This window comes from Castor canadensis, chromosome 3 (assembly GCF_047511655.1).
Source record: "Castor canadensis chromosome 3, mCasCan1.hap1v2, whole genome shotgun sequence".
NCBI lineage: Eukaryota > Metazoa > Chordata > Mammalia > Rodentia > Castoridae > Castor > Castor canadensis.
Window position 1 is genome coordinate 101,396,659 of NC_133388.1, and position 72,089 is coordinate 101,468,747.

Here is a 72,089-nt window from a genome sequence, read left to right on the forward strand (position 1 = left end):
TTTTGTTTTCCTACTTTCATTTTAGTTCATTTAAAATACCAAGTTACACAATGTGTGGTGTGTGTGTGTATGTGTGTATGTAGCAGATATTTTGGATGTGCCTTTACTGTCTGTCAGCCTCATTTGTTTTTCATAATAATGTTGTATGGTTTTTCTTTTTTACTGGACTTTTAAGCCATTCTGGGACAGGGATGTAGCTCAGTGTTAGAGCATTTCCCTAGCATGTGAGAGGCCCTGGGTCCCATTCCAAGTCCCACAAATGAGGAGAAATTCTTCTGTTGAGGGGCAAGCTGTTTCCCTGTTTAGGGCTGGAATGGAGCAAGGTATCTTTATCTGGCATCACTGTTTAAATCTCTTGCTTCTGTTGACACCATAAAGGGCTCAGAACACAATCTGACTCTTGGTGCTGAGTCTCCTCAGGATCTTCACTTCTGCCTCTAACCCTGTGTTTCCTGGAGTTGAACATGTCTGTTTTTCTCATGTGTTTCTCTCACATTTACATGGTGTATTTTGTTGTGGAAGTCTTTTCTGGAATAAGCCTCCTTTGTATTCTACCCTCTTTCTAGCTAAACCTTCTCTATCCTCTCCTAATTAATAATTAATAACACTCTTGCCTTGTAGCGCTATTGGTCACAGTTCACAGAACTCCTAGCCTGGCCTCCAATTGAGGCTGGGGGGGAAGGAATACATTCTTCAAAGTGAGTTTCCTCTGTGTCTCCAGGTCCCACCTTTCCAGGAAGGAGACAGTTCATATGGTAGGATCAGAAATTTCCATTGTCAGGAAACCATTCTAGGCCAAAAGACCCCTGACTAGAGGCCTCTCCCTGGAGAGGGCAGGCAGCCCCATAACAGGACAAATCCCAGTGGCTAATGATTTCCACAGGACAGCCAGAAATTAAGTCATGTGATGGTGGCTTGTTTGTTTCCTTTCTTTATGACTTTTTTGTGGGAATGAAGGAGGATCCTTAGTAAGTTAAAGAAATTAATCACATCTCACTTCACAGCCTTTCTATATGTAACTGGGTCATGTAAGATACCTTTCTATGTTTATGTATTCCCTTGTTTTCCCATGCTCGATTGCCTATTTTTTCCTCATCCCCCAGTTATGCTGTGCTTTATGAGTAGTCTTTTATTGGTGTGTGTTTGCAAAATGTGGATTGTTCTGGAATCTGTTAAAGATTCAGAGTGTCAGAGTCCACCTCACTCCATAATTTTACCTTTCATCTTTCAAAGAACTAGTGTCAGACTGTAAATGTATTTATGCATTCTGTGACATGTCTTTTCATTATTATAACACTTTACTGTTTTTCATAAAGTAAAATATTTTAATTTTGATAAAGTTTGGTGTTATTTTGAAAATCTCATTGCCCAACTAGGTCCTTTACAGTTTTAATTTTTACACTAAAAGTCTATGATCCCTTTTGAGTTAGTTTTTATATGCAGCATGAAATATATGTTGAATTTCATATTTTCGTGTATAGCTTTACAAGTGTTCCAGTACCATTTGTTTAAAAGCGTGCCTTTTTCACTGGATTTTCTATGTAAAAACTCAGGAGAAATGTGTTTTAGGAGGGGGGAGTTTGTTTCTAGGTCCACTATTCTGTTCATTCACCTGTGTGTTTAACTTTTCACCAGAACCACATATGGTAAGTCTTAAAATTGGTAATGGGACTTTCCTTCCATTGTTTTTCTTGAGAATTGTTTATATTCTTTAGAATTTCTGTCAGAAACCTTAGAGAAGTTTTCTTTAGAAACTTTATGAGTTGGACACTGGTGGGTCATATCTGCAGTCCTACCTATTTGGGAGGCTGAGATTGGGAGGATTGCATATTGAGGCCAGTCCAGGCAAGTAGCTTGAAGGACTAGAGCAGAATGGACCAGAGCCACACCTCTCTGCAAGTATGAAGCCCTGAGTTCAAACCCCAGTTCCACCAAAAAAGAAGCCATTCAAGGTTTTATATTGCCTTTCCACAGAAATTCTAGAAAAGTTTGTAAATAGCTAATAAAATGCTTTCTTGTTTATATTGTGGTTAGTTTGCATTGAATCCATAGATCACATTAAGGAGTATTTACATGTGAACACTACTGAGTTTTCCAATCCATAGACACAGTGTACCCATCATTATTTAGATTTTCTTTTCTTTTCTTTTATAAATGTATTTTTAGGAACAGGGTCTTACTATGTTGCCCAGCCTTTTCTTTAACTCATGGGCTCAAACCATCCTCCGGCCTCAGCCTCAAAAGTAGCTTGGGCTCCAGGTAATGTTCCACTGCTGGCTTCTTTGAACTTTTCAAAAACCAGTGTTTGTACTTTTGAGCATACAGATTCTACACATCCTTTTCAAAGTTTTATTCCTGTGGTCTTTATGGTTAGTTGAGGTTGTTAAAAACAACAGTGACTTCTTAATTTCAAATTCTAAACTCTTTAGTGTTGCAGTTTAGGCATACAACCCACTTTTGAGGATTAACCTGGTACCCTTGACTTTGTTAAACTCATTGTTGTTTCCCAGAAACATTTTTTATGATCTTGTGATTTTTCTTTATAAACAATCATGCTATCTAAAAAAAATCCTCTTTTATTTCTTTCTTTTCAATCTGTATACCTTTAGCTACAAAATATGGAGTTTTCTATTAAGGTGGGGGTTTCAACCCAGGGCTTTGTGCATGCTGGACAAGAGTTCTACCACTAAACTCCACTCCAGCCCCAGGTTATCTGTTCTTGAGTGAGGCTGAGAATTTCTGTCTTCTGAGGACTATGTGCATTTCATATAAGTCACTGAATTTATCTCATAGAGTTGTAAGCCTATTTTTTTTCCTGTGGAATTCAATAGTGATACCCTCTTTTGTTTCTGACATTTGTAATGTGTGTCTTCTAAAGTTTTTCCCTTGGATATAGATTTCATTTCATTTGGGTAAATATCTAGGATCACAGTTGATGGATTGTATTATAAAAGTTTGTTTAGCTATGAAAACAAAGTGACTACACCATTTTTTGTCCCAACCAATGACTAGTAAAATTTCCTGTGGCTTCCACATCCTCTCCAGCTTTGACTCTCGGTTGCATTTGCCTGTGTATCTTTGCGTCCTAATGCAATGCTGAATGATTCTTGAGAGCAGAGCCAGGTTTCATTCATTTTCATGTTACCTACACCTAGCTAAGTACCTTGCATCTATAGGTCAGAAACTGCTGCAGTTGGAAGGTGACCAGTTGTCTCTGTTTGTCTTCATCTCTGGAGGCTGTATGTCCAGGGAACAGTGTGCCTTTGGTCCCTAGGATAGCCTGAAACTCTAAACAAAAGTTACCCCAGTTCTTACGTGTGAATAAGGAGATAGCTAGCTTGATGTACATTCATGGATGTTTTCAATACAATTTTTGTGTTCTCACAAAGGGGAATGTAACAAATACCCTAACCAGCTAGTTTTTTTTCAAAAAACTACGTAAGATGAATTGTAATTATGTGAATGTCTTCTATTTCAAGGACCACTTTCATCCATGGACTAGTGTATGCATTTTGTGTGGGAGGTGTGGTGACCATTTGACTCTGCACTGAAGACCTTGTACAGCAGTGTGATGATGGAGAATACCAGCCATCTTGTGTTCCTGTGTCAGTGCAACCTCACTGTGGAGAAGTGTGTACAATCCTCAGGCCTCCCCTCCTCAGTTGATGAAAGTTTTGTTCGTTTGTGAAGTACTTAGTAATGTTAGACGTTCACACTTCAAGGTCAGATTTTCTTAGTTGTCCATTTGCATTGGAAACTAGCATGAGCAGGTCAAATAGTCTTTACTTTGCCAAAGTACAGCTACATCACACCATCTGTGAAGCAAATCTTTCCCAGTCCTTGAATCCCAAGCAGTTTTGGTGTAGGTTGTCTTTGGCTGTGTGTTCAGCAGGTATCAAACTCCAAATCTGTCTTCAATTTGGAACAAGGAGAAGAACTGTGAATGGTGCAGGCCCAAATGCCCACACAGGGCCCTCAGGTGAGGGGTGGAGATGCTTAGATCTTTTCTCTCTCCTTCAGAAGTGATGGATTCTGATGTGATGTGCTGTTTTTCTCTCATTTATGGCCTTGTTCTCCCATGATCTCTTAGTCCCTCTCTTTCTCTGGCCCTGTGATTTCCTTCAGACTTCTAATAGTGAGCCCAATATGCTTTCATACTGCACTGTGATAGTAAGTTCTGACTGGTAAAGTTGAAATGGAAAGTGTTGAGAAGGTATAATGGGAAGATTCCTTAGAAAAGACACAGATACCTTGTGCTTTTTAACCTTTCCCATTTTTATTTGCAACAGGAATGCTATCTGTAGATACAGTGGCATTCCAGGACCCAAGTGCCTCTTGAGGATGTGCAGCAGAGAGATGGAGTGTTCTGGCTCTCTGACAACTCAGGATCTTTTGTTCCGGCTTTGGACACCTGCATCTGGTTGTCTTTGTCAAGAATGAACTACGGACCTCTGTGTTTGAGCCACCTTTGACCTTTTGGGTAGGATGGGAGTTGGTTCTGTGAGTTGTAGCTGACCTTGATTGTAATTGGAACACTGCATGCTGAGAAGGTTTGTATTAGGAAATCTTTTAATGCAATTAACCATACTCCTATGTCCTTTGGGAAAGCAAAGTTCTATCAAATAAAATACAAAAGTATTGACCATAAAGGTATGATACATCAGATTTTATTAAGATCAAGACATTTTATTTTTCCAAATGACATGTTCAAAAAAGCGGTAAGCTTGATTGGAGGTGTAGCTCAGTGTGAGGCCACATGCTAAGCATGCCCAAGCCCTGTCTTGCATCCTAGGAACACACACACACACACACACACACACACACACACACACACACACACACACAAGGCTACCATCTGGGAAATGATTTTCTTTAGGGACATATGACAGAGAACATAGAAATCAGGGTTGGCAGTGCATTGGTGGCAGAGCCCTGTATAGCATGCCTTGGGCACTGTGTTCAGTACTTAAAACCCCAAAAAAACTCCCTTTCCAAAAATGAAAATGGCAAAACATAGCAAAGAAATCAGTAAGGAAAAGGAAGACAATCCAGTGTAAGTTGTCAAATGACTTGAGGCAACACTTCACAGAAAAGTGTAACTAAATGAAGAGTGTGCACATGAAAATATGCTCATCAGAACCATTAGGGAATACAAACACAAAAAATGTGGCACTACACACCCTCCAGAATGGCTAAAATGCAGACTGAATATTCCAAACTTTATCAAGATGAAGAGGACTGGAACTCTCATGCACTGCTGAAAGAAGTGTAAGTTTGTGCAGCTACTTAAAAAAATGAACATTTCTTCTAAAGACAAATTTGTGCCTCCACCATATTTCAGCATTTTCACTTTTAGGTGTTTACTCAAAAGGAAAGAGTGCATGCATCTACTAAAAAGCATTACAAGAATGTCCATAGCATCTTTAATAATACACAAATGGCAGACAACTCTAATGTTCACTAGTTGAGTGCATAGATAATGTGTGATGTATTAAACCATAGATTTCTTCACCTCCACAAGATGTAATGAACTATTGATATTTGCAACAACACAGATGCATCTCAGAACACTGTTGAGCAAGGTAGCCAGACTCAAAGGGAAATATACTCCATAATTTTGTTTCTATGAAATTTTAAATTTGGCAAAACCAATTCTCAGCAGTAGAAGCCAAAACAGTGACTGTCTTTGGGGCACACTGTCTGGAAGGGACACAGTGATGCCTCTTAGGTGCTGTGTGGATCTGAGTATGAGGGGAGGATTCCACTTATGTAAGATGCAAAAGCAGGCCAAGGTTCAGTGAGAAGTGTGGCTACTACTGGAGGTACCAATTGGACATGGGCATGAAAAAGCCTTCAAGTGTCTTGGAAATGGTGAGAACATAAATATACACATATGCAGAAAACTCAGAGATGCGTGCTTATGGTGTGTGCACTTTCTATAAATTGTACCTTCACAGTAAAAGTATAGAATAAAAATCTTCAACACTCAGAACTTTTACCACACACTGATTTTTCTTGTACTTAGGTTATTTGTAATCAAATTTTCACTTAATATTTATCTAATTAAAATGCTTTAGTTAAGAATCATTTATTGATTGCCCAGTCATGCTTTTACAAGAAAAATATACAAATCAACTTTTCCTGCTTTACATAGGGTAGGACATCAACAAACTCTTTTTTATCAGGATAGATTCCTCACAACCAGGGACCATAATTTATCTCTGAAGTTGGTGTCCAGCATAGAGCTGGAACCTAAAGCATCAGGAAAGTTTGCAGAGTGGTGACAGAAGGTATGTTACATCTAGACCTCCCTCCCGCTGTAAGTCCTCTCACCCCAAAACCTGGCACCTGTCTCTCAACCAGAGAGAAAGAACAGACTGCAGTTGATGAAGAGCCTCAGGCAAAAGGAAAGGAAAGTCTGCAATACCAATCTTGTCTTTATTGAAATTTTTGGTATTTTGTTGATCAATGTATATATTTTGATTTTTAAAATATTACATTAAGTGTTATTTTGATTGCTGGTTTTTTGATGCCTCACTTGCCTCTCCCTAGTCCTAGCCTTATTTAGAAGGAAGCTATTCTGGGATATGTAGCCTGGGCCTTATAGGTCCAGATTCCAGGAAGTGTTGGCCCCCATCTGCTGGGTCACTGCACTTGGAGTGAGACTGGGATCCAGGTGGCTGAGGAGGCCCATCACAGGGGAGGCCAAAGTTTCATTCCCCAGATCTCATTTGGAGGAGCAGTCAGACTCATCTGAGCTGGCAAAGGATGCTTTCCTACCCTCTGGCGGTGTCAGTCTGCATCACCTGTTATAACCAAGACAAGTTGTTCTAGTACCCTCTGGATCACTATATGGGGGCATTTTAAACTGGGAGTCCTGTGTTCCTATTCACTGCCCCCATTCATCTTTGCCTATGAAGGACTTTTTTGTCTCCAGGAGTGGAAGGACTGTGGAGTTGCTCTTATTTCCCTTTTCCTTTATGTGATTCTGTCAGGACATCAGGCACCCCCTCTCCTGTCAGGCATGTTTCTCAAGTTTTTACAGCAAGGCTAGCTCTCTAGTTCTGTGAGCCCATGGAAGGACTGACCCCCAATAACTATGGACTGCTCTCATGTAGACACACCTCCCTAGACACTCCTATAAAAAGAGAAGCCACTGAAAATGCCTCATGGGCCAATGCATAGGGGCAGGGACCTCTCAAGGGAACCTCTGGTGATTTTTCAGTCCTGGGTATTTTACCCTACCACCTCAGGCAATCTTGGCAAGGCCCATTCAGTTGATTCCCTCTTTCTTTCCTCTTCTGTTTTCCTTTCAGTTATTTTTTTTCATTGCTTTTCTTTGGGATTACATTGAGTATCTTAAATGTACAGCAACCTAGTTGGAATAATATTAATTTAGTTTCCATTGCATGGAAATACTGTGCTCTTATACAGCTCCATCCCTTCCTTCTATATGTTCTACATCACAGATTACATCTGTATATACTGTGTTCTATTTAACATGGATTTCTCACTCATTGATGAATTTAACTTTAAAGTGATAGGTAAAGAGAAGAGTGATAAAGTCAAGGTGCAATAGTACTGACCGTTCTAATACCTTATTAGTTGCCTTTACCAATGTTCTTCATTGGGCTTTGGGTTACTGTCTGCATTTTCATTTCAGCCTGTAGGACTCTCTTTAGCATTTCTTCAAAGGCCCATCTGCAGCTAACAAATTCCCTTCCTTTTTTAATCTGGGAATGCCTCAGTTTCTCCTTCATCTTTTAAGGATGTTTGGTTTTTTCTTCCAGCCCATTTTAAATGTGTTATTCCACTGCTTTCTGGACTGCCATGTTTTCTGGAGAGAAGCCAACTATTTATTTTATTGAGGATGGCACAAAGGGTATTAGGGAAGGAACTTGGTTATAAAAGTATGCTCTCTTTTTCTCAGATGCTATGAGGTGAGGAGTTTGTTCCACCACAGGCTCCCTGTCATAATGTTTTTCTTCACCTCAGGTTGAAAATCCTTACACTCAGCTGACTTTGAAAACCTCTGAAATGGTGACCCTAAATAATCTTCCCTCCTTACAAGTTGATGATCTTGGGTATATTGTCACAGTATTAGAGAGCTAAGTGTCACAGAAAGTTGGCACAGGAGGATGGGGTCATTGGTATGACTGTACCTGATAATATAGTTCAGAACCTTTGGAATTGGCTTGGGGAAGGAGTTAGGAAAGGGTTGGAGTTGTGGGGTAGAGAAGCCCTACAACACTGTAAATGGGGCACAATGGGCAATTCTGGTGAGGACTCCGATGGCCAGTTTGCTGATAGGAAAGCAGACACAAAGCTCTGCTACAAGGTTCAGATGGGAATCAGGACTCTCTTGGGAACCAGTCTTCAGAACATGTGAATGACAATCTGGCAAAGAACTTGTCTTCATTTTGTCTATTCCCTCATATTTGTGATAGGCCAAGTCTGTAGGAAATAGTCTGTTTCATCTGGTGGAGGACAGTTGAAATCAGCACAGCACTCAGGGTATGGCATGAATATTGATGACTGTTCTTAGCCTCACATACATAAGAGTTGGGAACAAAAACCTGGGGAAAAGTTTTGAAAACTTGCCTTTTGTTCAGGAAAGAAGCATGTATAAAGTTGTAATCAAGGGGTGTTTGGTACAGAGATTAGTGTTTTTAAGAATAAGCCAAGTTATTTGCACCAGGATTTTGGAATGATGCCTCTTGAGAATCAGCAAAACCCCACCCAGCACAACTCCAGGGTGCAAAACTGTAAACTCCTTTCAGAAACTTTTTCCTTTTTTGTTGGTGAGGTTGGAACTGCAGTTTGAACTCAGGGCTTCCTGGCTTTACCGCTTGAGCCATAACTCCAGTCCTTTTGCTCTCCTCATTTTGGAGTTGGGGTTTTGGTAACTATTTGCCCCATCTGGCCTTGAACTATGATCCTCCTTGAACTCAGCCTCACAAGTGCCTATGATTGATTACAGGTTGGAGCAACAAAGACTGAGCTCTTTCAGAGACTTTTGTGTGAGAAAGCCCTAAGGGTCTCTGCTTTCCCTAGCAACCTAGGAAATTATCTCCCTGGAATTCATCTCTCCACTGTCAGCCCTCTAGGCACTCAGAGGCTGCTGAAACTAAGGGTCAAGTGGGCCCAGGCTGTACAGTACAAGTAGGTGGCCACTTTTGGCATCCTCCACATGATGCTTGTTTTTAGGTCTATAGAATGCAAGAAATGTGGGGTTGTAGAGGTTTTCCTCAAGATTGCAAAGGAAAGCCTGGGAGGTCAAGCAGCATGCAGTAGAGCCAGAGTCTCTGCAAGCAGCCATTGACATGTCAAGGTGTGAAGCTGTGAGAGTGAACCAGAGCTGATATGAAGACTCTGGGAGGTCAGTTACCAGGAAGGTGGATGATCTGTAGAGGGAAGGCCACAACAGTGAGCATAGCCAGCCCAAGAGCAGCCATGTTGTTTGCACCACTCAAGGCCATAGGGAAAGAACTGCCTGAGATCTTTGGAGCTCAGATCACAGCATCAGGTGTCCCAGATTCTGGATCACATTATATGGTTTCTTGGGGTTTCTTTGCCATGTTTGCTTTTAGTCTTGCTTTTGTCTGATCTCTTCTTATATTTTCCTGTTCCTCCCTTTGAAATGAAAACATTAACCCTTGAACCACTATACCTGGAATATGTAAATTTCCTTTTGGTTTTCTGGGGTTTACAGCTAAGAGTTTTCACTGGGTCTCAGAGGAGATTCTGGACTTTTGAGCTACTCTAGGACTGTTAAGACTATGGGAATTCTTGCAGATGGACTGAATACATTTTCCATTGTGAGATGGTCCTGAACCTTTGGAGGCAGGTGTTCAGTGTTATGGTATGGATGGTACATGTCCCCAGACATTCATGTATTGAAGTCTTGATCCTCAATGCAGCAGTCAGTGGTGGGGCTTTTGTTAGATGATTGGGACATCAGGGCCCTGACCTCATGAATGGATTAATCTGCTCATTGATTCAGAACGTAAGGGCCTGAGGGAAAGTTCTTATTATAACATTCAACTTTCTCTGTGCTTCCTCTACCAGGACTTACATAAGTTTTTTTCTACATCATGGTCCTTGTCAAATATTCTGCTTTGGTGGGAACACCTAGCCTCTTCCACAGGTGGGTACATCTGTTGTAATGACAGGGAAGGACCTCCGTGATGATGTTTGTTGTCTGGCCTTCTCTCTCTTGACACCCATCCACCTCTGATCCTCAGGACATCTAGTTGACTCATCAGCACTGGTTAGAATCTCAGACTGGCTGTAAGGAGAGATGTCACCATGGAAAAAGCAAACTCCTTATATGCTGCAGTAGAGTTCTGGGCACAATACCCATGCCACATCTCCCACTCCTGACACAAGGTGGTCACAGGACGTCATCATGAGATTGCAAATTTCTGGCAGAAAAGACAGAACAGTAACACCTAATGTTCCTGATGACACATCTCAAAATGGTAGTCAGTGATGCCAGTGTCCAAATGTCACTGAATACAGGGTCTGCATTTCTGTGCTGAAGGAGATCAGAGCCTTGTCTGTTCAGAAGCCCTTTTAATCATTGGCTGCTCCTGTGATGATCTAGATTATCTTTGAAATGAATACTCCCTGAGGATTTTGGATAATTCCTATTACTGCATCATTCACACTGCTCTCATGAATCATGTACAAGGAAAGTACAAGAAAGTGGAAGACCTGTGATCATTACTTAGGAAAATCAATTTCTTATAATACTCATGAGAAACAGAAATTTATAAGTCCAGAGCAGATGTGTGAAGGGAAATAGTGTCTGATTTTTTTCCCCAGGTGGAGGCTTGGGCTTCTCATCTCCATACAGCCTGGATCTGGATAACCTGTTCTTCATGTGCATTTGCACTCTTCTCTCATGCTTGTGACTGAGTACTCTGAGTTGGGTGTCTACAGCAGCATCACAGTTCTGCCTATCTCCCTTGTTCACATTTTGCCCATCCCACACACCATGATGTCAGGATGCATAGAGTCCTGGGTTATCTTTCTGTTTAACATATAAGGACATTTGTAAAACGGCCTCTCAGTGACTTTGAACTACACAGGACAGGATTCATGGTCACATGTGATGCCTCATGTCTGACACTTTGACCCATACCTCCTCCATCCCTAGCTCCCTACCTCTCCTACTCTCAGCCTCTGTAACCATCGCCCTGCCCATTTCTAGTTCAATTGTTTTTTATGTTTGCCTAGGGTATTTTATTTTTAACTATCTAAAAGTTAAAGGTGTCCCCAGCAAAACTAGAAATGAAATGATCCTAACTCTGTTAAAGCATATTCTTGAGTACTCTATTTATACCCATGCCCTGAAATCTTGAAGACTAATCTATACTTACATGTTTTAGAATATCCAAGAAAAGAAATAACTACTTTTAATACCAGCCTTTTCAATTACATGAAGATCTCAGTAAGGAATAATAGTACATACTATAAGCAGTGACAGAACTTTGAAAGTTCTTTCTATAAGATATAAAATACTCAGCATTGAAATCTGAATCAGGCTTGGGAAATCAGTGTTAACATTGGATGTTTTGTGTTTCGTATTTATATATAATGTTCAAAATACAAATATGACTTAATATTTGTTGACAGGTTTTAAAAAAGTAAATAGTAACTTAGTAAGCTCTCCCACAGATCCAAAGCCCTGTTCAGGTTCAAAGCCCAAACCCCCAAGGTTCAAAGTCCCTCCACTCTTGCCCACTATTTAATTTCTTTTTTTTAATTTTATAATTTTTTATTAGGGTATATTCATTATACAGGGGGGATTCATAGAGACAATTCTGATTAGACTTGTATTGTACATTATTTACATTGCCCCATCATCTCTCCCCCTCAACCCCCTCCTTACCCCACTTAAAACAATTTTAAGAGATTTGTTAATTCTGTTTCTTATAGGTATATGAAGTCCATCTACTGTCACTCAGCCAGTGAGAGGAACAAGTTTTTAGTTTTGGCAGAGATGAAAAATTCACTCCACATCTTCTTATAAAAGGAGTGAAAAACTTGGTATGAGGAACTCTCATGGGTAACAGTTACTAATTTGAGGTGTATCAGACTCTCAGGGTCAAGACTCTTTTCATCTATTTTTATATTAATTACTTTAGCTTTCAGGATGACTACAGCAGGGCAGTTCTCCTGCCATTCTTGGTCCCCTGTTGTTTCCTGGGAAGCAGAGTTCTGCTGAGGGAGGGTGCTCAGGTTCTGGAGGGTGATCCTGCATGGTGGAGCTGGATCAGGGATGCACTTTCACTTGAGAAAAGTTGGCTTGACTCAACCGTAGTGGATCCAGGGAGCAATCACTGCTACTTTAACTGCGGCAGGAGTAGTAGACAAATTAACAACAGAAGGGCCCTTCCAATGGGGTTTTACTGGTTGGACATTTTATTTATTTTTTATCTAGACAGTATTTTTTTAATTGAGTAGAATTACCTTGGCAACAATATACTGTTAGTATAGATGTCCAAGAAAACTCGTTGTTTAAAAAAGTTAAAACCACCATCTTTAAGTATTAAAGGACATGTTTAGAGCTAGTAAAAATAGTTAGTCTCTATTTTAGTAGAAGACCCTGTCTAAAAATATGAGTTTGTGTCTGGAAGGGCTTTAATGCCAGATGGCCACATGTATATAAGAACCACTTCCTCAAATCCTCTCAGCCTTAGTTATTTTTGAGAGGTCTGGCACCAGTGACTCCGTTTGAATTTTGATGGCATTCTCCACTTTGTCTCTAACGTGCTTGTCTCTGAGCAGTCTCTTCTGAAGATTTGTCTTCCATCTAAGTACTGACCAGGCCTAGCCCTGCTTAGCTTCCAAGATCAGACGAAACCAGATGCATTCATGGTATGGCTGTAGAATTAAGATCTTTCTTGATTGGTTGCTTTTCCTGGATTTTGGTTTGTTAGTTGGTTTTGGTCCCACTTTGGAGGGGAGAAAATGAACAGATCAGGTGGGAGTCAGTGCCAATTAGGCCCTTTTGGCCAAATTTAAGAAACAAAGAGGCTTAGAAGGAGTGACTCTTAAGTAGTGGGCTTCTAGACAAGGACAATACAAAATAAAATCTAACAAAAGCAGATGTCTAAAAAGCTAACCTGCCTGACACATAAGCAGTTATTAGAGTCATTTTTCATGGACTTGGTTGTAACTGTCCAAGAAGGATCTGAACTGTAATGACAAAAACTTAAGGGCCATGTTTAAAATTCTGATGGACAATTCAGCAACTCACAGAACAGTATATTAGTACCACCAATTTTTTGTTACCATGTTTATCTAAATTTTGTATTTTAGAAGGCTTGATATACTTGAAAAACATAAATATATTTAATATACAGGAACCAACAATAGCATCAGAGCTCTATAGAGGTTATATATACATATTAGTTAAGTTGTTCTTGAAGTAAAACCTTAGATTTTTATCAGTTGTAGAGGGAAAGAACAGTTTTAGTAAACCCAAATAGCCCAGTCACAGACACATATAGGGTACCAACTGTATTAGAATCACCCAAAACACAATTGTTTAACCATGAGGTAATCTACAAACTTTTATATAAATTGTTAGAAAATAAGAAGTATGGAAGAGGCAGAGAGATGGCTCAAACACCAGTAGAAGGGTTATTGTTTAGGCAGGAGCCCTGTGGAGGGAGACTCCAACAAGAGAGCTAGAGCCCCTTGCCATACACAGTCTTGGGCTAGATATAATGGGCTAGTGGAAAAGTAATGGGAAGGTCACTAAGGGATATTGTTGCTGGGTAACCAAGAAAGATAAGTTGTAATAGGTTGCTGTCTGCCCAACTGTCCTTGGCATCTATCCAGAGAGATAAAGGTACGCCATCTGCAAGGGGGAGGGGGTCTAGTCCTCACATGGCTGTCCTTACTGTTAACCCTAAGATAAATCAACCCCTAAATGAACATGATTCAGTTACCTTAGTAGCTAAAACCCCAACAAAAATCACTAGAGAACACAGGAAAATATTTATGGGGACTAAGTGTGGAGGTAGGAAACATAGTGGCTAAGAATCATGGCTCATATGTTGACAAGAGATCATATCCCAGATTGTTGACATTAACACATTGTTCATGACATATAGCAGGATGCCACCAACCTGTAGTCAATGGAGCCCCCCTAAAATAACAGGCCCAATCTGGCCATCCCAGGGCAAAAATTCCCTGTGGTCTGAGCTGGAGTGTTAACCCCTGAATGCCTGCATCTTAATGAGACGTGATTGAAATAAGTTTGAAAACCTGTTTTTCTTAAAAAGTGATAGCAGAACATAGGAATAATTTTTACTTTGACTCTATAATAAGAATTGTTCTCAAGATGTTTACATATTTATATGTAAGAAGGCTAAGCAGTTTACAACAGAGATCTTTAAAACAAATACCCTGATTTTTTGTTACCTTGAGTATTATATTAACCTTATAGCAGCAGTTTAAGAACCATTTTGAAGATGCTTATGTATATATACACACTGTGAGCACACCATTAGATGGAAGCATAATCTGACCTACCATTAGCAAGGGAAACATAAGTATCTCATGACTGTCTCAATAACAGACCAAACTTACTGCACCAACCTTTAGGAACAACTTTTTTTACCAGCAACAGTCAAAGTTGCTCTTTTTTTCTCACCCTTTTACATAGGTTCTCCCCATTTATGTTCCCTAAAAGTAAAGGTGCCAGCAAGTTTAGCATTTCTGGCATATTTTAATAATCCTAAATTTTTAAAAATTTACTTTTTATTTTGTGACATAAAAACTTAACTGAAGGAGTGTATTAAACCTTTCATCCTTTTCTGTCTCCAACATTTCATGACATTTTACTTTTTTTTCTCTCTGTTCTCTTTCTCTCTCTCTTCTCTCTCTCCTTACTTCATTTATGAAGACCTCATTCCAATTTTGTTTCCATTCCTGTACTTCCCTCTCACTACATTCACAACCCTTTGCAACATTCCTTTTCTTTCAAATCAGACCAGGTCTTATGTATCAGTGAAAGTACATCCCTCATGTGTTAATTTTTGTAAGAGCTCAGTTAGTGCTCAGCTTCAGTCCTCCTTCAGAATGCCCATTTTGGGTGAAGATGTGCAAACTGGGGCATCAAAGCTACTTATTAAGACTGGAAGACTCTGATTTCTCCTCAGCCCACCCAACAAATGGCTACCTGAATTTAAATAAATAACAGAGTCTGTTTTTTGAAGACCAATTATAGCCTCTTGGCTTTTCCCATTCTCCTGGGTGTTAGGGTTTTTTTTTTAAACAATTACTCTGTAAGCTTTATTAACCACAGTTTTGTCTAGTGACCCTTCCAGGGCCATCCTACACCAAAAGCAGGCCATTCTACTTCACAAAGGACCTTTAGCTTGTTAGGAGTTAACTTAATTCCATAGTCTCCATTAACTCCCTTTTTAAAGTTATTAATCATACACTCCAAGGGAGTGTTTTTACTTTGATTTTCAACCATCTCCTCCCATTACCAGACTGCCAGACAGAGACAGTATGTGAGGGAACTCCTCACTCACTTCACAGCTGGCTGCATCTCAGCTCGCATTTTCATATACTGTCACACAGCACAGTACTTTGCTGCTCCCTGAACCTGAGAGACAGTTTCACCCCCAAAAAGGCAGTTACTAGAGTTTCTCATTTGGAGATGATCAATCTCCCCTTCTGCCTCCCGGGACAGGCCTGAATTTGATCCTTGGTTCTTACCAGTCTGATGAGCTGTTCTCCCCTCCACTCACTGGTTTCTGCACCTCACTGGGTTCCGTTGTGCATCAGAGACCCTCACCCCAAATCACTGGGAGGATAAATCCCCATCCAGATCAAGCTGTCCATTGGCGCCTGGTGGGATCTCCTCCTGGTGGTCCGGGGTGACAGTGGAAGTGATAACTCACCATCTCTGCAACAAGCCCCCCAAGAAATGTTGCATGGGTTTGCTAGCTGAGATATGGGACTCTGTAGGCAATTAGCAGGAAGCAACATTTTATTGTGCCAGCACAGACTCAGTGGACTCATGTCCAAAGGCTGAGCCCTGAGAACAATGGGGTCTCACCTTATATAAACTTGCAGACAGCTTACAGAAGCAAAAAAAAAAAAAGGTCTAATCCACATATGGTTATATTTAATTTTATTGGGTATTTTATCCTAGTGCTACGTGACTTTCCCCTCCCTGGTGCTATGTGACCTTCCTCATGTTCAGCTTCCTCAGGTTTTATCTCTCTGCTATGCCATCCCTACCTCCCTGCTACTTTCTCAGGACTCAGGTTAGTCTGTTTACTTCTGATCCTCCTCCCTGCTACAACTTCACTTAACATGATGTCCTCCAGTAGCATCCATTTATCTTCAAACCACATGTAATTATTCCTTATAGCTGAGTAATACTCCATTGTGTATATATACCACAATTTCATGATCCATTCATCAGTTGTAGGGCACCAAAGATGTTTCCAAATCTTGGCTATTGTGAATAGTGCTGTTATGAACATCAGTGTACAGGTGTCTCTGTTATATTCTGTCTTATGTTCCTTTTGGTAGATGGACAGAAGTAGTATCACTGAATCATACGGCAGTTCTATCTTTAGGTTTTTGAGGAATCTCTATACTGCTTTCCAGAGCAGTTATACTAATTTGCATCCCCCCCCAACAGTGTACAAATGTTCCTGTTTTGCCATATCCTCACCACTATTTGTTGTTGTTATTACAATTGATTATGGCCATTCTAAAGGGGGTGAGATGAAATTCAAGTGTTGATTTGCATCTCTTTTATAGCCAGGGAAATTGAACACTTCTTCATGTACTTACTGGAGATTTACACCTCTTCCATTAAGAATTCCCTGTTTAATTGCTGTGCTTATTTCTTCATTAGGGTGTTGATCCTTTGGGGGCTGAGTTTTTTTAGTTCTTTGTAGATTCTGGATATTAGTACCTTATTGGATGAGAGGTGGCATAGATTTTCTCCTATTCTGGGGGCTGTCTCTTGAGTCAGGTGACTGTTTCCTTTGCTGTGCAGAAGCTTTTTAGTTTGATGCATGTTTCTCTTAGATGTTGAGCCTTTTTAGATCTACTTAGTAAGTCATTTTCTATTCCAGTGTATTTCCTACATCTTCCTGGAGTTGTTTCAAAGTTGCAGGCCATATATTAAGGTCTTTGTTCCACTTTGAGTTGATTTTGGTACAGGGTGAAAGACAGGGATATAGTTTCACTCTTCTACATGTGGATATCCACTTTTCCCAGCAACATCTGTTGAAGAGGGTTCCTCTTCTCCATCGTGTGTTTTGTCTCCTTTTTCAAAGATCATTTGTCTGTAGATGCATGTGTTTATGTCTGGATCTTCTATTCTGATCCATTGGCCTTCTTGTCTGTTTTTGTGCCAATACCATGCTTGTTTTTATTGTATGGCTCTATAGTATAATTTGAAGTTGGGTATTGTGATGCCTCCAGCATTGGATTTTGCTCAGAATTGCTTTGCCAATTCAAGGTCTTTTGTGTTTCATATGTATTTCAAGATTGATTTTTCTATTTCTGTGCAGAATGTCATTGGACTTTTGATAGAGATTGCCTTGAACATGAAGATTGCTTTTGGCAGTATGGCCATTTTCACAATGTTGATTCTCCCAATTCATGAGTGTGGAAGGTCTTTCCATCTACTGATGTCTTCTTCAATTTCTCTCTTCAGTAGTTTATAGTTTTTATTTTAAAAGTCTTTGGTTTCTTTCATTAAAGTTTTTCCATGGTACTTTATTGTTTTGAGACTATTGTAAATGGGATTATTTCCATTTTCTTTTCTTTCTCGGTGTTTTCATTGTTGGCATATAGGAAGGCTACTGATTTCTATATGTTAATTTTGTAACCTGCTACTTTGCTGAAAGACTTTATGGTTTTTAATTGTTTTCTGTAGAGTTTTTAGGATCTCTTAGGTATAGGATCATGACATCTGCAAATAAGGATAGTTTGATTCTTCCTTCCCTATTTGAATCCATTTTGTTTCTTACTTTTGTCTTATTGCTATGGGTAGGAATTCCAAAACTATGTTGAATAGGAATGGAGAAAGCAGATGGCCCTGTCTCATTCCTGACTTAAAGTGGAATGGTTTCAGTTGTTCTCCATTTAGTTGATGTTGGTTCTAGGTTTGCCATGTATAGCCTTCATTATGTTGAGGAACATTCCTTCTATTCATAGTTTCTTCAGAGCTTTTGTCATGAAAGGGTGTTGGATTTTGTCAAATGATTTTTCTGAGTATATTGAGATGATAAAATGTTTTTTTTCTTTGATTCTGTTTATGTGCTGTATTACATTTATGGATTTATGTATGCTGAACCATCCTTGCATCCCTGGAATGAAACTGACCTGGTCATGGTGTATGACCTTTTAGATGTGTCATTGTATTCTGTTTGACAGTATTTTATTGTGAATCTTTGTGTCTATATTCATTAAAGATATTAGTCTGTGATAATCTTTTCTGGTTGTATCTTTATTGGGTTTTGGAATGAATGTAATGCTAGCTTCATAGAAGGAGTTTGGTAGTGTTTCTTCCCTTTCCATTTCCTGGAAAAGTTTGAGGAGTATTGGTGTTAGTTCTTCTTTAAAAGTTTGGTAAAATACATCAGGTCCTGAGCTCTTCTTTGTAGGAGAATCTTCATTACTGCTTCAATTTCATTGCATGTAATAGGACATTTAGGTCTTTAATATCTTCTTGGTTCAATTTAGGTTTGTTATGTGCGTGTAGGAATTTATCCATTTCTTCTAGGTATTCCAGTTTACTTGAATATGTTTTCAAAGAACTCTCTATTGATTCTTTGGATTTCATTAGTACTTGTGGGTATGTTCCCCTTTTCATGTCAGATGTTATTGATTTGGGTCTTTTCATGTCTGAATTTTTAAATTTTGGGTTTTGTCATGTTGGCTAAAGGTTTGTTGATCTTGTTAATCTTTTCTGAAGAACCAAGTATTTGTTTCATCGATTCTTTGTATAGTTTTTTCTTTTTGGTCCTGATTTCATTGATCTCAGACCCGATACTTATTATTTCTCTCCATCTGCTGGTTTAGGGTTTGGTTTGTTCTTGTTTTTCTAGGATCTTAAGGCACACCATTAGCCAGAGCAATAAGTTTATTTGAGAGATCTCTGTTTTTTTAATGTAGGAATTTATAGCTCTAAACTTTCCTCTTAGGACATCCTTTGCTGTGTCCCACAGATTCTGGTAGACTGTATTTTCTTTTTAGTTGGATTCTAGGAACCTTTTGATTTCTTCCCTTATTTCTTCAGTCACCCACTGGTTTTTTAGCAGTGTGTTGTCCAGTCTCCATGTATTTGAATATTTTCTGTGGTTTCTTTTGTTGTTGAGGTCTAGTACCATTGTGATCTGACATAATGCAGGGAGTTATTCAATTTTCTTGAATTTATTGAGACTTACTTTGTGTCCTAAACATGATCTGTTTTGGAGAAAGTTCCATAAGCTGCACAAAAGAATGCATATGGCCTGAATTTTGGCCATATTCTGCAGATATCAACCATGTATATTAGGTCTGATATGTGGAGTAGCTCTGAGGTTTCTTTTTTGATCTTTTGCTTAGATTATTTATCTATTGGTGACAGTGGGGTATTCAGCTCTCCCACTATCTCTGTGTTAGGGTCTATCTGTGCTTTTAGATCCGTTATAGTTTTTTAAATGTACACGAGTACTCCAGTGTTTGGTGCACATATGTTAAGAGTTTATATTTCCTATTGATGAATTGTTCCCTGAATTAATATGAAGTATTATGATTTTATTTTCTATCACCTCTGAAACTTTAATCCATTAAAAAAACCAAAACAAAAGGCATACTTCTCAACTTTATCTCCTTAAGGGAATATTCTTAAAGTATTCCTTATTTAGTTAGAGTTTTAACATACCAATTTAAAAAAAGAGAGAGAGACAATTTGACCTGAAGTTACTTTAAACAGTTTTCTGTAAAGGTATCTTGCCTATTTGTAAATTAAGTGCCAATTCCAGTGCTCTGCAAAACAAATGTGTCTATGTATAATATATTCCATTCATAACACAGGATTAAACAATTTCCTTGGATAGTTTAGCATACATTTTAACATAAGTTAATTTTGCTTTTTGACAAGTCAACATAAAATAAAAATTATCATTTGGAATACTTGCTACTGTTTTGTGAATAATATGTTCTGAAGATTAGACTAATAACTGAATGACTGCTGAACATGTATGAGCTTCTAGTTTTCTACAGAATTTTTTTATTATTTTTTCTTTTTTTTCCTCTGTGGTGTGATTGGGAGGTAAACTCAGGTCCTCACACTTGCTAGCACTTGAGCCAGGCTGCCAGCCTTTTTGCTCCGGGTATTTTGAAGATAGAGTCCCTGTTTTTGCCTGTGGCCTGGACCGTGATCCTCCTAATTTATGCTTCCTTGTTTAGCTGTGACAACAGGCCTGTGCCACTATGCCCAGGCATTGGTCAAGATGGGGCCGCTAGAAGATTTTGCCCTGGCAGGCCTCCAACCGGGATCCTTATCTTGGCCTCTAGAGTAGTTAAGATTACAGGCTAGTGCCACTGTGCCGGCACATTACATTTAAGCTAAAAGTTTTAAACTATCCCGCAATGCGCTGGATTGTGACAACAGGATTTAATAAAGAAGCAAGAGTCCACATGGCTATCACGTGGGTAGGTGCCAATCTTACACCATCTCATCCTGGTCTATTTGCAACAAGACCACAAGTAAATGAAGTGTCCCTTGCCCCTGCAGGAGCTAGAGGAGCCTTGTGGGAAATGTAGTCTCATTCAATCCAGTCACCGGCATCATCAGGAGTGCAGCTCTTCCGGGTTTCTTCTGCGCAGGCGCAGCCCTGCTCCCGCCAGTTTCCTGCGGGAAGATCCCAGACCTGCGTCTCTGAGGACCCTGTCCCGCGGAATTTGAGTTCTGAGGGGCAGTCCCTGAAGGTCCATGTGAGGGTGAGAGAGAAAGCGGCCTGGGGGACTGTGGAGTGTTGGCAGAACAGCAGGTGGGATCGTGACACAGGTGGCGGGCGGAGCCGAGCTGGGCTTGGGAGAGAAAGTCCCAGCGGTCATTATGTGACTGCTCCACCGCGAATCTGCAGTGTGACTGCGGCCAGGAAGGCTCACCATGGAGCAAAGTCTTTCCTCACTTGGTCGTGTGACATCTAGTGGTGTCCTCGTGGCCAGCACACGTCACGTTGTCTTGCGGATGCCTGAGGCGCCTCCTTGGAACGGTCACGGGGACGGTGTCCCCAAGTGCCTGGTACATTTGTTATGCATGGAGCATCAGCAAAAATGCTGAATTGCAGCATACATGTCTCCCATGAAAAGAGGAGGAATTACACTGGGAATGCCTCTGGAATCCCATGGGGGACGAAATTAGTTCGTCCTGTACCCCAAGTGATTGTATTTTTTCGTTTTTGGCAGTACTGGGGTTTGGACTCAGGACCTCGCAAGCACTGCACCCTTGAGTTTCACCCCAACCCTTTTTGCTTTTAAGTAATTTCTCAGATAGTGTCTTTTTACTATAACTTTTTGTTTGCTTGTTAAGCAGTAGAGGGATTTGAACTCAGGGCCTTGAAGCATGCAGCTTTACTACTTGAGCCATGCTTCAGACCATGATCTTTACTCCTGGTCTGGTGTGAACTTGCTTTAATTCTTTAACTACTTGTTAGGTGCCTTCAATAATTGACTGTGCCAGAACACGAACCCTAGAAACAAATATCCAGTCAGGTATCATTAGGTTATCAGCTCGGGGACCAGGGCATCTAGTGGAAACAGGAACTTGCCAGCTAGGGAAAATAATCCTGTGTTCATAATAGTAAATTTATCAGATTCAGCAGAGTCCATGAAGAGTCTGTGGGAAACGAATTGGACTAACAGATGTAGAAGTGGTGGTTACTGATTAATTCCTTTGATGGAAAAAACCCAACCTGAGCTCATTCTTACAAGGCATGATCTTTCCCTACCTCAGCTTTCTGTGTAGCTGGGATTGAAGACATGCCACCACATCCAGCCCCTGGTGCACTTTTTTGAATAGTATGCCTTTTTATTTTTTCATCATTTTGGGGGGCCCAGGTACATTTTTAGTCAATACATAATGTCTGTTCAAAGTATTTTTTTCTGTTTTTTAATGGGAGTGGGGTTTGAACTCAGGGCTCTGTGCTTGCAGTAAGTCACCTTCAAGAGTGAGGGGAGTCTATTTCTAAAATGGCTTCTTTGCTTCTTTTGTTCACTAACAGCTATGTCTCCATTGGGGTCTTTGTTGCTTATTCTTGTATGAGGGACTATTTTCCTACATAGGGGGATTTTTTTTTTGTCATTGTTATTTCCAGCTAATGTGTAGGATTTTGAGCAGGAGAATCAGGACCAAACATGAGTCTGCTCTTCTCTCAGCTACACCTCCAGAATGTGCTTCTAAGAGAAATAAAAAATGAACCATTTTCTGGTGAGTTACTTCTTTATTCTTCGCTTTATTTTACATAGTATTTTATGAGTTTGTAAAGTCTGTAAACCAAAATGGAATTGTAGAAATGAGTAAAAAAGCTTCAGAGTAATGCACATAAATAAGATAGACTTGACATGTAGTCACAGGTAGCTTCTTTACTTTTTTTCTTTGTAAATAGTGGTGTTTGAACTCAGGGCCACACACTTGCTAGGCACACAATCTACCACTTCAGTCACTTCACCAGCCATAGGCAGCTTTTTACATGCTAAAAGCATCTGTGTTGAGTACCAATTTGTCTCTGTACTTTTTTTGGTTGGGAGTACAGTATTGAGGTTTGAATACCTTGTGCTTATTAGACATGCACGCTACCACTTGAGCCATGCCTCCTGCCCTTTTTTCTTTAGTTATTTTTCAAGCAGGGTCTTGTGTTTTTGCTTAAGGTACATAATCCTCCTGTTTCCACTTCCTTTGTTGCTGGAATTATAGGTGTGCTCCATCACACCCAACTTGTTTTTTGAGATAAAGTCTTGCTAACTTTTTTGTTCCTGCTTCCCTTGAACCACAATCTTCCTATCTCTGACTTCAGATTATCTAGGATTACAAGTGTGTGCCACCATGCCTGGCCCTATCTCTGTTCTTTCTGATGCCATGACAAGAGGAATGCACATTTGTTACATAATTTGAATGCTACCTGAGAAGAGAGCAGGCTAACTTCTCATGGAACATAACACCAAAGGCTAAAACATTACTGGTTTCATAGAAGTTGTAGTGAGTTTGTCATGACCAACTTCTATTGTTCTGCAGTGGAAATGGTTATCTGGTGCTAATGCAATATACTCTTAATAAATTTTTCTGGAGTTGCTAAAATAGTGTGGTCCCAGGCAGCTTTTGGAAGGCCATATTTGGTTCATGGCTAAAACCTGTAGTATCTGGAGGATTGAGTTGACCACAGCTTGTTCAGTGTTTCTGTTACCTGTCTATCAGCCTTATGTACATGTGCACCCTGTTCAAAGTTCAATTTTCTGGCAGATCTTCTCACTGATCATTTGTCCTTTTGCCTTCTCAGCTTTGTGTTTGTCCAGCTTTTTAGAAGCCCACTAACAACTAACAACATAACTTATAGTTTACATCCATTGCCACTTGCTGTATTTGAAGCTACTGTTTGTCATGTGTTCCTTGACATTCCTCTTTCTTAGTCCCTGTCACAGCCTTTTTAAAGATGTCTTCTCTGTTGCCCTGAATTCTTCCACTTTTTTCCTTTTTTTCTGCTCCTTAACATAACTAAACCAAGTGCTCCAGCCTGGGCCCCATTCTTCCCACTCTGTGGGTCTGGATGGATCTGTGGTTTACACTTCCTTACATACAGCACCATAGCCATCCTGCCAGTGATCCAACCCTCAAAAACAGGATTTTTCCCAGGCTCCTCGCTCTCTGTCAGTTCTAAGCTCTCTGGTGTCAAGTAATTTTATTTATTCTGTGCTGCTTTTATTTATTCTGTTCTTTTGTCCTATTCTTTGCATACAGTGCAGGTAGGGAGAGAATCTGATCATGCTCATGAATAAACATGGTAACTGGAGATGTCAATCCTGGAAAACCTGAAGAGTGTGTTTGCATAGAGCAGTGTGTCTAAACAGAACACATGGGACATCCTTAGTTGTCCTCTAGAAGAAAGCATTCATGAGTTAGGACACATTTGAGAAAAGGTCAGTGAAAAAATATACAAAGAATAAAAACTAGAAGCACAAATTTTCATAAGTTCTAACTTATTTATATAAATTTTTCAGTGACTGTATTTGCACTTTCTGTTAAAATACAGTTGTATGTCATTCTAAAGGATCTGTCATGTTCTCAAATTCCTTTAAAGGCTGCATTTAGTTTCTCTGCTATTTTAGCTATATAAGAATGAATAATACAAAATAGATGTTTGCATGAGCTATGATTATGGATTACAATTGTAGTATATAGTTGGTTAAGAGTAAAAAATGATAACTTCACTAGCTGAACGTTTTAAATTCACAATTGTGTTTTGACAGAGAACATAATTGTGAAATGTGCTTTACCATGCACTGATTTTGAGCCTAACATTAAATCTAATCCTCCAAACTCCATGTTTCAATCTAAGGTACTTCTATGGTCTCTAGTGATGTTTAAGGTGTTCAAACTCAAAAACTTAGTGGCTTAAATAAAATTCTCATTTCATGTCACAATTTTGAGGGCCAGAGAACTGGGCAGGGTAGTGTGGCTTGTTTTGTGTATGTTATGGTGTTTCATTGTGTGCCTGGTCTGCTTCAGGGCAGTGTGGTCAGGTACACAATGTCTCTTGTCCCAGCTGGAATGTCACTAGTGGCATGAAGTTTCATTCTGGCCACAAATTACTCACATTTCACCAAAGTTCAAAATATACTTGGCCTCTCTCAGTTCCTCCAGAGTTCTTTCCTGTTTTGACACTGGTGGGAAGCTTGATTAAAACAGGTCCTGGAAGTTATCAGGGGCCTGGGGGTCATGTCAGTCTACTGTCTGGGGTCATGTTTAAAGAGTTGATCTGAGAGACAAGGAGTTCATGGCAAAGCTTATTGAAAGTAGAAAGTGAAGGTATCCCCATCAAGGAAGAAACTGAGGGCTAGAGCCATGCAGGTCAAGAGCCCAGTTGGCTGGGGTTTTGTTGGCTATTATGTGGTTTAAGCCAGGCTGGTGGGAGAAGTCTGTGTTTCTGTAGGTGGAGTTAGGGCAATTAGTTGATTTGTTTGACAGCTGATTTGTGATTGTGCATGTTTCTTCCCATAATTCACTCTAATTGTATGCATGAGATGCCAGCAATATTCATGAAGCCTTAAGTAGAGAAAAACACCTAAAAAGTTACTACAGGTGACTGGTGGGCTATACTGCACATAACTTCAGAACTGGTTGGAACCAGTTATCTCTCCTTCCCCACTTTGCAGGATGCAGGAGATCACAAGAACTGAAATATTAAGCCTCAAAGGGTATATCAGTGGGTCAGAGGGAGGTGTGGATTTTATTTCTCCTGCCAGATTTCCCCTCTGAGAGACAAGATCCCCAAAAATCTTTTTTAGAGATATTGAGAGCAAGAGTCAATCTCTGTATGTTTATCAGGAGTGGTCAACCCTACGTACAGGGGATCCTTGTCCTAAATCTGTCTCAACTTGGGACCAGGGTATGAGTACTGGAAGCATTCTCCAGTCCTGTCCAGTTCATTGGGCTCCAGAGCCTGGGCTAGCTTTGAAGTGTACAACTTGCTGCCTGGATGAGATGAACCTCAAAAGGCAGTTAACAAGATAAGGGCTGATGGGCAAAACCAGCAGATTACAAGCAAGGGTTCAAGGAAGTTAGACAACCAAGTTCCTTCCCAAAAGAGCCATCCTTTTGCAGCTCTTTCCCTTAGGTCTCTGGTCTTTCCCAGTACCTGCTTGATGTTGTTTTGTATTTCTCCACATTTGTTAACATAAAAGCAGCATTCTTTTCCTAACATGGCACAAGTCTCACCCTGGGAGGTAAGTCTGTTCTGCAGTACCATGGCTGCTAGACAGCCACCCTGTATTTTGAGGTCTAGGAGAGTAGTGGTTATCTTATTTAGGCTTTCAAGTATTTCCCAGAATAGGTTTTTGTATAACCAAGTTACTGTGGCAATCACCCCAATACTTGCTGAAATTCCCAATGAGACCTCTCTAGTCCCAGCAGCAAAAGGACCAGTGCTATGACCTGTGTTCACAATCTCATCTGGACACTGGCTTGGAGTTTGAGAGCCTCTCTGGGAGTCAGATCAATAGCAGGGAACAGGTAAGCCTAGGTGCATCCCTGTCCAATTGGTAGGTAGGTATAGATAAGCCTATTTCCCACATAGGAAGTATATCCCTGTGGAGGATGTCTCTGAGTTAGAAGAGACACAAGTCTGAATGTGCCAAGACTCCACTGCTGCCACAGCCCCTCCTGGTGCACAGTACTCTATCATATAGTGACCAGTCAGGGCCATGGCAGTTAGGGGATGTAGGCATGGTGAGTAGCACCTTGAGTCTTATTTTATCAAAAGATTTGGTGTCTATTAAGGTCAATAAGTCTCCTGGCCTTAGGTCGTCCCAGCTTACTGGTACCCAGAATCAACTTATTACATCCTAGGGACCGATGGGGTTTGAACCAGTGACTTCCTTGACATTTCTTTTTTGAGTATTAGGAACAAAATTGAGCCTTTATGGTGTCTAGAGTCTTGTCAGGGAAAGAAGTGTTTGGAGTTTAATGCTCTTGGTCCCCATCCAGTACCTGTAGAATCCTCTTCCCTCCTCCCTGTATTCATCCATGGATGAAGGTCCCTAAATTTCTCTGTAACTGTAATGGTCAGTGGACATTGAAAGGGCTCTCAGTGTCTCAACACCTTTTGCCCACTTGCCTTTACACAAATGTGAGGCTGGCCCTGGAGATGCAGGTTTTTGAAGATTGGCCCATTGACAGGAGGCCCTTTTTTTTTGTAATGTTTGAGACCAACAGGAATGGAGTTGTCCATGGATCTAAAAGTTTGGCCTCTGTTGTCACCCATTTCTTAAAGTTAATTGGATAGGCTATTTTCATCCCTCCTGGGGAGGACTCAACACATATTAAAGTGTGTCTTATATGTGGAGTTGACTTTTTTAGTAGGTTGGGGGTGGAGGTAATAAATTTCTGTAAGGTGAGGACTATGGCTGTGGTTGGGGGTCCAACATATGGGGATCCAGGGGAGGACTAGTGGGAGGCATTTGAGCAGTATACAGAGTAATTCCATTCTTGGGGCAACACACAGTTCCTACCACAGCAGTCTAAAATCACAAGCAAGAGCCACATTCTGCAAAGTGCCCAGACAAGGGGATGTTTTAAAGTAGAGGAGTCAGAGGAGAGAGCATCACTTACCTGTTTGCTGAAGCTCTGGGCTTTTTCTTTTGAAGAGGAATTTCAAATCATCCCGAGGCTCACAGGAATAGTTAGGCTCAGGTTCCTGTGCATTAGGGAAGTTTTCCTCTGGCTTGCACTTCACCTAGAGAGGTGAATAAAGTTATCTATTCCCTGGACCTTTACAGCTGTAAGAGTGGCCAAGATCAATGGATATGGCCATTTCCACCCCAGCAATTGATCCGGGGTGCTCTCTCCCACCAAGTGCAAATGAGCACCTGATTTCCAGGCCTTACCTGAAGTGCTCCCCCTGCTTGAGGACCAGACATAATCTTTTCCCCTATTTTCTGTGTCCTCTTGGAATTGTCCTAAATGGGTTACATACCTTGTCAATTCCCTGACCTCTAAATCCAGTAGCAGGTCATTGGAAAGAAAATGGTCTTCCATACAGGATTTCATACAGGCTTTAAAGATATTAGTTTTGGGGGTATTTTTAGCCTCATGAGGGCTATGGGTAGAAGGGTGAGCCATTTCTCTGAGGTTTCCAAAAAGAGTCTGGCCAGAGTCTGTTTTAGAGACTGACTACCACTTTTCACCTTTCCTGAGGCCTGAGACCTCCAAGAGGTGCAGAAATGGTAAGTGATGCTTAGTTCTCTGGTTATTGCCTAAGTGATCTGGAAGGTGAAGGCAGATCCATTATCACTTTGGAGAGACCTTGGAAGTCCAATCCTAGGAATGATCTCCTTGTGGAGTACTTTAGTTACTTTTAGAGGCTTTTCCTTTCAGGATGGAAAGGCCTCAACCTACTTGGTGAAGGTATCCACAAGGACCAACAAAAGTTTGATGGCTTCTTCATATCACATCATAAGCTTCTTGAAGGAACAAAATTTTATTCATAATATTTTTTTAAAGTTGAGTCTACTTGCTTTGTAGCCCAGGTAGACCTTGAGCTCATAGTGTTCCTATCTCATCCTCTTCATGCTGGTATTATAGCCTTGTATCACTAGGACTATTTTCATTGGCCTACACCTTGAGCCACTTCACCAGCCCTTTCATAATGTTTTTGTTTGTTTGCTTGTTTTTTTCCTGATAGGATCTTGTGCACCCTGGGCAGGGTTTGAACCACAGTCCTCCTGATCTCTGCCTCCTGAGTTGCCAGGATTGTAGGAATGAGACAGTGGCACCCAGCTGACAAAAATGTTTTTAGATGTATAAGGTAAACATTGTTATAGTATTTTTGGTACTTAATAAATTATTACAATAGAATTACATTTCCGTGACTTTTCTTTACCCTATAGAATATAAAACAAACTGCATTTTTTGCAAAATGCATATAAGAATCTCCTCCCCCCTATACCCACCCCCACATAGAGAAGCCTGACCTTTCATATTCCAAGGACTGGTGATTTGAGAAGAAATATGACATTCCAGGAGTTGTTATCATTTGAGGATGTGGCTGTGGCAGCCAAGCAGGATATTTTTGCTTTAGATTTGCTTAACCTAGACAAAATTTTTAAGTACATGCATTCATACCATGTACTGTGATTACACAATTTGTTTACTAATTTTTCAATAACTAATTGATAGTTCAAAAATGTAATGTTCATTCTCCATCAGTTTGAATGGATTTTGCAGTTTTCCTTGTCTGTGATTTCTAATTTTATTCCATTATGCTTTATTAAGATACAGGGAAATATTTTGAGATTTTTGCTAAGGTTTTTTTTATGACCTAGGATGTAATCTATTTTCAGAAAAGTTCATTGGGCTACTGAGTAAAATGTGCAATATATTGATGTTGGAATAAATACTCTATCAATGTCCATGTATTGTTTATTTCTAGGATCTCTTTGTTAATTTGATGTGTGGATTCTGTGTATTGATGAGGGTGGGATGTTGCGATCTCCCAAAATTATATTAGATGGACCTCTCTATTCCTTTAAGTTCTGTAGCACTTGTTGTATGACCTTGGGGGCACTGATTTTTGGTGCACATATTTATTACGGTTCTTAGTATATTCTCCCTCCATTCTGCTTTTTTACTTTATGCTAAAAGTTATTCTGTTTGTGGTAATTGTACAACTTTATTGTAGTAACACTTAGCTAAAATATCCCATTCACTGTCTTGTAAATTCATATGAAACATAGGTTTATATGTATATGTATATATATGTATATATGTACAGTATATGTAAATATATGTATATATATAGTTCTTTGCAAAATCAAAGTACACTTATGATCACATAAGAACTCTAGTACTGCTGGACCCCCTGAAATATCAAAAACAACATAAACAAGATCCCTAAAGCACAAAGTACTCCCACCCCAATACTCCAGGGTCTCTCTTTACACTTCATCTATTCCTGGGCATAATTCCTCTACTCTCCATCTCCCATACCATCCATAATCAAACTTCCAACTATCAGTCTCATTTTCATTACCATTCTTAATAAAATTCATTCTCCATCAGTTTGAATGGCTTTTGCAGTTTTCCTTGTCTGTGGTTTCTAATTTTATCCCATTATTTTTTATTAAGATACATGGGAACACTTTGATATTTTTGCTAAAGTTTTTTTTATGACCTAGGATGTAATCTATTTTCAAAAAAGTTCATTGGGCTACTGAGTAAAATGTGCAATATATTGATGTTGGATTGAATACTCTATCAATGTATGCTAAGACAATTTTGTCCATGGTATTGTTTAGTTCTAGGATCACTTTGTTAATTTGATGTGTGGATTCTGTGTGTTAATGAGGGTGGGATGTTGTGATCTCCCAATATTGTATTATATGGACCTGTCTATTCCTTTAAGCTCTGTAACACTTGTTGTATGACATTGGGAGCACTGATTTTTGGTGCTTATATTTGTTATGGCTCTTAGTATATTCTCCCTATCTTCTGCTTTTTTATTGTATGCTGAAAGTTATTCTGTTTGTGGTAATTGTACAATTTTAGTATAGTCAGCCTTAGCTAAAATATCCCATTCACTGTCTCCTAAACTCATATGAAACATAGATATATATGTATATGTATATATATGTATGTATGTATAGATATATATATGTATATGTATGTATAGATATATATATATATGTATATATATGTATGTATGTGTAGATATATATTTAAATATATGTATATATATATAGTTCTTTGCAAAATCAAAGTACACTTATGATCACACAAGACCTCTAGTACTGCTGGTGCCCCCTGAAATACCAAAGACAACATAAACAAGATCCCTAAAACACAAACTATTCCCACCCCAATACTCCAGGGTCTCTCTGTACACATCATCTATTCCTCAGCATAGTTTGCCTACTCTCCAACTCCCATATCATCCACAATCAAACTTTCAGCTATCAGTCTCAGTTTCATTACCATTCCTTAATAAAATTACTCCATACTAAAAAACCCACAGTAAAACTTCATACAATCAAAAAGAAATAAAATGTCTCATAAAAAATAGCACATATATATAAATAACAATAAAACCATAAGTTACTTCTACATTAAACCACATATATCAATATAAAGCTAGGTTCAAATGATTCTCCAAAGACCTGAAAGACTATTAATTAATAAGTTCAAAGCTGTAACTACTACTTTTAGCATCAACTGGAAAGATTGCAAATCACATTTTCAGTGGTCTAGACTTCTAAATATGAACACAAATTATAGACATTGACTTGGGACTATGCTTATGAAATTTAGGGTAAAAGACATTTGATACATTGTAAGAATTTTGTAGTTGCTGCAATTTACCCCAACTCTACACAACAATTAAAAAAAGAAAAGAAAAGAAAAGAATTGCTCATAAAAATGAATCATTGAAATCAGTAAAATAGTAGTGTATGCCAACACCAACCCAAATTAAATTATCAATGTAAAAGTGTTAATTGTAATTTAAAAGGTTATAATCACCTGTCCTGATAGAAATGTAAAACAAATAATATATGAGACTGTTAATTATTTCCAAAGTACCATATGAAATGCATACTGAAAAACTAAAATCTTATTCAGATTTTAGGTCAGCTGAAAAAGTTCTTAATCATAAACATCAATGTCAACTCTTAAAAAGATGAACACCTTTGAAAATGGCCTTCATAATTTACTCAGTACCAAATATTGATCTCAAATTACAAAATGAGTCAATGAGAACTGAAACTCAAATTCAAAATTAATTTGTATTTTTGAAGTTAACAAATGAAGATAATTTTTAAAAAGAAAGGGTTAAAACAGGAAAATTTCACTAAAAAGAAGAACCATTGTTTAGAAATAAGCTGTCTCAATCTTAAATAAAGACAAAAACTAAATTCCTACAAAACTGCTTGTATATACATAGAAAAATGAAACAAGTCCTGTAACTCCCACCCTCTAAAAACAATGAATTTGAAGTGCACAAAATATCTTAATGTAAGTTCTGAAAGACTGAAACATCTTTTTTCAAGTGGGTGATAGCGTTAGGGACTGAACGCAAGGCCTCAGATTTGCTATGCAGGCACTCTAATGCTTGCACACCACTAGCCCTAAAACTACAAGAGGAAAACAGGGAACACATAGGTGTAGAAAATAATCAAATTATTTTCTGAAGTCATAGGTGTAGAAAATAATCAAATTATTTTCTGAACAAGATCCCAATTGCCTAATCAATAAGAACAAGAGTTGACAAAAGTGATTGCACCAAATGAAAACATAAAACTTCTGCACATCAAAGGACACAATTACCAGAGTCAAGAGAAGCATACAGATTGGGAGAAAACATTAGAGCAGCTATTCAACAAATAAGAGATTAATAATCAGAATCTACAAAGAGCTAAAAAAATTAAACATCAAAAGAACAAACACCACTATGAAAAAATGTGCAAATGAATTGAACACAAAGTTCTCAGAAGTACAAATAGCTAATAAATATGAGAAAAAATTTCAACATGCTTAACCATGCAGGACAGGACAGGCATCTCAATACTACACTGAAATCTTTCACACCCCTATCACAATGTCAATTATCCAGAAAACAAAGAAATACAAATGCTTTTGAGGATGTAAGGATAAGGAGCCCAAGTATTATGTTATTGGGAATGTCGACAAGTGTCACGCATACACTTTGGAATTTCACCAAGTGCCACTGTTTCTGGGAATGCCAACAAAATCAATCACACACAGCTATCTGGAATGTAAATGAGTGTCACTGCTATGGAAATCATATGGAAGCTCATAAAATTAAACAAAAATAGAAAGATCTCAAAAAAGCCCTACATGACCTTAAAATATCCCCAGTCACTTAAGGTAAACATTAACAATAAATACTTAAAATTATGCTCAACTATAAAATGACTATATCTTCTAGTTATTTTATATGGGAGTCCAACTTATTCAGAAAAACTTTTCATGAAAAAGCAAGACAATCACCAATAGAATGAATAAGAGAAAACACTAAATGAATGGGTTAAAAGTTTAAAAATCTTTTAATACTCAAAACTAGTGATTATTATGCTAATAATTAAATACAAACAATCATGAAAAACCTCATAGATTAGCTCATAAAAAATGTGATAGTTGTGAAAGAAGAAATAGCCCTGCCTAACCCTAGTTTCAATAGGAAAATGATTTCCATAGATAAAAACTCACAAAGACTTTACAAAACTAGCATTAAATTATAAATAAAGAAGATTTGTTTTCAACAGGTATGATTAGTTAATCTCCATTGTATCTCCTCAATAACATTAAAATATATATATATATATATATATATAATTCCTCACCATCTTTACTCAGAAGTTCTTCTATGATCTGTTTAGGCAATAATGCTCTTAAATTCAGTTAAAAATAACAAAACCAAACTTTCTTCAAAATATAATGTCCTTTACCTACTAATTGTCCCCCAGGGAAGAAGAAATGCCATCATATTCTGTGATACTGTGTTTATGTTCCAAATATCTCAATGCCTCCCTAGTCCTGAAGGATCTCCAGAAGCAAGTTAGTGCTATATCTAATTGAACATACTATATGAATGTTTTGATAACATCAGTGTTTTGGGTGGACTCTTGTTTAAAAATTGTAATATTTGTTTTAATTTTTACATACCTAGCACTCTACTATGTTGTTTGTATGTTGTTTTTATGATGACTTTTATTCTTTAATATATAAAATAATTTTTTCCAATACAAAACACACCACACTCCTGGTATCATTTTACCCTGACAATCCTACAACTCAATTTTTCATATCACCTTTTAACAAACTAGGGTGTAATTGTCAGTACCTTATTAGGCAGGACCAATGCTTCTTTCAACAGAAAAGGGCTATTAAGGACAGACCATAGACCCTCCGTGACTATTCAAAATCAAGAATCAAAAGTCATTTAGGGCAAATGTAAGGCAGCGTAAAATAGGGAGAAGCAGCATGAAAACAATCCAAGTCAAACTATGGATGCAGATTATGAAAGAAAATATTGCATGAAAGAATCCTCAAAGGAAGTAATGGATGCATTAGTGCTAGCAGAGATCCGGTTAAGTTACAAAATATACTAAACAACAAGAATGAATAAAAGTTTCTCTAAAATTCTTCTGAACTTGTCCTTGTTTAGCACTGTTATCCAAGAATGAAGAAAAAGTGATGTTTCAATATTTACAGGCAAAAATATGCCCTTAAATGTTGTAAAATATTGAAAGCCACGTCACTAGCCATTTTCATTGATAAAACTTCCCCACATATGATGCTTTCATGCTTGGAAAATAATCAAAATGTTACAACAAAAAAAAGAATGCAAAGGTCCAGAGAGCAAAAATAAAAACCTCCCATATAGAATTAAGCTAAAGTCATTGACCTATGCTACTGCTTTTAAAGAACCTTTTATTTTGGAGCTAATAATTATGTCTTACCTTCCCAAATGCACTTCACTTAGTGTGCATTTACCTGTTGTCCTGTCTTACCTAGCATGATATTTCACTTAATAAATACTCTTAAAATTATTTTGTCAAACACATTTATGAATCACAAAATCATGGACAATAAATCAAGGTTTTACCCATGTGAAACCTTTCTTAGTCCCACTCCACTGACAATAGTACAGTACAGTTCATCAGATGTTCAGTATCCAGTTAAATTAAATTGCCACATTTTGAGCAGCTGTACTCTTACCATTTAGCTCTTTTGGAGAGAGAAGGGGATGGCACATTCTGTCTGTCATAAGAGGAATTCATAATTTCAGAGAGATGCAATTAATTATTATAAGACACACATTTCCCAAAACTTTTTGCATACATGCTTTTCAAACCGTAAGTGCAACATAATATGACTGGAGAGGGCCAAGTTTTATTCTATGCTTGTTGACAATGCTAGATTAAACTTTTATTGCAAAAGCATAAGGAATAATCAATTTTCATTATATTCTCTTCGATGGATGCTCTGTACAGTCCTATATTTCCCCCATTTCCATATATGTGGTAAAAACATGAGTATGTTACTCGCATTTCTCTCAAGAGTTTTGTTTTTTGTGTGTCCTTGCAGACAAGGACATTTCTCACAGGGGTACAGGCATAAGAAGATATCCAGGTAGTATTCCGGGAGTTGATCACCTTGACATTGTGAAATGCTTACAGGTATCCTTTCAAGTGTTTCTATACCAGACTGAGTACATGGACCTCGGGAAGTATTCAGAAGGTGTACATAATTCCTAAACTGATACAACAAAGTCAGGAATTTTCATACTGACAGATAGGATGAGAAAAGCAGCACATCCATTTTACAAGATGTGTTTCTCAGAGATAGGTCAAAATTACCATGATTCACTGAGATCATCAAGAGTATAATTGTTCCTACATAGGTAAGTGCTCACAAGATCCTAAACCACAATATAGAACATCTTATATTCATGTACTATTAGAGAATTGAGGGTGCTCATAACCCCTCTTTACTTTTGCTACATGTGCTGAGCTGAGGAACAATGGAGACCACAAGAAAATTCAGGATCAGCTTTGAAATTCAGAAAAATTTATGATATCGGGCTTATTGTCATTTTTGGGAGCACAAATAGAAAATTAAGAATTGTTCATGGTTCCAGTCTAGATATTTTGGTTTATTTGAACTTCTGTTAATGCTGAATTATTCCCTGAATGTAGGTAGAGATTAAGTGGCCCATAATAATGGTGGGGGCAATTGAAGGGGTGGATGTGTCCTGCCAGAGCAGGCTATTTCTTGAATAACTGATTCATGTTTTTCTTTCACATTCCCTTAACAAGGGCACAGCAATGCCAGCAGGATTGCTTTTGGAGTACAGGTAATTGCTAAGAAGTGTCTATGGTCTCATGTGACAGTGCAGACATTCTGATCTACAATGTCCAGGTTAGTGAGGAGGTTACGCTTCACAAGGTTTCGCCCTGTTATGCCCAAACGATTTTTGTAAGGTATCTCTAAGCATAGAAGCATGAGAGGATGGCACATTCACTGTTTAAGATATCTTATTCTCAAATGCACATCGACGACTGTTTAGGTAATAACATATTTCTCCCTTATGTATATGTAGATGTGAACAGAAAATGCTCATCTGTATGTAACAACACAACTAGGCATGAAGTGATTGTAATCTTCATAAAAATTAATGTATATTTCACATTGACATCTTTTAGAAGCATAAATCAATATCCGGACCTTTTTAAAGGATCTATCATGGAGATAGGGTTTAGGATTATTAGCATGTGTACTCTCCAGAGAGTAGGCTTGTCATACAAAGAGTTTACCTTGATATTTGAAATTTTTGAAGTAGTTATAGCTTGAGCCTTTAATGACACAAAGACATTGCAAACTATGTGTGACATAAAACTCCTTCTGATATTTTATCTGAGACAGGAGAAGGTATCTCTGGGAGACAAAAAAGTCATCAAGTACAGAAATCCTTGTTCCCAAATTAGTAGTTCTAGAGGACATATCTTACCATATGTAGGTTAATATGAGGTGACCCTTATCCTTCTCATCACTAACATTTGTTGCAAGTGTTTAGATAAGAAATGACTGATACCTTAATATTTGTAGTGACCATGTGTGTATACTTTTTGTACACACATTATTCCTGTTTGTATTGGGGCATGGTTGTGTTCTGGATCACTGTCACTTTTATGGGCCTTGAGAATTCTTGTAAGTGTAAGATATTGTGCAGGTACTAATTGAAAATGGATTTAATGTCCAGACCATAAAATTCAACTTGAATTAATCTAGGAATCCATATAAAAGATGAGAGTACATCAACATTGGTGGTGTTCAATTTAACATATCATTTGTCTAATACAGCAACTTGTTTCCTAGAACACACCTATATATGTTTTCTCACAGGATTTCTGAAAGATAATGGAGTATTTTGTTAATCATTGTTGACCAAGCATTGCTAATAATGAGGTACAACTATCTCATTAAAGTGATAAAGTGATCTCTCTGTAGAACAGACCATCTGACACTAAATACACAAGAGACTAACCAGTGTGTGTGTGTGTCTGGTTGTTTCCATGATGTTGTAGAAATCCTATGTATTTCCTGCATAATATATAGGTCTCTAAAGGAGGTATATTTACATATGAAAATGCTTTTTCAGATATATTTAAAGAATGTTTTTGCACTCTTATGTTTCTCCCAAATTGTGGCCTATGCACAGTGAAAACATGAATATATGCCACATATTTTTAATTGAGAATACTTTCTTGTATCCTTAGAAATAGGTACTGTGTAGTTAATGCTGGCAGTAATCATAGAATTAGCAAGGATCCACTTAATGTTCACATTGTACATGTCTGGAAAGTTGACCAAGTAAGATGTTTACATTTTTTTCAAGAAAGTATTTGGTCATTTAAGAGACTCTTTGTGGAGACCTGGAATTATCTATGTGACATAAGAGGAATCACAAAATGATAAAGTGAGTGAGGATGTTACTGTGAACACAGTACCTTCAAATATTTATGTAATTGTTTAGCAATGCTGTCTCTTTCAGAGAGAAGTCAAGCTTAAAAGTGAATCAATAAAGTCCTCACATGGAATACAGCTGATATTTTTTTATATGGTGGCATGGGCCTACATGACAGCACAAAACTTCTCCCCACCAAAAATACAGGGAAGTGATAACTGTGACTGTGACTGTTCCTGTCATACATTTTGGTTGTCCTGGAATGAATTAATACTTACAGGATGGTTGTATATTACAATGTCCAAGGATTACGAGTGTTAGTTACTTAACATACTTTTTGAACACAAGAATATTGAGGGAATGATTATATTGTGCCTCCCCATCATTGCTGTGCCCCTTTAAGGCCAGTAATAAGCACAGTTTTCTCTGGTGTCCAGACAAGACACGAGTGCCCCTCCTACAGATACCATCAATATCACCTTAATTCATGTGTCCAGATAGAGCCTAAGAGTCCCATAACAATGATTTTGTGCACATAATAATTCTGATGTTCATGAAGAGCAACTGTATCCTGAGGCATGCTCATGTATGTTTTCTAAGGTTTCCTATAAAACAACTGAAAAAAGCAGAAAAGATTCTTGACAGAAGCTTGCTAATAACTAAGGTGTAATGAACTTCTGACAGCACAGTGAACATCATCTCACCTTCAATTTTCAGACAGATGAGGGAACTGGGCCTAACCTGGTGTTATCAATTTTTTGTAAATGGTTCCTTGTTGCATATCAGGTAGTGTATAGGTAGAGGTTAAGCCACATTCATCAGTTACATTTCTTCCTATTTTCAGATGTTTTTAACAGTTCGTTATGAGGTTCTTCCATTTCCACAGCCTTTTTAACCATGCATGTATCCATCATCTATAGCTCCTTAATATTTCTAGGAATTATTATATATCTTGGCTTGATTGCTGAGAGACAATGTGAACTTAATATTCACATTGGTAGAGGCGCAATATAATTTGGATTGTGTCCATCTCTATGATGATGAAGGTTGAATTTTTCTCATCTTATCAAGAGAGGATGAGCATTTTCATAAGTTTCTCAGTGGATCACTGAAAGAGTGCAGCTACTGTCGGTGTAATTTTAATTGATGCAATGACTTAGGAATTTTGTAATGTATGTTTTTTTTTATTATTCATATGTGCATACAAGGCTTGGGTCATTTCTCTCCCTGCCCCCACCCCCTCCCTTACCACCCACTCCACCCCCTCCCTCTTCCCCCTACTCCCTCAATACCCAGCAGAAACTATTTTGCCCTTATTTCTAATTTTGTTGTAGAGAGAGTATAAGCCATAATAGGAAGGAACAAGGGTTTTTGCTGGTTGAATAAGGATAGCTATACAGGGAGTTGACTCACATTAATTTCCTGTGCGTGTGTGTTACCTTCTAGGTTAATTCTTTTTGATCTAACCTTTTCTCTAGTTCCTGGTCCCCTTTTCCTATTGGCCTCAGATTAAAAGATCCTCAAGATTAAAATGTCTTCTAAATAGTTAAGCACTAAAATGAGACCAAATCTCATTGCAGAAGTGCTTATCTTTATCTACAAAGCTGAGGAATGACTAACCTCTCTTTTAACATGCTGTTAATGCACATGTTCCAATGAGAACTCTTTAGCTCAAACAATTTAATGAAAATGATGTTTTACCTTTTCTCTGTTCAGTAAGTTTATGTTGAAATTTCAGTGCTGAGGAAACTATGGCATCTTGTTTCATTATTACTGCTGGTGATCTGCTGACACAGGAAGAAACAAGATATCTTCATATTTACAGTGTAGAAATGGCAGATGATCCTGAAATTCTGTCTAATTCTGAAGTGGACAATGATCCACGTATAGTTTAAGTTATAATTCATGACCATTTCATAATGGTCATGGGCAAGGGAAGTGTGTGTGTCCTACTAGAAAAAACTGAAGCCTGAAATGCAGTTTTTATATTTTCATTCCAATCATGACAGCACAGTGAATATTAGAGAATTGTAGACAAAACCTTGGTTATAAGTAAGTAAGGGGCAAAGTACATATGAAAGTGGAAACAGTCTGATTTTAAATAATCTGATAGGTGAGGAGATAGTGCCTGACATGGTGTTGCTATGTTTTTTCCCAGTGTAAACCATGTGGCAACTTGGTTAACACTGATGAGAAGTCAGACTTCACAAGCACTCATTTTTGAGTTCTGTTCCATTTCTGGCACATGACTTATTCCTAGTCTTTGAAGATATTCCCATCCCTCCTTAAATTAATAAATAAATGTTTGAGCTGTGCCTGGCCTTTTTAAAACTAAAAACAGCTATTGACAACCAACCACAAATGTTCCATGACTCCTTAAGATTAAGGAAAAAATTCACTGGGGGGAAAGTAAGGCATGGTAAAATAGGGACAAGTAGCAGGGAACCAACATAAGCAAGAATATGGATGTGGGGTTATAAAATAAACTCTTGCACTAAAGGCACCTTGAAGAACATATGGGATACACTCATTCTAGCTCAAATCTCAAGAAGTTACAGCATATACTAAAAACAAGAACAATACACTTCCTCTGAACTTGTCCTTGTTGAATAGTCTGCCCCTACAATGAGTAATGACTGATGTATCAATACTTTCAGGTATAATATGCCCTTAAGTTATAAAATATAGAAGTCAATAAAATATATAAAGCCATGTCACAGGACCCTTTTATTTGTATGACTTCCCCAGATACAATGCTTTCATGCTTGGATAATGTCAAAATACTAAAAAAAAAAAAAAAAAAAACTACAGAAAGATTACAAGTTACCAGGGAACTAATATAAAACCACAAAATAGGTTTAAGCTAAGGTCTTTAACCTTTGTTGCTCCATGTAAAGAACCTTTTTGGTAAGAACTAACACTTCTGCCTTAACTTCCCAAATGCACTCCACTTGATGTACATTTATGTGCTGTTCTATGCATCACTACTTTCCTTCATTACCTAATAGAATCTTTGCCACAGTTTCCTCATAAATACTCTTAAAATTCTTTTGTCTGACACATTCAAGAATCATAAAACCCTTGGATAAAAGTCTTGGTTTTATTCATGTGAAAACCTTATTCCATTCCACTGACAGTAGTACAGAGCAGTTCATATAATGTTTAGTATCCTATAAGTTTGAGTGGTGCCTCAACTGATATTGCCACGTATTCATACAGCTATATTCTTACATTTAGCTCTTGCTGAGAAAAAATAAAATGCCACAGTCTGTTGTAAGAGGTTTTCAAAATTTCAGAGATATATAAGTATTCATTAGAAGACACTTATTTCCAAACTTTTCTTGGATGTATGGTTTTCAAACCATAATTGAAACTTAATATGACTAGAAAGGGCCACATTTTATTCTATGCTGATGATGTCACATTAGAGTTTACAGTGGTAAAGGCATGACAAGAAATCCATGTGATTTTCATTGTTTTCAGTTTGATGAATGCTATGTGCAGTCCTATGTTTCCCATTATGTGGTAAAAACATGAGTATTTACTTCACATTTCTGTCAAGAGTTTGGTTTGCATTTTGTGTGTTGTTATTGACAAGTATTATGTGTTTATTTTTCACAGGAATATGAATTTATACAGAGATACAGGTAATATTGTTTGTGTTATGTCACTTTGACACTGACTTTGGAATGTTTTCAGGAGTCCTCTCATGATAGTAAGTGTTCCCATACTGGACTGGGTACATGGACCTCAGTAAGTATTCAGGTAGTGTAGATGATTCCTAAAGTGATGCAATGAATTCAGGGATTTTCATATGCACAGATTGGGCGATATAAGTAACAAATACACTTGCCAGGATGTGTTTCTCAGAGACAGATCATGAAGTACAGTGATTCACTGAATCCTCAAGAGTAAAATTCTTCCTACATAGGTAAGTGCACACAAGATCCTAAATCACAAAATAGGACAATTTACATTCATGTACTGTTAAAGAAAAGGGGGATTCATAACCAACTTTATTTTTCCTGCATGTGCTGAGATGAGGAACAATGGCACCCTTATTAATTTTAATGAATATGGATTTGTAGTTTGTATAGTAAGGACATCTATGATCAATTTTGAAATTTAGAAAATTTTTTGATATTCTAGTTTATCATCATTTTGTTGGTTTGGCAAACACAGAAAGAAGTTCAAGAATTCTTCATGGTTGAAGTTCAGATATAGTGAGTATTCCAGAAATTCTGTAAATTCTTAGTTATTCCCTGAATCAAGGTATAGTTTAAGTCACCCATAATAATAGTTGAGGGAAAGAAAGGGGGAAAATGTGCTGTGGTAGAGCAAGCAGATACTTGCATTACTAATTTATATGCTTTCTCTTTTCTCACATTCCTTTTGCAAGGACACGGCAAGAATTTCAGGACTGTCGTTGGAGCACTGGTAATTGGTAAGAAGTGATTGTCATCTCATGTGACAGTATAGACCCTCTGATTTTAAATGTTCAAGTGGGTGAGGATGTTGTGCCTCATGTGGTATTGTCATATTTTCTTAATGATTTTTGTAAGGTATGTCTTAGCATAAAAGCATGAGAGGATGGCACATTCAATGCTTATGATCTCTTATCCTAAAACAAACATCTGAGGACTGTTTTGAGCACAACACATTTCCACCTTATTATACATGAAGCATTCAAAAGAAAATCCTCATATGCCTATAAAAAGATTACATGGACAATTAAGACTGTAGTCTCAATAGCAGTCAATGCATATTTCACACTGACTACTTCTAGAAGCACAAGTTACCAACATATCATTTTTAAGGGTCCATTTTACAGATACGGTTTGGGAATACTAGCAGGTATATGCTCAAGAGAGAAGAACTGTCTCACAAGTATTTTCCCTTGATACCTGAAAGACTTCAAGAAGTTTAGCTTGAACATTTAATGATACAATGACATAGAGAACCATGTTTGTCCCAAAATTTTCTCTAGAGCATTTCTCACAATATCCCTGACAGACAAACTGTCATCAAGTGGCAAATTCCTGACATCAAGTTGGTGGTGATAGGGGTCAAATCTTACCATACAATGTCTGACTTTCCTTTTTATAGATTAATATGAGATTGTCCCCAATACTTCTTGTCACTAATATTTGTTACAGGTGCTTAGATAGGAAATGACTGATCTCTTAATGTTTTTAGTGGCTTTGTATAGGTTTTATATGTTGGAAAAAATTCACATTATTTCTGTCCGTATTGGAGTGTGATTGTGTCTTGGATCATTATCTTTTTTCTAGGCCTTCAGAATTATTGTAATTTTAGGATATTTATTAGGCACTAGTAACAATTGGATGCAATTTCCAGACCTTAGATGTTAAACTTGAATTAACCTGGGAACCCATACAGTGTTGAATGGTATATCAACAGTCTCGGTGTTTATTTAAACATAGGTGGCCTGGTACAGCAAGTTGTTTCCTGAAACACACCTGAGCATGTTTTCTCACAGGAACTCTCAAAGAGAATAGAGCATTTTTTGGATCTAGAATTTCCTGACCAATCATTGCTAATAATGAGGTAGGTGATAAAGTGGTCCCACTACACATTAGACCCTCTGCTAGTCCATGTCCCTAAGATTACCAGGGTTTTATTTCTTGTAATTGCCATGTTTTTTTCTGTAATACAATGTATTTCCTGCCAAATGTACAGTTATCTGAACGTGCATCTAAATCCATGAAAGCCTTTCTGTTTACAGGAAAACATTTGAAGAATGTCTTTGCATTCTTATATTCCTCCCTATTTTTAGCCTGTATGTGGTGAAAGCATAAATATATGCCTCACATTTCTAGTCAATGCTATGATTTTATTGTATTGTTGCAGATAGATACTGTTGTTAATATTCACAGTGCTGGAGCCATTAGCATATTGTCCACCTCTGTGATATTGGTGAACTAATAGGATTAGGTATTTTTTTCTGACATATAATCACCCTTTTAAAGGTCTCTGTCTGTGGACACTGAGAATTATCCAGGTGGTGTACATGGATCTTCAAATGATTCAGTGTGCTATGATATATGTGAAAACACAGGGAGCTTCAGGTATTTATATAATTGACTTTCATGATGTCTTTTATGGAGACAGGACATATTGACACAGAATTAACAAAGTTCAGCTTGAACACTTCTGGAGTTTGTATGTATGCTTCTTTGGGCCTATAGAGAAGACAAAACTTCTGACTGTCAAAAACAAAGGTAAGTAATGACTGTCACCTTAAATCCTCCTATCATGAATTTTTATTGTCCTGTCTTGAATCAATACTGAAACTATGCTTATAAATTATAATGACTGAAGAGTAAGCATTTTAGTGGCATAAAATGTTATTTTGATCATATGAATATTGATAGAATGATTATATTTTCCTTTCTTTTCATTGCTGTGTTCTCATGAGCCCAGAAAGAAGCACAGTTATGCAGGTTTCCACACAAGAAATGAGAGCCCCTTATTCTTTTTTGATCAATGTCATATAAATGCACATATCTATGTACACGTCAGTGTCCCTTAAAAATGATTTTGTTCACTGCTCAGTGCAGGTGTCCTTGAAGAGCAATTGTATCCTGAAACATGTTTGTTTATATTTCTTTCAGATTTCCTACAGGGCCGCTAAAAAATCAGAAAAAATATTGATAGAGCATGATAATGTACAGATGAGTGATAAATTTGTTATAGGACATTACAGATGATATTATATACAGTATGCAGATAGGCAATTTTACTGGTCTTATTCTGGTGTCACCAAAGTTTTGTGCATGTTGACTCATTCCATATTCACTAGAGTGCAGGTATGAGGTGAAACCACATTCATTTTTTGGACTTCTCACTATTTTCACATGTATTTAATAAATCATTATAAGGCACTTCTGTTTCCCCCAAATTTTTTGCCATTCATGCCTTCATCCCTTGTAGCTATGTAATGTTTCTAGGAAGCACCTCATCTGATTGTATGGTTGCTGATAAACAACATATAATGCTCATCCACAAAAGTACCATGCAATTTTCATTGTGTCCATCCATTGATGTTCAGGGTAGAATTTTATAGTTTTCCTCTCTAGAGAGAGTGTTTTTACACGACTATGTGAGTGGACCTCTGTGAGAGTGCAGCTAGTATAGATGGATGATGAATTGATGCTTAGCAATTTTTGAATGTGTGGAAAGAAATTTGTAACTATTTTATTACATGATGCCTTTCTCAGAAGCAGATAAAATTTCCAAATTTACTCAGAAATCATCAAGACTAAAATTTATCCTAAATAGGCAATCATTGATATAAGCATAAATAATAATGCAGGATTTCGTGTCTTCATCTTCAAAGCTGAGGAATGAGGTTGCTCATAATCCGTCCCTTAACATGCTTTTGACACTCATGCTTTGATAATAATATTTGATCCCTAGAAATTTTAATGAATATGGAGTTTTATGTTTTCTCTGCCCAACAAATTTATGTTGAAAATTTCAGTGTTTTGAGATTTATGGTAACCTCTTTCATGGTCACTTTGGTGCTCTGCTCACACAGGAGTAAACTAAAGATATCTCCTAATGTTTCCAGTCTAGAAATAATAGAGGTTCCTAAAATTGTGTCAACTCTGAAGTAGGGCATGAATTTAGTTGCAGTTTAAGTGATTCTTTATAATGGTCAGGGACAAGGCAAGGGAAACAGGTCCTGATAGAAAATTATACCCTGAAAATGATTGTTTATGTTTTTGTTTTCCATTCGAGTAATAAGAACACAGTGAGTATTAGAGGATTGCAGGCAACACCTGATTATAAGTGGAAAACTACACATGAATGTGGAACCAAACTCATCATAAACATGCTTACAGGTGAGGAGGTGGTTTTCATGTGGTATTGCTATGTTACTCAGATTCTCACTGGAGATGATCTGTCTCCTGTGGTAATGCTTATAAGCAGTGAGTCTTCATAAGCAACAAACTTTTCACCCAAATACCTTGGTGCCACATGCCTCATCCCTAAGCATGGAGGACCATTCCCATCTCTCCTGAGTGTAGTGCATAAACTTCTGGTCTCCTAATACCAGGGCCACTGAGCTCCCCACAGGCAAAGACAATCTGAGACACATGACACAAGAACTTATATACCTCTGAAAAAAAATACCCAAGCATCAAGTTAACAGACCCCAGACATGTAACTCTCTTGGTAGAAAGCTTTTCCTAGTATCCATTTTACTTTCACCCTTATTGACAACAAGAAGCTAAAACATTAATTGCTTCCTTTCAGCATAATCCTCCCCTTATATTCCTCCAACATTACATTTAAACCAAGTCTGTAATTCTCTCAAAACTCCAGCCACTGATACCTTTCTTCATTTTACTACATAAGAGGAGTCGTCTTGAGTTTACTTCCATTTTCATTTAAGAGCTTGCTTTTTTTTTAAATTATAAATTGCCTAACAAGATTCTTTTATTAGGGATTTAAGTCATAATTGTGCCTTAGATTTGCTTATCTTAGGAAAAACGTTTAAACACATGCCTTTTGTACTATGCACTACAATTGCGAAGTTTCTATCCTAACTTTTTCAATGACCCATTTTTGCTCAAAAGTGCATTATTCAATGTCAATCAGTTTGAATGGTTCTTGAGGTTTTCCTTGCCATTGATTTCAAATTTTATTCATTATGGTCATCAGGATACAGGGAATTGTATCAATATTTTTGCTGACTTTTGCTGTATGATCTAGGTTTTGATCTATTCTAAAAAGTTCCATGGGTTTCTGAGAAAAATATGTTATATGGTGCCATAGGATGGAATATTCCCTTTCTGTTAAATTATTTTGTCTATGGAAATGTTTACTTTGAGGACATCTTTATTGTTATCTGGATGTTCTGTATATTAATGACAGGTGGATGATATTAAGAATTCTTAAATAAAACCAACTCCTTAAAATTGAGTAGCTAGAGAGATTTGAGCATGTTTCAGATGTGGATAATATGGTTTTCCTGTGCACACAGATACATAGCTTACATCATCTACATCAGCAAAAGATTTTAAGATTGCATTTCTCTGAAACATTTTGTTTGTATGCTTCCATGTCTATTTTTAAATAAAGCATTCAAATCACAATCATTTCTAGATTCCTTTAATCATATGCCCTTTTATTTTCAGCAATATCTTTCTTAGTATACAGACACATATTCCTATTATTCAGTAGATGGTTTGTCTTGTAAACTGAAAGTTTCTTCATTTCTTGAGCATCTTTCTCTAGTTGGAGTCCTTGCTTGGTTTGCCAACATCTCTACATTTGCTACTGTGATGTGAATTTCCAAATGCACCTGCATGTCTATCTCATAAGTATGAATAAGTGAGGCTACTTGTAAAGAAAACTTGACATTTATGGATAAAAGGCCACTTTTCTATTCTTCAGTGTGATCATGATGGATGAGCCATTGAACCATCTCAGTATCTGGATAAACCTGGATCATGATTAGGAGAAAAGCATGAGAATTTAGCAGCCATCATTACCAAAGGTGGAATAGCTACTTGGAAATGCTAAGTGGCAGAATCAGGGAGTTCTGTGGAGCTTGTTTCCATGGCCCCAAAGTGCCTCTACACAAATGAGTGTCTTTAAGTAATGGAAATTGTGAGAAAATAGGTCTCTTTCCACAATATTTTGTTACATACAACTCAATTTATCTTTCACATGGTGAAATTGTCACCCAGCAGAAAACCAATAAACAGTTTGCATCAAGTGGAATAAATGATAGCTTGATTACTAATTACTCTTTATCTGTGGGGAAGTTTTCACTTTTTGATATATTTAAATCATTTTCTTGAACTGTAAGAACTGCCTGAACTCAGTGAGCAAGCCACCACATATCATCTAAATATCTAGAACTATAATGAGGACACAGTTAAGCAAATGAGGATCTAGAGAAAGCTATTACTTTTGAATCAATGTCCTCTTGTAACTTATAATACTCTGAAATGATCTGCTTCTGTCTTCTAGACATGGAATAGATCAATCACTTGGGTCAGCATCATTTCATGAGTTGGGATTTTATTAAGGACTTTCTTCAGCAGAATGTAGCTCAACTAGTAGATGCTGTAAAATGTACAATGATGCTGGAGAATTATAGTTGTACAAGATGACAAGCACCATAGCAAACATATCCAATTGGGACTCAAGACAAGAAGTGACGAGTACTGAGAAAGGGATGGCACACTGGCCCACAGGATCCTACTCCATGTTGTTCAGTGACATGTTGTTCAGAGGTCCTCCTGGCTCTGCAGTCTGAAGGCAGAGTGTAGACAGAGCTTTCCTTATGATCCCTCCTTATCCAGGGGAAGCAAGTCAGGAGCTCCTGGTGCACTGAATTGTCCTCTGAGGTTGTGTGTGTGTGTGTGTGTGTGTGTGTGTGTGTGTGTGTGTGTGTTTGTGTATCCCCTAGCTTTGCTACAGGTTGGAGAGTGGGAGTTTCTTTTTTTTTCTTTTTTTTAAATTTTATTATTCATATGTGCATACAAGGCTTGGGTCATTTCTCCCCCCTGTCCCCACCCCCCCCTCACCACCCACTCTGCCCCCTCCCTCTCCCCCAAGAGTGGGAGTTTCCAAGATTCTTTGGTGGTGCTGTGGGGTATGAAGAAGGTATTTAAGAGAACAACCATTAGGTAGAGTCCACTGAGCAATGTTGCAGGAATTGCAAAGAAGAATACTTAAAAGACAGATGTCAGTAGCTGGTAATTTAATGAGAAAGACAGCCAAGAGAAAGGGATGAGGCAGCAGATTGGGAAGGAGGAGGGTGAACAGTAGATATACGGTTGATGGATTTGGCACTGTGATATTCCCGGAGGACTGTGGAGGATATCTCATCCTTCTGCAAGTCTGAGGGCCACCTGATGTCTAAACTCACATCATGGGTAGCTAGGTAATGGTCTTGTTGTTCCTCTGGGTTCTCTTGCATGCAAGTTTACAGAGATTTTTGGGGACAGACTGATCAGAAAAAAAAAGGGCTCTGTAGCTCAGGTCAGGGTATTGATCAGGGGACACAAGCAAGGGTGTGTTGCCCTATGCCTCTTCATGCATCACCAAAGGCTACAGAATCAGGTCAAGCACCAGGATAGGAAAATCATCTTTACAAAGTGCAGGAAAACTGCAAATGCAGTTTGCTGCAGACATCTAAAATGTCTAGGTTTGGTGGTTTAGCAGCATGAACAGAAGCAGTGTCCTGGGGGTCAGGTGGTAAACATCTTGTGTATGAAGCCCTTGAGCCTTGGAACTGAGAGTGAGGATGTCTGGGCTGTGCCACCACCCACAGGTTTCCAGAATAGGAAAGACAGAAGTTTGGCAGGCATGCTGCAGTTCTCCAGGGCATTCTAATATCATTTGGGAAGAACATGGATGGAGCTGAAATTACAGCAACCTGAGGCAGTAAGAACTGAGGTAAGCCTGCTTTGCTCACAGGTTCATGGTACCCAAAGTTACTTGCATCCTCTCAGCCCTGCCTTATGCCAAAAACGATGTGTGATGCATGGCCAGCAGGCAAGAGCAATAGGATGATTAAAATATATACAAATCATCAAGAAAAAGCCAGTGCTTATAATTTTTTTGTTTTGCTGACCTCAGGACCACATACTTGCTAGGCAGGCATTTTACCTCTTGAGCCACACAGCCAGCTCAAAAGCCAGTGCTTTAATAGTGTTCATACAGATACAGGTCAAACTGACAATTGTCTGCTCAGGATACAGATTTTTATTTAGAAATAATAAGAAATTATAAAACTGTCTTATATTTTAGGAAGATGACAGTGATCATAGATCATTTGAAATTGATCATTTTTACATTAATTTAGAGAAATAGCAGTTTTCATTAGGAAGTGATAAAATGGGCCTCCTCTTATTTTTCAACTTTAGGAATCATTATCTTCTGAAAAGTTAATGTAAAACTAATTTGAGCTCTTGGATGTGCTTTCACCGTGACCTAAACTAACAAGAATTGGTGTGTGAATCACTTGATACATTTCAGAAAATAAATTGTTTTCTCTTAAGCCTAGAGTTGACTGTGTATTTATTCAAACATAAACAGATTCCAAAGAAAAGACCCTGAAAGGTGCTGCACAATTAGTGATTACTAATGACTATATTACTGTTGTTCATCTAAAAAGCTTGAAGCCTTTTTTCCATATTGATGATGTGGCTACAATTGTTCATGTCATTTAGTTTTTGATGGATACTGCTGTGAGACATATATAGCCTTCTGTTTTGTTTTAATTTTAGATATACAAAGTGCAGTATTTTCTAGTTGAATGATATTTAAGATAGCTAAAAAGGCAACTAGTCACCAAGATAACGTTAGAAGTGTATCTTCTGCAAAAGCGGATCACATGACAAACCCAAACCGGGAGGGGGGAGGTATGCATAAGCATTTCTCATCACAAGGTAAGAAATTTAAAGTTTAACCACTGATGGAATTCCAAAGACATATCAGAATATATGAAAGCATACTCTTAAAAATAAATACCTATTAATAATTTTAGGTGAATCAGATATCTGAACATGATATTTAAAGTCATAAACTTATAAAGAAAAATTTAGGAAGGTGTCTTTGCAACCACAGGAAAGGCAAAGAATCCTCAGAGGGAATGCAAAAAGCACCTGATGTACAATGAAAATGATTATTGACATTCATCAAAAGTAAAAACTTCAGCTAGCCCATCAAAAGACATTATTAAGAAAATGAAAAGACAATGCACAGAATAGAAGAAAAAATTCACATGGGAGGAGTACCTGTATTTAGAAAGAACAAAATGTTCTGTTAATTAAGGGCAAACAACTAGTAAAAAGTGCTTAAAAATGAGGCAGTTCACAGACTATGAAGGAGGTCAAAATGTGCTCTGTGTTAGTAGGAAGGGTGAAGGAGACCCATGGTATGATGGAATCATCTACATCTTTATTGGAAAGCTGTTTACACAGGGGCATTTATTTATCAGAACTCATATCAATCATGTGCCTCTGTACTTTACCTTGCATATTAATTTTATCTCATGGAGCTGAAAGTGTTAAACATAGAAAACAATTGACAAGTATTGTTTCAACTTTTCTCAAACATAACTATTGTAACTACAAAGCATGTTTGGAACATAATTGTTATGTTCTTTAACTCAGATTTAATAGAAGCAAAAGGTCTTCAAAATATTCTGTAGAGGAGACACTGGTAGAAAAATAATAGCCCCTAATAATCTTTACACACTGATGTTGAAACTTTGCATGCACCTAATGAAGTTTCTTTCTTCATCCTTATTCCGTAGGTGACAAGATTGCATTGTGGAGATGGAGTAAGTACAAAAGGATACAGATTTAACAAATTGAGAATCAGAACTTAACAGACTAATTTGCTTTAGGATCACTCTCTTTCCTATTTCATCAATCTCTTTGGTCACATTATGCCCCAAATTAGCAGTATTTGTGAGAAATCTGTATGAAAAAGAAAACAATGCATGTATCTCCTCATTCTTGTAGAACTCTTTCCTTTTTTCTCCTTCTACCACACTAGGATGAATCTGAATTAATCTGCTTGTTCTCCATGTGCAGATATGCAGCATGATTGAAGGAGTCTGGGAAAGATGAAGACAAGGAAAGTTACAACTTACTATCATCCTTCAAGAAGCACATACACATGTGTGTCATTCTATTCTCTTTGTTCTCCTGAACTTTCATGCAGGCTCAGTTTGTCCAATCCATTCCTTGAATGTTAGTTCTGGAGAATCTTGAAGGTCTGTTTGATGTATGTATCATCTTACGACTGACCTGAGGCCTGTGACACAGTTGCTCTCAGCTCCAGGTGTGATTTGGGCACCTTGAACTCAAGATGTTTGAAACTGAATTCAAATTTTTCCTTATATGTGTGTGTGTTCTAGTAACTAAATGATACAGTTGTTTCTTCCTGAGAGTCTCCCTTAGCTTGGCACTTTGGATGTTGGTTTCTGGATTCTATGGATGCTTCTTGGGTAAGCAGTATTCATATAACTTCTTCCATTCACTCTTTGCTACTGCCTTCTTGAACAACCTCCCTGGGCCTCCACTGGTTTACTCAGTCATGGAGGCTTCTATACTGCAGTCAGTTGTTTCTGTCTTGAAACAACTGCTGTGTCCCCTTTCTTGCCACTTTCATCTCACTTTGCTCCTCAGATGCCACATTTCTTCGAGTTTTTTTCTGCAGTATCCCTGCTCAAATTCTGTTTCTTGTGTTGGCTCTCTGGCTTTTCTTCCTAATTTCTAATATGCTAGGGTATCCTGGACTAATCCTTCCTTATTATTGTTTGTTTGCACATAGCACCAGGTACACTTGACCACATTGCTTTGGTAACAACCAGTACATGCATCTCCAACTCTAACTCTGATACCTGTATTGAGGTTCTGAAGCCTGTTTTCATCTCCATATGAGTGTCTATTGGGTGTTTCAGATTTGATACTCCAGATGTAAACCCCTGGTCTACACCACCTGACACCAAAGACTCCGGACATAATTTGCAATCAGTCTATTTACTCCACTCCAGCCAATGATGTCACCTCAGATAAAAACATTGGAAGTCATTCTTGTTTCTTTCTTTTTCAAAACCTCATTTACTCCCAGCAATAATGAGGATATTTTGTCACTTATTCCTTGAAAGCAAAGTTTATCTCTAGCACTAACTTCCTTACCTAATTTCCCACTGTTTCTCATGGAAATTAGCAATAATTCATTGCTTTCTTCCATGTTTGACATCTTCAGCCTTTCCTCTTCAGAACAGCTGGAAACATCTTTTAAACATGAAAATCTGATTGTCATGCTTTTATGGAAAACCCACACAGAGCTTCAAATCATATTAAAAAATAAAATTCCCCCAAAGTCCTTACTAGCCCTATAGCATGAGCTGGTGTCTGTTTCTTAATCTAACCAAATATATAATGGGTATTGAAAATTTACAAACAATATTGTCTTTCACCAAAACTTGTAGAAAATATCTGTATAACAACTAATACCTATGAGTGATAAATTCAAATTTGTATTCCTTTGTGATCTCAGTTCATATCTGCTAATTCTGTTATTGTAGATAGGGATATGGCATTCAGGTAACCTTTGATATTTATTGAAGTCCACACTACTCTTGGAAATAAAAATAGCATCAGGGTATCTGACACAAAGAAGACAGTATTACAAATAGTTGTTACATTGATCACAGGTTGAAAAATTTGTTCATGTGTTAGATTGTCATTTGATGAAGGATGGACCCCTGATTTCTATATCAGAAAATAAACTTCTCAACATTATCTCAGGATTTGGGAATTAATATTTGTAAAATTGATGTTAAAACTTAACCTTCTCTTTTAACATTTTGTTTTGAAAATGCATCAGATAAGTGAGCTATTAGGCTAATAGTATTGTTCTCTTAAGAAAATGGGATAGTACCTGAAACACTGAGGATCCTAAGTAGGCAAGTGTAATATGTGTTTTGAATGGAGGAATCCAGAAGTCTACACTAACTTGCCAACTAGTTTAAAACATTAACATTGTTTTTTAATATTTGTTGCAATTTTATTTTTTGACACTATCCAACTAAGTCCATGTGAAGGCTGAATTTTGAACAAGTCTTTAAACATTTCAGGGGTTTGAGAAATTCTAATCAATGTTACAATGTTACAAGTATTGCTTGGTGTATTTTACTCATTCATTTCTCAATACTGTTAGGAAAATACTGGTATTCAAAGCAACACAAAGCTGTTTGAAATTATACTCTGTAAGTAGTGGTAATAAGAGACCACTTATCAAAGTACAGTTAATGACATGCTATCACTATCAACTTACCAAAGAGAAGCTAAGTTTCTGTGCTCTGGAATAGCACAGAGAAAACTTTATATTACAAATCCGCCAGGGGTGAAGGTGAGTCAAATTGTGCAGTGCTTGCCTAGCAAGCATAAGGCCTTTCAAGCCTGTTAGTGAAAAAAAAGTTAAAAAAGAAAAATGTGTTCTTTCTTGTTGACAGGTATAGTTTCAGTGACTTAGTAAATCAATTATAATCTGTAGGTCTCAGTTTGGGTACAGGAGAGTTTCTTTGAATTTTTCACAATTTTCTGAAAGTTAAATGTTTTACACAAATAATAACAGCAAAAAGAGAAGTGAAAGAAAACAACAATCTTTTCTTCATTGATCTCAGTTAACATTTTTTCCCTAAAACCCCAATTCAAAACATTTCTCCTTTGTAACACATGAACATTCTTTTCTGTGACTTTTGAAAGAATTAGAAAGTGCTCCATTTAAGATCTCAGTTTTTGATGAATATTCATAAACTCTTTAATGGGTCTGGATGACATCTTGTGAATTTTAAACAATGAGTGTTCAAAAATATTCATAGAAAACCATAAACACTTCATTCCTTGTATAGACATGAAGGAGTCAATGCTGTTACAATTACACTAAATGCATTGAAATTTATAATTTATAAAATCATATTGATGAGCTTGCCATCATTGTGTATGTTGATAGCATAAAGACCTGCAGGAAGGATGTGCTCATTTGGTTGAAAGTTCTCAATTAAGCCTCAGACCAAAGATGCTTCAAAGATAATTTCAAAGACACTCCACACAAGGACCGATTCACTAAGAAAAGTTGTTATAAAGGTGAGCAGTGTTTTAATGATCAAGTAAAGTTAGTTTTAATGAAACTCACTGAAGAATACTCTTTAAGTCTTGAAATGCATTAATGTAGTCAAATGACCTAACTCCAGGAGTACATCCCCCAAACTAAATGAGCCATTTGACAAATCTTGCTAAACAAATTAAAGGTGTTTTCAGAGAATCGTGTTTATATTATAGCTTAAATGCATTCCAATTGCTACTATGACAAGGTCTGAAAAACTTATTTTCTTCAGTTCAATATTTCTTGGTTAGCACATTTCTTGCAACCCCCTGGGGTGTTGCTAAAAGAGGTTGAAGATGGTTGTAATCTTCCTCAGATGTCTAATGTACAATTATAGATTAACATAAAATAAAAGGAGAACACTAATTGGATTAAATTGATAATCAGTGGCATAATGAATAATAATTTTTAATACATAACATGAAGTTTTTTATATGTAACACTGTGAAGAATATGTAATTTTAATAATTATATTTTCACAGTTGTAAGTGAAATAATAATGCATAGAGGAGATATACTCTCTTACCCTGACACATTTAGATAAAACCAAGACCTGAGTGGACTGGTTCCTGAATTTCAGTCAATAAATGTAAGTTGAAAATTATACACAGTGGTCTTTAAACACAATGAAATTTGTATTGGTTTATTTGAATAACTCAAAATAAAATTAAGCCTGAAATCTCAGACTCCCATAAAATTTAGATGCTATTCTTTCCCCACTGGGTGAAATTCTTACTAAAATTCATAACAATACATAACTAAGTAGTATATTATGCACCATATATTGCAATTTGAAATTCCATGATTTATCATTTGAGTTTAGTGGTCAGACATTCATCTGTGGCTCAAGGGTCACCACTGGAAGATGAGAAGGATTAAGGCAATGAAAGAATCCCAAATAAGGAACTAAATGAGGGCTTGTTCCATCTTGAAAACAACAAACTAAAAGACCAGCTTGCTGGAGGGATTTAATCAATTTTGCTAAACATATTAAAAGTGCTTTCAGAGAAACATGTGTTTTAATTACACCGTAAACATAATCTGATTGCTTCTATGACAAGGACTGGAACACTTTTATTTCCCTTAGTTCAATATTTCATTGTTAGCACATTTATTGCAGTGGGATATTTTAAAAGCTACTTTTTTGTAGTTTTACCATTAGCAAAGAGGCCAGACAAGAAAGACAATTTCTGGAGGAAAACAAGGGTATAGAAGCAGAAAGCCTAACCACTGTGATTCCAACACCTCCCTGAGAAGCTGGAGCTGCACTTGGGTAACTCTGACTGCCTCTAGCCAAAATAATAACCACCATCACACTAGGTGCAGGAAAACATTCAAAGACTGACACACAAATCAGCCTTTAATTGCACCTAACAGCTGCAACCTGCTGTACAGTCAGCAAGGAAGGTCCAGCCTCAGGGAATCCTTCCCTCTCATAGCGATTTTTTTTTCTTTTTTTCCCTCTTTTCTTTCTTTCTCTTCTCCTCCTCCATAGCAGAAATAAAGCACCAACCATAATCAAAGCTTGGACACCCTGAAACTCTAGCCTGGGGAAAGCTTCCACACAACACATTATACTGACAAAATTTGGGAGCTGCCACTGCCACCAGCACCGCAGCTGCCACTGCTGGCTCCAAAACTGCCTGCAAGACATTTGACAGAACCAATGGGTGATCTCCATACATCATGCAGAATTCCCCCAGCCACCCCCAGGATAAACCAGCACAGCCCTTGGGCAGACTGACCCCCACAAAAAAATGATTAATAAAGAGAGAACTGTAATCTAGCACAACAGCAGAGATGGCGGAAACACTGAAAGTTACCCTGAGAAAGGGGGAGTGTCAAGGAGCTAATCTCAGCATGAACTATCAGTAAACAAAAACTGAAAAAGCAGGAAGGCTGAGATTGGGTACGCAATAAGCCACTCCCTGAAGCAGGGCATATAGTGGATCACAGTTCATTTCCTGAACCAGTGAGCAGTATCCAAAGCCAAAGTGCCCTCACAAAATTGAAAACCAAACAGCAAACCATCATCACACACTGAGAGCAGAGGGATCTGATTGAACATTGAACCTGACTCAGAGAAAGGGGACAGGGCAAAGAAATAAACCCCTAGAATGGAAATCCCAGTAAGCAAGCACAGGGAAAAGTCACCTCCAAAGAAGGGAAACTAGTGGACTACAAATCTGATATGAACCTGAGGGTAGCATTCAAACTTGAACTACCCCACCTCTCTCGGGGAAGAGCTGACCAAGTCACTGCAGCTGGAGGATAACACAGCTATCAGCTGGGGAAATAATAGCTCTGACCACCCTGCATGATCTGGCAAAGCTTACTCACCTCACAATGTCAATTTAACTGGTAGACAGAACAAAACACTACTCACAAGCCAATCGCCTGGTGAGACCACGTTATAGCTTCTGTTTATATGCCAATACCAGGATTGAATGCAGAAAGAGTAACTCCAGAACTTAAACTAAGACTGAAATTCTATTGTTACTGAAGCTGGTGTTTTTATTTTATTTTTCATTTGTTTGTTTTTTTGGAGGGCTGTTTGTTCATTTTTTTCTGTTGAATTTTTGGTTTTTTGTATGGGGGTTTTCTATTTTTATTTCTATTCCTATTATCTATTTTTTCTTTCTTACTATCAACTTTACCATCATCATCTTCTCATCCTTATTCTCATCTTCATTCTCTTTCCTTCTCTTGTGCTAAAATCCATTGCTGTCCTCCCCAACAACTCATTATGTCCCTTCTCACTCACTGTCTTACCCTGCCTTCACCTTCCCTTCCCATTCTCCCAAAACCTGTCATCAAACTATCCCTCCCTCCTACACATTCATTACCCACTGACCAACCTACTATACCAACTTTACACAACTCCATACCCCTGGAATCCCTGACACAAGCACCCTCTACTACAACAGAAATAAACCCAAACATGCACAAGGACCACAAAAACAAGCAGTCCCTGCACTACTTCCCCCACTCACCCACCCCACTTCCCACCTCCCCCTTTAGTGCTACCCTATCCAACTCCCCTAATTTCTATAGCTAGCCTTACAAACATTAACCCCCCAACTCTCACTGCTTATAGATATTACCACCAAGGCATCATTTATATAACATAGAAATGACTGGTTGGGTTTTAAACCTGTGAATTAGATATTACTAAATTATACACAGACCAGGGGCAAAAAGAGCAGACAAACCTAGCTAAAAACCCAAGACAGCCACAAAACAAAATTTAATAAAGGGAAAGAAAACAGGTTACTAAAACCACCAATATAGTCTATCAAGAACATAGTTGCACAGTACCAAGTGGAGCAATGGGAAGAATAAAAAGGGATGGAAACCACTGCCCCACCCCAAATAATTTAATACAGGATTCAGAAGGAAATGAAGAAAATAGATACCCAGTTACTGACGCCAACAAAACAAAGATAAGTGACACCAAGGAACCCACCTTTGTCCACAAAATATCCTCAAAGAAGAAATTTTGCATGTAATCACTGATAATTTCATGGATATGATACTAGAAGTGGTAAACTAAAATATACAAGATGCACTCAAGAAATTTCAAGAAACCAAAAATAAAGAATATAAGAAGACACAGAAACAAATAAATGAACTCATAGGAGCCATAAATAAACACCAAAGTGAAACAGAGGACACTATTAATAGAGAGATAAATGAATTAAAGATGAAAATAGAAATTATTAAAGAAGAAGTGACCAGTGATATTGAAAACCTCAGAAAAAAAAAAAACAGAAACACAAAACACAGTGGAAGGCCACTCAAGCAGACTAGAACAAGCAGAATACAGACTCTCACAACTTGAAGATAAAATAGAAATTAAAAGAAATGAAAGAACTATTAGCCAAACAACTCAAGACCTGTGAAAGGAATACACAAGAACAAAAATAACAAACCTGAGAGTCATGGGCATTAAAGAAGGAGAAGAGGTCCAAGGAAAAGAGATCCATAGTATATTCAATAAAATGTCAGAAAATTTCCCAAATCTAGAAAAAACTATGCCTATTCAGGTACAGGAACCCTCTAGGACACCAAACAGACTTTACCAAAACAAAACTTCCCCATGACATATTATCATTAAAACAACAAGAACAGAACATAGAGAAAGAATATTGAAGGCTGAAAGAGAGAAAAAATTAATAACATATAAAGGAAAACCCATCTAAATCACAGCAGATTTCTCAACAGAAAAATTAAAAGCAAGAAAGGCATGGAGTGAGGAATTCTGGGCACTGAATGAAAATAACTTCAACCCTAAGATACTCTACTAAGCCAAACTATCATTCAAAATAGATGGAGTAATAAAAATCTTCCACCATAAGCAGAAACTAAAACAATACATGACCATCGAGCCACCACTACAAAAGATTCTCAAAGGAATTCTGCACACAGAAAATGAAAGCATACAAAACCACAAGAGGACAGGCAGTATCAGACCATAAGAGAAGAAAACACAAGGAATTGGACAATAATATTGATTCAGTTGCACACAATCAAACCCTTAAACAGCAAAAACCACCAAGTGGCAGGATACCACATACCAATCAATAATAACACTGAATGTTAAGAGACTCAACATCTCCATCAAAAGACACCATTTGGCAAATTGGATTAAAAAGGAAGACTCAACAATGTATGTTTACAGGAGACCCATCTCATTGACAGAAAAAGGCACTGGCTTAAGGTGAAAGACTGGAAGAAGATATACCAAGTCAATAGCCCCTGAAAACAGGAAGGAGTAGCAATACTTATCTCTGATGAAGTAGACATCAAGTTTACATTGATCAAGTTTGATAAAGGAAGACAATTTATACTAGTAAAAGGGGCAATACATCAAAAGGAAATAACAATTATCAACCTATATGCACCGAATGTCAGAACACCCAATCTCATCAAACATATACCAAATGACTTAAAAGCACATATAAACTCCAACACAGTGTTAGTGGGATTTAGCACCCCTCTATTACCATTATATAGACCACCCAAACAAAAAATCAACAAAGCAATCCTAGAACTAAATGACACCATAAACCATACAGATATAACTGTTGTATACAGAATATTTCATCCAACAACAGCACAATATACATTCTTCTTGGCAACCCATGGAGCTTTCTCCAAAATGGATCATATCTTAGGACACAAAGCAAGGCTCAGCAAATATAAGAAAATAGAAATAATCCCATGCATTTATCTGTTGACAGTGCGTTAAAACTAGAACTCAATAACAAAAAAAAAAAGCAGAAAATATGAAAACAATTGGAAGCTGAACAACATATCGCTCAATGACCACTGGGTCACCCATGATATAAAAGAGGAAATTCAAAGGTTCCTGGAAGTTACTGAAAATGAAAACATGACCTACCAGAACCTATGGGACACAGCAAAGGCTGTGTCCCTTAAGAGGAAAGTCTATAGTTATGAGTGCCTACATTAAAAGGACAGAAGGATCTCAAATGAATGACCTAATGCTACATCTCAAACTCCATGAAAACAAGAACAAGCAAAACACAAAACAAGCAGAATGGGAGAAATACTAAAAATAAGGGCCAAAATTAATGAAATAGAGTCCTAAAAAGCCATTCAAAGAATCAACAAAACAAAAAGCTGTTTCTTTGAAAAAAAATAAACAAGATTGACAGACCCCTGGCAAATCTGACTGAAATGAGGAGGGAAAAAATCCAAATCAGTAAAATCAGAAATGTAAAAAGTGAGATAATTACAAACACCACAGAAATTCAGAGAATCATCAGAGACTACTTTGAGAACCTATATCCCAATAAATTTGAAAATATTGAAGAAATGGTCAAATTTCCAGATACTTATGGCCATCCAAAACTGAACCAAAAGGATATTATCCACTTAAATAGATCTATAACATGAAATGAAATTGAAGCAGTAATAAAGAGTCTCCCAAAAAGAAATGTCCAGGACCTGATGGCTTCTCTGCTGAATTGTTTCAGACCATTAAAGAAGAACTAATACCAACACTCTCCAAACTTTTCCATGAGATAGAAAGGGACATAATACTGCCTAACTCATTCTATTAAACCAGTATTACTCTCATCCCAAAACCAGACAAGACACATCCAAAAAGGAGAACTATAGGCCAATCTTCTTAATGAACATTGATGCAAATATGCTCAATAAAATAATGGCAAATGGCATCCAACAACATATCAGAATGATCATTCACCCTGACCCAGTTGGCCTTATCCCAGGGATGCAGGGGTGGTTCAACATATGCAAATGTATAAATGTAATACAGTGCATTAATAGAAGCGAAGACAAAAACCACTTGATCATCTCAATAGAGGTAGAAAAAGCCTTTGATAAGATTAAACACCACTTCATGATAAAACCTCTAAGAAAAATAGGAACAGAAGGAATGTACCTCAACATTATAAAGGCTATATATGACAAACCTATAGCCAACATCATACTTAATGGAGATAAAATGAAACTATTTCCCCTAAAACTAGGAATGAGACAAAAGTGCCCACTCTCCCCACTCTTATTCAACAAAGTCCTCGAGTTCCTAGCCAGAGCAATAAGGCAAGAAGATGGCATACAAATAGGTAAAGAAACTGTCAAAATACCCCTATTTGCAGATGACAGGATCCTATACTTCAAAGCCCCAAAACACTCTACCCAAATACTCCTAGACACCATAGACAGCTTCAGCAATGTGGCATGATTCAAAATCAACTTATAAAAACCATTAGCTTTTCTATACACTAACAATGAACAAATTGAGAAAGAATGTATGGAAGCAATTACATTTGCAATAGCCTCAAAAAAAAATCAGATACCTAGAAGTAAACTTAACAATGGATGTGAATGACCTCTACAAGGAGAACTACAAATCCCTGAAGAAAGGGATTGAGGAAGACTACAGAAAGTGGAAAGATCTCCTGTGCTCATGGATTGGTAGAATCAACATAATAGATATGTCTATACTACCAAAAGCAATCTATATGCTCAATATAATTCCCAGAAAAATCCTAATGACATTCATCACAGAAATTGAAAAATCTACCTTAAAGTTCATTTAGAAACACAAGAGACCACCATTACCCAAGGCAATGCTCAGCAAAAAGAGCAATGCTGCAGGTATCACAATACCTGACTGACTTCAAAGTATATTACAAAGCAATAGCAATAAAAACAGTAGAGTATTGGCATGAAAACAAATATGAAGACCAGTGGAATAGAATAGAGGACCCAGATATGAATCCACACAGCCATGCCCACCTTATTTTTAACAAAGGCACTAAAAACATATGATGGAAAATAGCCTCTTCAACAAATGTTGCTGGGAAAAGTGGTTATCTGCCTGCAGAAAGATGAAAATAGATCCATGTTTATCATCCTGTACTTGTATTAACTCAAAATTGTTTAAGGACCTTAATATCAGACCCAAAACTCTGAAACTAGTACAGAAAAGAGCAGGGAAGACTCTGGAAGCAATAGGTATAGGCAAAGACTGCTTCAATAGAATCCCAGCAGCCCACCAACTAAGAGAAAGGATGGACTATATTAAATTAGAAAGTTTCTGCACAACCAAAGAAATGGTCTCTAAACTGAAGAGAGAGAAAATATTTGCTAGCTATACATCAGACAAAGGACTAATAACCAAATATACAGGGAGAACAAAAAACTGAACTCCCCCCAAATCAATGAACCAATAAAGAAATGGGAACTGAACTAAACAGAACTTTTTCAAAGGAAGAAATCCAAATGGCCAAAAAACACATTAAAAAAGGCTTACTATCCCTGGCCATAAAGGAAATGCAAATCAAAACCACACTAAGATTCCACCTCACCCCGTTAGAATAGCTATCATAAAAAATACCACCACCAACAAATGTTGATGAGGATATGGTGGAAAAGGAACCCTCATACACTGCTGGAGGGAATGCAAGCTAGTGTAACTACTCTGGAAATCAATGTGGAGTCTTCTTAAAAATCTAAGCATAGATCTGCCATATGATCCAGCAATCTTACTCCTGGGGATATACCCAAACGAATGCAACACAGGTTACTCCAGAGGCACCTGCACACCCATGTTTATTGCAGCACTATTCACAATAGCCAAGTTATGGAAACAGCCAAGATGCCCCACTACTGACAAATGGATTAAGAAAATGTGGTATTCATGCACAATGGAATTTTACTCAGCCATGAAGAAGAATGAAATCTTGTCAATTGCAAGTAAATCTATAGAACTGGAGAACATCATCCTGAGAGAGGTTAGTCAGGCTCAGAAGACCTAAAATCATATGTTCTCCCTCAGATGCAGGGTTTAGATCTAGGGCAAATACAGTGATATGGTTGAACTTGGGTCACATAAAATGGGGAGATCACATACAGGAGGAATGGGGATAGGTAGGAAACCCAAAATTGAAATATGTCTGATGTCCCCATTGCAGAATAGGTAATCCAGTAAAGCAACAGAGGTGACTATGGGAAGGTGACCAGGAAGTAGTGAAGAGATCTGGTAGAGATGAATCAATTCAGGTTGTAATACACATGTGCATGGAATCAATGCTAGGAATATCTCTGTATTGCTATCCTTATCTAAGACAAGGTCAGGCATGTTCAGGGTAGTATGGCCATAGACAGCTATCCTTATCTCAAACTAGCAAAAGTGCTATATCTTTCTTTAAAAAAACCAAAACAGTTTCTTATAAAATTAATCTTGGATCTTATCATTTGACCCACTAATTTATGCTGTTTTTTTACTTAAAGAAATTAAAAAATATCTCTGTATTAATACTTCTTTGTAAAATGATTCAGAAGCATTCCATTCATGCTGGACACAAGTTGCTCAACCCTGCAATCCTAGCTATTTTGAAGTCAGACATCAGAAGGATGACAGTCAAATACCAGACCAGGCAAATAGTTCACGAGATCCCCTCTCAAAAATGCCCAACACAAAGAAGGGCTGGTGGAAATGGCTCATGTGGTAAAGTGCTTGTCTAGTAAGCATGAGGCCCAGAGTTCAAACACCACTAGCACCAAAATTAAAAAAAAATTCCACTCATAATTGTCCAAATGTTGAAAATAAAACCCAAATAGTCCTCAAAAGTTAAAGGGACAAGTGAGCTGTAGTATGCCTGTGCAATGAAAATCTGACTGGTAGAACAAAAGGATCTACACAATCACATCAAAATGATGACCCTCAAATGTATTGCTTGACAAAAAATAGACACACTACATACATATTTATGGTTTTATTAAATAAATTCTGGAAAAGAAAAATCTAATCCGTATTTGAGAGGAAAAAAGTCCTTGTGTGTTCCAAATATTGCAATCTTTGTAGTAAAAGGCATTAAAAATTTCCTGTTTTAAATATAAAATTTAAGCTGGGTGTGGTGTTGCACACTGTACCAGCAGTCCTAGCCATTTAGGAGACTTGCTTGATGACAAGAGTACAAGACCAGCTTGGTCAACATAATAAGGCAAGACCTTGTGAAAAAAAAGATATAATGTACCACATGTCACACCTAGATAAAATTGACTTAAGACTCTAAAACACTCCAAATATAGAAAGATACTTGTGCACACTATTTCTTATTAGTGTATATAGATATAATAACATAAATATAAAGAAGTGAGTGTATATATTCACACTATACACACACCCCTTTATGAACACCTATAAACACAAATACATAGATATTTTATGTTAAAATGGCCATAAAGAATTCATGACTGTATTTTCATTAATAAGTCTCTCCTTCCCCATGGTTGACATATAACCAGAATATGAAATAAAATTATGCTGAGATAGAATGAAACATTTACACTTCTGTTTCAAAAGCAGTATTTTTATCTTCTCTATATGTACAGCTTTGTGATAGATGTCACCTTTCTTACATTAATACTAAACATAGTTTTGCCATATGATCCAGCAATCCCACTCTTAGGGATCTATGTAAAAGAATGTGACTCAGGTTATTCCACAGGCACATGCACACCCATGTTTATTGCAGCACTATTCAGAACACTGAAGTTATGGAAACAGCCAGGATGCCCCACTACTGAGAAATGGATTAAGAAAATGTAGTATTTATACACACCATAATTTTACTCAGCCACAAAGAAGAATGAATTTCTGTCATTCGGAAGTAAATGGATGAAACTGGAGAACATTATCTTAAGCAAAGTTAGCCAGGTTCAAAAGGCCAAAAATTGTATGTTCTCCCTCATATGTGGACTTTAGAACTAAAACAAATGCAGTAATATTATTGAACATGGGTTAAATATTAAGGGGATAACACATACAGGAGGAATATGGAAAGAAAGGGAACCCACAATTTGAAAGCGTTTCATGTGTCCACTGTAGAGGAGCTAATATAGTAATATTAAACTGACAGATGTCACTGTGGGAAAGTGACTGGGAAGTAGTGAAGAGGTCTGCTAGAGATGAACCACTTTGTGTTGTAATACATTTGTGCCTGGAAGCAATGCTAGGAATCTCTCTGTATAGCTACCCTTATCTCAAAGTAGCAAAAATGCTATGTCTTTCTCATTATTGCTTATGTCTTCTCTTCAACAAAATTGGAGAAGAGGGCTGAACAAGTTCTGTCCAGAAGCGAGAGGAGTTGGGGGGAGGCAGAGAGCAGGGGTGAGACATGGCCCAAACAATGTATGCACGCATGAATAAATGAATAAATAAACCAAAAACAGAGAAAGACAATTTCTTCCTTTCTTCCTTCCTTCTTTCTTTCCTTCCCTAGAATTGAACTGTGTAGGCTAGGCTGGCTTCAAACTTGTGATCCTTCTGACTCCCTTTCCCAAGTCCTGGGATCACAGGTAAGTGCTATAACACCCAGCTTAGTTTTATTTAATAATCTCAACCTCAGAAATCTCCTTTTTCTAGGAATTTTACTTAGCTGGCTCCACATTAGTTTCACACTCTGCAATTTCATCTTTGCACTGTGAATAATACTTCCATTCATTTCTAGGGGTTCTCCTATTGGGGTGTCTGCTTTAAAATGAACTCTACTAACTAAACTATACATTCCTAATGGCAAGGATTTTTTTTCTCTTCTCACTAGTACTTAGAATGTTGCATTTCACAGACTTACTAGTTAGTAATGCTGCTGACTAAACAACTCCCATTGTGGGGCCATTAGAAATAGCCACATTGCCTGAAAACAGCACCTGCCTGCTCTCATGCAATCTGAATGAACACATTAAAGACAGTTCAGGGTTTAAGTGTATGTGAGTTCTGACCTTCACACCTTCTCTTCAGTGCCAAGTGTTGTCTTGTTTTCACATCCGGTCCAGATATACTCTAAGTTGTTGAGGGATGGGTCAGAATGAAAGGATAAAACAAAGGTCAAACACTGATATCTTTGGTCCTAAGTTCAGTGGGAACAGGATTGGTAGAAGTAGAGAAGAAGATAGTGAGAAAAATAAGGCTTACTTAAAAACTAATAAAATCTCAACATATTTGTGGATATTCAACAATAATTTGAGATAAGTGTGGATTTAAGAAAGAATATCAAATTGTACCTTTTGAACACAAAACATAACTAGAGGATGTTGCTATATACTGAGGGAGGTCTGTTTGTGGCAGATGTTTTACCAATGTTTTTCCTAGATGGCAGGCAAAACCGTGGTTTTGCAGATTCTGTATAGTCACCTAAAATGCCTCAACTGCTTGCATTGTTTTGTGAGTGAGTGTATGTGTTTTAAGGTACATACACATGATACTACAATTTTGTGGATGGCATAATATTAATTGCTTGCACCTTTTTGTAGTTACCTATCCATAAATTAATTACTAATATTCATTACATAAAACTTTCTTATAATGTTATAATGGTTTTCCAAACAAGTGACTTTTCTATAGTTTCTAGTAACAGTTTGGGTAGATTCTACCAAATAATGGTTTTAAACATTTTTTCTTTGTTTCTTGTGATCAAAATCATCATAATATGTTGCCCTCCATGGGTGCAGCTCAAAATCCATTTTGAACTTTTGGTAACCTGATAAAAGTCCATACTTTTCAGAAAGGTCAGAAATGCTTATTTCCCAAAGAGGAAAAACAAACAAACAAACAAACAAACAAAAATGGGAAATGAAATAATACCAGCATTAAAAATTATAACCTTGGTTAGAAATAAGGAGTGAAATGCACATTAAAATAAATGCTTCTAAGAAAATTGTTCTTTTTATGTGTAAGTCTCACATTGTAAAATTTTATTTCAAATAAATAATGTATGATTTAATGCTTTCTACATGTTGGACTTGATTTGAGCTCTTGGATAATTTCTCTTAGGTTATTAAAAATGCATCTAGTATTTCAACTTAAAAAGCTTTTTGTGTCTCTGGCCTTAATCTTGACTAAGAAGTTGTTTTGGGTAAGTTTTGCTAATGATCAGTAGAAAAAATGATGGCACTGTATAAAATTTATATTGAAAAGTATGGATACTCCATTCCAGTTATTACTATTAAACAACTACATTTTTGGATAAATTAGAGATCTATCAAAATTGATGTAATTGAGAATATTCTACTGAACAGATAGTTTGTAATCCAATATAAAGTTTTCCTTTAGCATATATTTTGTATCTGGAATCTTTATCATCTTTCATAGTAAATAGTCTGCAGGGTATCATGATGTAATTGATGAATTCCAGTGACTTGAATAGCAGGCCCTGAGGCCTCCTCTACTTGTTCCACAATGTACTCCCCCATCTTAAAGTCAGGGAACCAGGCCATAAATCATAACAGCAGTAGACCTGGAAAATTGGAGCTTGGTTAAGTTTCAACTTGTTATCAAGGTGGACTGTGTAATTGGTGATAAATGCATATTTATAGTCACGGGTGTACTGTAGCAGAGTGGTGTGGAGTTTTCTATTTCCTCCCAAATTTGTGTGTTGAATTCCTAGCCCCCAGTACCTCAGAGGGGTAATTAAGTAAGAATGGGGCAATTAGGCTGGACCTTAATCCAATATGACTGATGTCCTTATAAGAAGAGGAGATTTGGACTACACACCAAGGAGAGAGACCTCAGGAGAATTAAGCATTGATGACACTTTGATCTTAAACCTCTCCTTCCAGGACTATGAGGAAATGTCTTTCTGTTAAGCCACCTAAAACATCCAATAATTGTACACTAAAGGGGTAATAGTGAAAAGATGTACATGAACATTTACAGCATCACAAGTATAGAAGTAGAAATACCGATTAAAAGGACTACAATATGTAACAGTTTTTTCTAGGTGTTATTGATACATTGGTGAAGATCTGTAAAAGGAGATCTTCAATAATAAGTGATTGCTTATCAGTGTAAGATGAATAGTAAAGCAGATGGCTCCTTGGCAACATTTAAAGTGACTATTACCTCCTTTCTGAAGATATAAGGCAGAAAAGCTGAGCCTTAGGAATTTGATTTTTAGAAACCTAGAGCATAGAGCTAGTTAAATTATCAATTTTGGCAAATCCACATTGCCAAAGCCAGAGCTCCAGTTGAGAAGAAACTCATACTTGCAAATCAGTGTACTAAAAAACTTTAACACACAAGATTGCCCATACTTTCTGTGTTGTCAGAAATGACCACTTCCTCTAGCTAAATCAGAGTACCTCCCTTGCTTAAAGATGATGCATAGGCCTCTGGCTTGAAAGACACCACTTGTCTCTGTAATGATCTGCTCTCCCCTCTAGCTGGCCAAATAACCTGTGTCATTTACAACATTAGCTAGTTTGGGCATGCTGGGCCAGCTTAGGTAGGAAAGTGACAGCACTCTAAGGGAGCTGCGGCCCTTAACTAACATGTACGGGGTGAAAAATGACTGGAACATTCATTACAGTGCTGGATCAAGATTGGAAGATATAAGGTTGGTTAGGGAGAGTTTTTGATAAAGACGATTTTCCCATGATGTAGGACCTAACCCTCTTCTGTCATAGGATCTACTGTGATGGTTATAAGTTGTGAGGAGAGTACTTAGAAGCAACAATAACTCATGCAAAGCAAAATAGAAATTTGAGGATTTCTGTGGAAGGTGGTTAAGGAAGAGTTCACAAAAACTCAAGTTTATTGAGTATATGAGAGTGGGAATGTCATTAACTCCAGAATATCTAGCTGAATGTGCTTCACAGGAGACATACAATTTTCCCAAAATGAGAAGGAGCTCACTGGAGAAGGGAGCATGAGCTTCATTGAGAGACTCAATGAGGACTTTTTCCTACAGTTCAGAACTGAGAATAGGTGGCACTGTTACAGAATAAAGACCCAAATTGCAAGGGGAATTTATTAACAATAAACAATATCTGCAAATGAAGGCTGGGTGATATCACTTAACCATCAGAAATTTGGTGAGTGAAATTATATTAATGAGTGGGGATATCAAAGTAGCAGCAAAGGTTGTCTGTCTGTGCCCTTCCTAGGACCAAGGTGAATGAGCAGACTGAAGAGTATGGTTTAAATTATATGATAAAAATAAAGTCAGTCAGGTATTTTGAGATCAGTTCCTTCAATAAATACTCATGATCTCTGGCCTTATTTCTGGGTTAGAGACTGTCTCATACTCAGAACTCATTGCCTGAAGGAGGGCTGGATTTCCATTAGAAAGGTTTCTGCAGCACCACTGAAAGCATATCTGAAAATTGCTTCCCTAGTTCCTCCTCAAAGAAACCCAAAAAGCATTCCTGCCAGTCAAGGCATTGAGTGTATCCATCCTGAGGTCTTCTGTGGTCAGATATAGAGATGTGACAAGAGAAGGGCTGACTGAGGAGGAAAGAGAAGAACGTCTTGAGGGAAGTGGTATTAGGGCTTAGGTATCAAAGAGCAAGAGGACAAAATGAGGGTCAGCACAGAGATCACAGTGACACCATAGGCACATGCATGTGCTTCACGCAGTCCTGGGCTCTTATGAAAGTTTTGTGTTTCCTTTCCTTTCTCCCAACCCATTCTCTTCTTGCTTCCTTCTTCCATTCCTTTCTTCCAGCTCAAGAAAACCTGACTATCTTTCTGTCATTTGTAATTTGAGTTCCTAACTTGTGAATTACTCATTTTTTACTTGGCTATTTTTAGAACAGTTTTAGGTTCACAGAAGAACTTAGCAGAAGATACAGAGTACCCATGTGGCCCTGGTCCCCACACCTGCAGGAACTCCCCACTATCCAGAGCCTCCACAGGATGGTACACTTGTTAGAGCCCATTCTCCTAGAATCCATCCTTTCCACTAGAATTTGCTTTTGAAGGTTGTGATGGTGTGGACAATGGTGTAATGGCACATGTGTGCCCTCCTAGTTCCCCAAATGTAGTTTCACTACCTGCTCATCATAATGTTTTCATGATCTTGTGTCTCTAAGGCCCAGTCCCAGATTACAGGGCAATGAGAGGCCCTTCCATGGTGAGGTCTGCAACCCTGTCTCTGCCCTGCAGCCTCCTGGGAGCTGAAGAGCTTCATTAGTGTGAAAATTTCTCATCTTCTCTAGTTCTCTCTATATAGACACTGCTGCCCCACCTCTCATGGCCACATCATCTCATCTCATCTCATCTCATCTCGTCTCACACTGAGATGAATTGTGCTGGCTTCTAGTCAGTAGTCACAGGTCCATCAAAGGGGATTATGGAAATAAAATTCTTCAGAAAAGCAAAATACTGCAGACAATTTAATATTGTTTTTACTCTCACTAAAATTACTCTAAGAAAGTTAAAAATGTCTTTTTTGGGGGGGAGGATTGCAGAAGGAGAGAGCATACATGCCTGAAAACTAATGTGGAAATGTATTAAAGCAACATTTGACAGGTAGAAATGATGAATATACTAAACTTTTGTCTGAGTGTAGCTACCCAGAGTTGAAGCTTGTGGTGTATATTATTTGCCACTTAAAAAAAATTGGCTCCACTGCCAATTGAACTAAAAGGTGGTGAAATCAGGCCTTACAACAGGAAGTTTCCCTAACTTAAAAACAGTTATGCAAGCTGATTTTGAGAACACAAGCACAGAACCCTGAGACCTGACCTAAAATGAATTTGAGTGCATGGCAGAAACATAAGACTGTCTCTCAGACCTAAGTTAGAAGTGACAGGTGTGGGATCCACCAGGATGAGGGAGAGATGGAAAACTCTAGTTTCAAAGCAAACATCACATCACTCCCCACGTGCCAGGGCAAGGCATCTCGTATCCAGTATCCCAACAGCTGTGTTGCATGGGGACATGCACTCACCTGGGCTGCTAGATATTTCATTACCAATAGAGAGGCAGGTTTGAGTTGCCTGTGATTCCTTGTGAGCTGGCATGTAATAAAATTTTATTTCCAAAGGAAAGAAAACACAACTCACAAAAGAAACAGAATACTTTCTTAAAAAGTTGCATATCTCTTAACAGGAATGAATTTTTTTTTGAGATTACATGAGTTCCCAGAGTGCATTAAGGTGAGGAGTAGGAAGTAATTAAAGAAATATTCAAGGTTGCATGAGTTTTGTTTCATGTTGTAAGAATGAACAATGTCTTTCATCTTTTATTTCCACATACTATGTACTCAGTGACTTCCATCTTACTGATCTGGTAGGAAATTCTACATTACAAATTAACTCATCTGACTGTCTTCTCTGTGCTCAATTCCCTGTGTTTATCTGAAGAACCCTAAGACATGTGTGTATCATATGCCAAGTACTTAGTCAAAGGGTGGTCATCACTGATGTAAGACTAATGCAGTTCATAGCCCTTGTGTTCTTGGGCCAACTTTGAGCAAAATGACTTTATCCCAGGCCAGTGCCCAGAGCCTAGAGATGGGCAATCCTAAATTATTCAACAACAATTCCCATATGAGTCCTCAATACTCCTAGTGAATTCCAAAAGTGTGGGCAGATCAACTGTATGTTAAAAAAAAGTTTGGCTTCTGTTACCATCCCAGTACTAGGAGAAATTTCCTCAAATTAGGTACATTTCCCTTCTCTCTCTTCAATACTGTAATTCTAATATTTTTGCCCATATAATTCAGATATTTCTGAAAATAAAAGTGTTTAACTAGGCTGTAATCTCAGCATTCAAAAAGCTGAGGCAGGAGGATTATTGCTTTGAGGCTAGACATGGTTAAATAGAAAGATAAAACAAACAAGCAAATAAAGTGTTTAACTATGATGGGGAACACAGAAGGAAAGCTCCCAAGTCTACATCTTAAAAGCCTGATATATTAAGGATCCAGGGCATGTAAAGGTGTTTGAGAGAGAAGAGGATAAGGGTCACAGAGCATTCACTGTTCCTCATATGTCCATGTCAGCAGGAATCAGTGCACTACTGAGTTAGTAACTATCCTGTCACATGGCTGTGTGTCAACCATTTACCACGTGCTACTTGCTCCCTTTAGCATTTTACATATGCCTATGTAAACCCAGAAAAGCTTACTGTTAGGTCTCAACTTGACATAACTTATAACATCTTAAACTCTACTTGACTCTAGAGTTATTTGTGTCCAGTAGTAATGGGCTCTTCAAGGGGAATATATTGTTTCCTACACCTGTACAGGGGAACACAAGACCTAGCTCCCTCACGACTCCTAGCAGCATCCTGTTCCGGACATTTTACTGGCCCATAACTGAAATGACCCTTTTCCCTACACCTGTACCGGGCACAAGACCCAGTTTCTTGACTACCTCTAGCAATGGACAGTGGACAAACCACAATGGAAAAATTCCCTTTACCCTTTACCAGGTCATTCCTCTTCTATAGTAACCCCAGTCCATATGTGTCAGTCATCTCTAGCTCTCTTGCTGGAGACCCCTTCTGAAGGTTTCTTCTCCTGGATAAACTTGTGCTGATATTAAGGCATCTCTTTGTCTATCTCTTTGTGCATTTCAGACTAACACTTACAATAGTGCTAATATTGCTGGGGAGTAATCTCAGACTTGAAGAATTCAAACTGTGCAAGATGCCACAGTGGTAATTAAGTTCTGGTTCTGAAACTCAGAATATTGCAAATTTAAACACTGTGCTACATGAACATCTGAGGAACCTAAAAGTAGCATTTTCACAGAGATAGGTTTCTGAGTGATAGGATCCTGAAACTCCTAGCCATACAGTTGTAGGCACATCCTTCTTTCTAGTGTACAAAGATAGCAGACTCTGAGAAGGGAAGTTTGACTTGAAATTACTGTTTTCACATTGCT

General features: G+C 37.7%; 1 long non-coding RNA gene across 14 annotated transcripts; it reads left to right on the top strand.

Moving 5' to 3' along the window:
* Positions 1-20,863: 20,863 nt before the first annotated feature.
* On the top strand, positions 20,864-52,287 carry LOC141421637 (uncharacterized). Of its 14 annotated transcripts, XR_012446275.1 has the most exons (10): positions 20,864-20,985; positions 22,365-22,477; positions 28,443-28,565; positions 34,862-34,953; positions 35,600-35,695; positions 40,863-42,809; positions 43,374-43,483; positions 48,559-48,683; positions 50,548-50,574; positions 50,831-52,287. It is a non-coding gene; the product is annotated as an uncharacterized lncRNA (long non-coding RNA). The 14 variants fall into 14 exon arrangements; XR_012446266.1 differs by having other exon boundaries at positions 40,863-43,483; XR_012446278.1 differs by lacking the exon at positions 48,559-48,683.
* Positions 52,288-72,089: the final 19,802 nt, after the last annotated feature.